The sequence below is a fragment of the Herpailurus yagouaroundi genome, unplaced genomic scaffold, assembly GCF_014898765.1.
Source record: "Herpailurus yagouaroundi ecotype Mexico unplaced genomic scaffold, PumYag 140, whole genome shotgun sequence".
Classification (NCBI taxonomy): domain Eukaryota; kingdom Metazoa; phylum Chordata; class Mammalia; order Carnivora; family Felidae; genus Herpailurus; species Herpailurus yagouaroundi.
The window spans coordinates 29,037,383-29,109,471 of NW_024412395.1; the positions used below are offsets into that span (position 1 = coordinate 29,037,383).

The following is a 72,089-nucleotide window of genomic DNA, read 5'->3' on the forward strand; positions in this document are numbered from 1 at the left end:
AGTTAGAATACATGCTTAGGATGCATTATATTGTTAAAGAGCTGAGAAAACATGTGTATTGACCCCTGGGATACAAAGGTTTGTGTTTACCACCAACCCAGTGCCATCACAGTTCCTCTGGGTTACAGGTTCTTGACCCTCCCCAGACTCCTCCAACACACCCACACTCTTGATGAAGTCAGACATCCTGTCATTCTTATTTTTATTTTTCATATGATTTTTACTTCTTAAGGCACTTAAGCAACTGTTCAGTGAAGATACAGTAAGTACCTGGCTTTTATCTCCATTCAATCTCACTTTGAGTAGAATCGCTAAACCCTTGGTATGTCTTTCCTACCTCTGATCGACAGGTAACTTTTTCAAAAACTTCCCACTTACCTTCATTCTACTCAGCCACACTAGCCTACTTCTAAAAATATGCTGTGTCTCCCCAGCTCAGGCCTAGGGTGCTTGGTTTGCCCTATGCCTCAAAGCTCTGTTCCAATATATTGTTCAGGTGTCTCTTTAAACATCTCTAAATGGCCTTCTGAGATCACCTTATCTAAAATAGCACCTCGGGGCGCCTGGGTGGTGCAGTCGGTTGAGCGTCAGACTTCGGCCAGGTCATGATCTCCCGGTCCATGAGTTCGAGCCCCGCGTCAGGCTCTGGGCGGATGGCTCAGAGCCTGGAGCCTGTTTCCGATTCTGTGTCTCCCTCTCTCTCTGCCCCTCCCCCGTTCATGCTCTGTCTCTCTCTGTCCCAAAAATAAATAAACGAAAAAAAAAAAAATAGCACCTCAGCCAGTGACTATTGACTCAGTCTGCTCTGGTTTTCTTTTTGATTCCTATCAATCTCTCCATGGGGAGCATGTGAGCCCCACAAAAGTAGAGATATTAAGTTTTCTTCATGTCTGTGTCTCTAGTATCTACAACAGGGATTGGAATATGGGAGTTCAGGAAATATGCTGACTGAATGAATACATGTATGATTGAATGAATGAATAGATATCTCCTATTGAACTCTAAAAGTTTCAAGAGCAACAAACAGGATATAAAAATAAACTCTCTGGTACATAGCAGGTGCTTAATATAATTTATAAAAGAAAGAATGTGTGAATCAATAAAACAGCTATTTGATTAGCTAGAAAGCATTATTCTCTATCCACAATTTAGTGTATTAGAGAGATTTTCTAAGTGTTAATAACACGGGGGAAAACGAGAGAGTATCATTGCTGGGGTTTCTAGATTACAATTAATTAAGATTTCTACATTACAGTTTCTTTAGAGCAAGGGTCAATGGATATTCACATAGCCTGAAAAAGGACTAATACTGTTCCAAGTAAAGGAGAATGGCATCTGTGCTTTGTGGACCCTAAATCTCTACTAAGTCATCTGGTATGATTGGGTTTCACCAATCCTTTGGGAGTAGAGTTAATTGAATCCTGATTTAATCTTACTTTGGAAAATTTCATGCTATTTTTCACAGTAGGATAAGCCATACATTATTATTCCATAATAATAGGATATTTGTATATTCTATTATGTTGTGAATATTTTAGAATTATGGAGCCCTTAAGCACGGGGCATTTACTATGCTTCTTCATAGCCTCAATCCCATTCTTTAACCTAGGGAATGATTACATATATATTACTAATAGGAATTTATCCTTGCTGAAAAATAATATATGTTTAGACTTTTCCTTTGAAATTTGTACTGAAGCAATCTTTAAGGATAGTTTGCTCATTATTCTACAAAATAATTAATACTTAAAGACAAAAAAAATACAAAAAACAAAAAACAAATGAGGGGCACATTTCACATAACAAAAGCCTTCCGATGTTTGATTCTGAAATCAGTAGTTGTCCAGGAAAAAAATAAGAAAACAGAAATCCAGTCTTAAATGCTGAGATTCAGTTCTAAGCTCATAGCTGACTGCTTCAAATTGGCTTTAAACTCACTATTATTATTGTGAGTGATTTTATGAGCCCATTATTTTGTAGTAACTCATATGGTGTTTATACTACCAGTATGTACCATACTTGATCTTTGGCTCAACTGGAAAATACCTCCAATAGATTATCCATAAATTACATATTCATAGTTATCACTGTACCATTTGGGCTTGATGGATTTCTCTTTCTATCCATTTACAATTGTAAGGCAGTGTTTACAGACCTGGAAGTTCTGAACGAAGAAAAGCATTCCATTAGCTGTAATCAAAATGATACTTTTTGTCAGGTGTTACTATTTGTCACTGACCTCATCTTTATAGGCCAGTTCATTGCATGATCTGAATTTCAACTCAAGTGTCATGCTTGCTATTTGCAAATACTGTGCCGAACTTTTCCCCCTTTGAATTCAGAACATCAGCTAGAATGAAATAAGAAAACTGACAAAGATTTCAAGGAACCAGCATAGTGTGTGTGTGTGTGTGTGTGTGTGTGTGTGTGTGTGTGTGTGTGTGTTTTAAGGTCTAAAGGTAACCACAACACTCCAGACTTGTAAATCAAGGAGCAAATTATTTGCATAATAAATTAACACTTAGGTTTTAGAGAAGAAACATGCTAGTATTTTCATTTGTCCCTTTCAAATCTGACCTCTTCAGGGCTAGAGTACAGTTTGCTCAAATAAGTATGTTTTATGATTTGTTGTGTTTGCAATTTCTGTTAAAATATTTATTTTGTGTTCATGTAGACTGTACTTTTTCCTGTGAATTCGGGTTCCCTGATAAGACTTTTCCTTTTTCATGGGGCAGAATTGGCTGATAGATTTGTAATTCACCTTTTAAAATCACTTTCTCTCATCTTCTATTCCCACCTCTTAATTTTTAATATTATCAGAAACAATAATTATGTAAATTCTCAGGTCACATAAATATAAAGTTTAGATATGTATAGATATTATTCTTTATAAAATGTTATTTTTAATTCCTGAGATCAATTCCTGAAGGGTTAAAGGACTTGTCTAGTGTCACACAAAGTTGTTGGTAAATACAGAACTAAGGGCCTGAGGTTAAACATAAGCTATAACATACATTATTGAATACTTCATTTGATATGTAATATTTGATTTAACCAAAACAATAATATGATACTGATTTTTGTAGCATTTTTATATGTATTCCTACAACATATGCCTAGCAAACACTAAGGTCCAATCCTCAGACCACCTATACATTATTTTTAACTGCAGTTAGCAATCCAAGTGTTACTCTGAGACAATAATGAGACCAACAGTAGACATAATAAAGAATTCCAATAGAATTAGCCTTCGCTATTCTGTCTTATGTAATAACTTGAGATAGCAATTATTTTTGCCTCACATCAAGTCGCTACAACTCAAATATTATTGAATTACAATATATGTTTAAATAAAAAATGGTAAATTTTCAAGCTTATTACAAGAATGATATATTATTGAATGGAGCTACATGCTAATACATAACAGCTTTCACTTTATTTGCCATACTACTTATATTTACATCTCAGGGGTGAATCCCACAATCATTTTATATTAATCAAGCCTTAAAAAGTGTCTTAAATCCCCCCTATGTTGTTCCCCTTCCTGAAAATGGATAGGCGATATTGAAAAGAGTGTAGGGCTTCCTTGAAGCATAAAAGCAGGACAATTTTTTTTTTAAAAAAGAGAGTAGCTGAGAAATGAAAACAAACCATTAAAAGCACAAGGCAAGAGGAAAAGAAGACCAGTTGTTGTTGGGAATAATTGGCACCTGACAAATGCAAGTTATCCTAAAAAGTTTTGCAAGAACAATTGTGCAATATCGGAATTAAAAAAAAATCAAAACACTCTTGAATAAGTACATCATCCATCTTGTCTTCTTTATTTTTGTCTGAAGAAATATAGTGACTGGAATTAGCTTTCCTAAATAAACTAATCCTATTGCGGGGAAATGTCATTTTCCATGTGAAAACACCTGTGTAACACTTCCAAGTCTTCTGCGGAAAGTTTTCTCATTGTGTGCTGTGTTTACTTGTTCCTCAGCGGGGTCTGCTGATGCTAATGGACTCACAGCAGTGCCTCCTACTTCAGTTATTACAGGTCTAATTCAGTCATTAACATTTCATTAATGGACGGGCCTCCTAGCTGCCTGCGAGGCTGTGCAGATATTGATGAGCTCCCTGCTAGAAGAAACAAGGCTTTAAGGTGGACTGCTTTAGAAATGAAGTGTCTTAGTGAGGGTGGTGCAGAGAAAAGCAGGGATTGTTTTCTGAGGGTTTGGCTGGGGCTTTAGGATTAGACAGAATGTAGAATGAAAAAGTTCTGTCTCTCACCCTCAGGGATTCCAACAGCATTCTATAAATTGAGCACACATTTCATTCCAGGATGGATGGTTAACTAATAATCCCCCTATCCCCCAAATAAAACAAAGTGGTGTACATATGCCCCTTGTAACAAATCTCAAACCCGTTTCCCATGGCAATTTAATCTTCGTTTTTTGTTACTGGGAGTATTAACTTGAAGAAGTACTTCATGAAGACATCGTTTAAAACCTCTCCTTTCCAAAAGCTTCTGTCACCATAGAAAAACCTCCTCAGCTTAATGCCTCTGGTCACTTTGTCCACTTTCTCCCCTCTATTTGCTCCAATCAGGCTTTGGTCCTAACCACCCCATCGAGGCTCAACTATCAGGAAACCAGCGATTTCCATGTTGCTAAACCCAATGGTCTCCCAAATTTGCAATGTTTCAGCAGCATTGAATGCAGACCCAGCCCTTATTTATCTTCTTCCGTGTAATGATCCCATATTCCCTTGAGTTTCTCATCATTGTACCAGCTATTCCCCTGCAGCCTTCTTGACTAAGTTCCTCGTCTACTGCTTAACAGCTACAGGTTGGAATGCTCCCCACCTTCCATCCTTGGGGGACTGAACCCAACCCAAAAGCATTGAGTATCCTTTTTCTGTGTAGAAGATTTCCAAATCTAAATTTTTGGCTCCAACCTCCTGTCGTGATCTTGAGAGAGTGAAGAAGAGGCTTTTGTTCTAGCTCCGTCACTAGTGTTCTATGGTACGTGATTTAAGTCAGATCACATCCCCTAACTTCTACTTTCTTTTCTCTAAAATGAGATTGTTGAACTATTTGATCTCTAAGGGCTCTTCATGCTCTAAAATTCCATGACTGGGAGTCCAAGCTTTGTATAAAGCAGGACAATCAGATCTAAGAGTATGAACTGTATCCCCAGTCCTCCTATTAAACAAATTGTTATCTTCCTGTGCAACTGAGAATTGAAATATATTGTATCATACACATTTCTAATGCAAGTACTTTGTGAAAATTACTAATTTGATACCACAATTATGCATGTAATGTAAAATTATTAAGTACAGCCATATTGCTTATAACTGTACATGGAACTTATATTGTTGCAATAAAGTGTGTTTAAATTCCATTACATAACCTTATTGTATTCTTTAATAGCATTCACAATTTAGATAGGAGAAAAAAGAGGCAAGCAGTCAAAAGAGAATGATTATGGGTTCTGTAAATTCTATTGTGATGCCTTAAAAGGATAACTAGTGAGTTTTCTACAAGCAACTTTAAATTTTCTTTATGGTCGACATTACAGAACAGTGTTTATGGTAAGCATGGTAACCAGCAGAAGCAGGATTAAGGTTGAGTCCCTTCAAAACACATTGAATAAGATAACCACAGAAACATATTCTCTGAGGTATGATTTCTGCTTCATAAGTGGGACTTTCATATTTCTGTTTAGTATAGTTTTCTAGAAATATGCTCTTTGGTTTTAGAAACAAATAGAAAGTGTACTTATATTTATGGGATGAAGCTAAATATGAGGAAGGAAAAGACCTTTAACAATGACATAAATAGGTAATCCAGAATAAATGGGTGTGTTTCCTACAGAAAACTGTAACCGAAGGTGAGTTAAGGATGTATGTAGATGGTGCTCATTTAATATAGGAGAAAATATGTAGAAATTATAGGCCAATTGACTAAAGCTTTATTTAAACACATAGATCTAGGGGGCTTTGTTCATTTGAGTGTAACAAACCATATCTTTAAAGAAAGAAATAAACCACAGCTTATAAAGATGGACTGAATTTAAAAATAAAAAACACATGACTCTGCTGAAATATCATAATTTTCTTCTTCAGAGATGACCATGTGACCTCATTATGATTTTCTCATCATTTAAAAATTGTTATTTCTTTAAAATAGCAAAAGCCCATAGTCATCACTGATACAAATGTGACACAATTAAAAAATGGGAGTAGGGACTCCGGTGGCTCAGTTGGTTGAGGAACTAACTTCAGCTCAGGTCATGATCTTTCGGTACATGGGTTTGAGCCCTGCACCGGGCTCTGTGCTGACAGCTCAGAGCCTGGAGCCTGCTTCAGATTCTGTGTCTCCCTCTCTCTCTGCCCTTCCCCACTCACGCTCGGTCTCTTTCTCTCTCTCTCTCAAAAATAAATATTAAAATAATTAAAAAAAAAGAATGGGAATACCTCAGTTTCACCTAATTTTAGTTTTATGCTCTATATGGAGAAAAACATGTAAAAGATAATTTATTTTGAAATTATGTTAAGTGTTTATAACAACTAAAGTCAAGGTTACTGCAGGAAAGAGAAAAACTGCTGCCTGTATAATCAATAAAAATGATAATAAATATTTTTATGACTCAAACCATATCTGTAATACAAACCCCAATACTTGATATTTTTTGGAGACTTATAATTTTAATTAATGTTGATCTAGTCACTTGAACTATTTAATACCTTCACATATTTTCCTTTATTCTGTTGGTACCTTGTAATGAGCCCCTAAACAACCACAAATGTTCTGCCATGAACGTGTTTTGGCAAGTGTCTACATCTAAGATCTGGCAAAAAGGCTTATGTATTGGCAGTGTGAATAGGGTATAAAAACGAATCACAAAGAACTTGCCATCGTCCACGTCAGTTCACTTTGATTCAATATGGTCAACTCCCCTCCCAGTATGATGTATTTCCAACTTTCTTTATTTGCAACAATAGTGCGAAGAACTGTAATCCATCTGCCCAGGAGCTGGTAGCCATGTCTCCATCACATATCTAGCTTTCCTGTACAGTTGCCCTGAAATTGTAGAGTTGCTCCAGATTTTCCCATTATCAATGCTGTTCCAAAATTCAGGAGAAGGGAACATTACCGACCTATCACTTTGCAAGCCACTTCTTAGTACTTGTAGAAAATGTGAGAACTGTTGTTGGGTAGATTTTCTCTTTTACTAACACAGTACTTTTGTATTACAGATCCTCCAGTTTAGAAATGCGACTTTATAATGTTCTGTGGAAAGCAATTGGTCTCACATTTTACCTCAGACTACTTTTTCAGATAAATATTATCAGATCCCTCTCACTCATTATGTGATTCAGCTGCATTTTCTTATTGGTCATTTCTAGAATGTGGCATATACTCTCCCCTTGCCAGGGTATGGAATTGCACTTAACTGCATCTCTGTTTGGAATACCCGTGTCTGCTTGACAAGCCTTTACTTGAACTTTAAGCCCAAATGTTAGGTTCCCAACTATGCTCTTTCTCTTCTGTGATCCTGAAGCATTGGGTATACTCTCTGTGTTATTTATTTATTATTTTTTTTAGAATTTTTAATGTGTATTTATTTTTGAGAGAGAGAGAGAGAGAGATGGAGTGCGTGCAGGGGAGAGGCAAGGAGGGAGGGAGACACAGAATCTGAAGCAGGCACCAGGCTCTGAGCTATCAACACAGAACCCACTGTGGGGCTTGAACTCATGAATGGAGAGATAATGGCCTGAGTGAAGTCGGTCATTTAACTGACTGAGCCACCCAGGCACCCCTCTCTTTATGTTATTTAAAATGTTGCATTAGGATCATTTATTTGTATAGAGGCTACCCGGACTGAACTGAGATCACAGTTTAAGATGAAGGATCTTCTTCTTCACTTTTGTGCCTCCAGTGCTTGGAATATTGCTCGATAAGTAGTAGGAGTTTGATATATGCAAGTTGTTATGAACGCTTGTAAAATTATTGACTAAATTGGGCATTTAGGAAATATTTTGTGCTATGAACTGAACTATGTCCACCAAATTTCATATGTTGAAGCCCTAACCCTCAGTATGATGGTATTTGGAGATGGGGTCTTTAGGAGGTAATTAGGTTGAGATGAGGTCATGAGGGAGGGGCCCTCATTATGGGGTAGGATTAGTACCCTCCTAAGAAGAGGTATCAGACAGTTTGCTCTCCTTTCTCTTCTGTATATGAGGACACAATTACATGAGGACACATTCTATGAGGACACAATGGCAGTCTGCAAACCAGGTAAAGAGCTCTCACCAGAGCCTGAATGTTCCAGCACCCTGATCTCAAATTCCGAGGCTCCAGATGTGTGAGAAAATAAACTTCTGTTGTTTAAACCACCCAGTCTATGATATTTTGTCATGGCAGCATGATCATACTAATACATTTAGTATCCTCAAATTTTTCTCTTAGAAAACAGTCTCCTTATAGTTTAGTTACCAGAGTTGCCTGTCAGGAAATATACCAAATCTTTAGTGGCAGTAAATTTTGAAACTCTACTGTTACTATCGTTTTGGGTGTGTTTGTTTGTTTTGATTGTGTTATTAAAACCATTTGCAGGGGCGCCTGGGTGGCTCAGTTGGTTAAGCGTCCGACTTCAGCTCAGGTCACGATCTCGCGGTCCGCGAGTTCGAGCCCCGCATTGGGCTCTGGGCTGATGGCTCAGAGCCTGGAGCCTGCTTCCGATTCTGTGTCTCCCTCTCTCTCTGCCCCTCCCCCCTTCATGCTCTGTTTCTCTCTGTCTCAAAAATAAACATTAAAAAAAATTAAAAAAAAAACAACATTTGCATACCTTTAACTTCTCTAATTACTTTTCCCCACTTTCATAGATTTTGTTGCTATAAACCATTACTTAGGGAGAAAATAAAATACAGAAAATAGTTATCCCAAAATTTTGCCAATATGGATTCAACCGTTAATGTTTTTTGGCATTGGTGTTTGAGTTGGGGTCAGTTTTGCATAATTGAAGGAAAGGTTATTCCAAATTTCTCTCTTGCTACTCATAAGGAAGTCACTGGGGTTTACTGGGTGGTCCAATGTTATTTGCAATTGGAAATGAAATTCCTCCTATCTGCTATGGGCTATGAATTTATTCCTGAAAGATGGGAGTTGATTTACCTTTATCATATTCACTTTGTAGCACTGAAAATGTTATTAGTGGCCATAAAATGATCTAATTCTATCTGTGTAGATTATTTAATTAAATCACCCCCTGAGCCAGAAATTCTGCAGGTTAACTATATGCTGTGTGAGAAAATATTTCTTTTTATTTGGTCTATATTTATTGCTCTTTAAATACAATGAAGGTCCCTTTGCTCTCATATTCCACACTGCAGTGAGGAGGAGGGAATGATCAACTGTCATTTGACTCTGAAGGTCTGACTCAGCTCCACATATGTTACTGGTCACTTCTCAAAGTATAGACTCATTCATTTTGTATTTTAAAATACAGGTTGTGTCTTCTCTCCACCTCCAATTATTTTTAGTATTTTCTTTACTTTCCATTTTATTTTTGATAATTTCTTACTCTTTCCTGGTGATGACACAGGTTTAAATAAATATATTCCCTAAAACATTGGGAAATAATCATCTAGGAAGGGAGAAATCCCTGGGGCTATGAAATAGACCCCACACAGGAAGTGGACATGATACCCTGTTAATCACCTCAGCTGTGCCTGGAATGAGTCAGGGTGAACAGGTGGAATAAGTCAGGTGTTAGGATTTCCTGTTTGATTCCCAAATGGGTGTTTCTCTAGACTCACTGTTGTATGGGCAATGGGTTCTGTCAACAGAAGAATTCTTTCCTAGTGGATGATAGGACACTTTCTTAAACTTTGTTCTCAAAAGCTATTAAACAGAAGTTAATAGCAGGGGGAAACAATACTGATTAGATTAGGTAATTATTCTTAAAAATCACTGAACCTTTATATTTTTGATATATTAGTAAATATTCATACTTACAGGATTCCAGAGAAGGAAGATAGACTATATTCATTTGAAACTCTGGCAAATTTTTCCAAATGATATTATCCATTTGTTGGCCAATTTATAGATCCTATCAATCCTAACAATGCATGGATTATCTCAATGGCTTATATAAAAATATTAAAATGAATAGAAAAATCATCATATTGAAGAAAATTCTGACAAATAAAAAAAGCAATTGTCTTAGCTCATGCCTGAAAAAATCTAATACTCTACCAAAATGGAGGTAGTCTTATTTAATATGGCTTAGTAGCTAAATTCCCATGCACTGGGGTCAAACTACCTGGGTTAAAAGCCAGGCCTACCTAATATGTGATATTAGGCAAAGTTCTTAACCTTTCTGTTTCACAGTTTTCTAACTTTAAAAAATGTTGATTTTAATATTACATTATAAGATGTGGGAATGAAAAATATGTTAATGTCCTTAAAGTTCTATAAGTCAAACCAATTCCTCATTCAAGTACCATAAGATACTGCTCTCAAAGATGCAGAGTGTAAATCTCTGAAATATTGTAAAAGTTAGCTATTGCTGCCTAACAAACATCTCAAAACTTTAGTGGCTTAATACAACAACCATTTGTTGTTTCTTACCTGTCTCTAGGTAGGCTGGGGATTTGTTTATCTAGGCAGGGATCTGCTGGGCTCTGCTGAGTTCCTCATGGTGTCTGTGGTCAGCTGTTTAGTAGTCTAGGGGCTGATAGATCTAGAAGGATGTTGGAATAGATAATTAAACTCTGCCTGGTCTCTCATCCTCCACATCTCCTGTAGTAGACTTTCAGGGGAGTAAGTAGAAATTTACAAGGAGTTTTTTAGGACTTTGCTTATATAAAGCCTGCTAACATCCTTTTCACCAAAGTATGGGGGCCAAGGACAGGCCACCCCAAGATGGGTCACTTTGGCATGAACATTATTTTGAGTCAAAAGCAATCAAAACCTAGCACATTCTGGAAAAACTCTTTACTTCTCCTTCAACTGCCTTCTGTTATTAAGAAGAGAGCTATTAATAGATTTTCCTCCTTACCTGAGAAATTTATCTACACAACAGGGCAACCTTTGTTTTCCTAGCATCTCCTTTCACCATCTTGCTAGTGGTCTTCCTTCCCTTTGTATCTCCAGGCCCCTACTCCTCTCCTCAGCTCATAAAAGCTTCATGTTGCCTGTCTTTAGAATTTCCCTATCTGTGTGGATTCCTTGTACTTACACTATCACATTTGATTTTCTCCTGTTCATCTGTCTCATGTCAATTTGATTCTTAGTCTAGCTAGAAGGAACTTGAAGGGTAGAATAAATTCTTCCTACCCAACAAAAGCAATTCACATGTCTATGCCCAGATTCAAGGAGTAGGCAAATAGACCCTAATTCCTTTCAGAGGAAATGCAAAGGCTGTGGCTATAAGGATGGGTAAAGTATTCAGATCATCAGGACTGTCAGTCTACCACAGTTCTGTACCCAATCCTCGGGTGATGTTAAGAAGTGAAATTCATTGCAATGATTCAATACCACCCTTCAGTAAACCCTCAAATGTAATTGTACTTCCTAGCTATGAACATTCACTCATTAAATCTCTTAAGTTTGGAACTCTGAGAAGCAAGAAAGAAAAGTAAAAAACAAAGGAAAAATGTATGAGGGATTGGTAAGAGTTGTAAGACAAGGTAGCATTTTTCTTTTTGTTCAGAAGTAAAAGGGTAAAATTGCCTCAGAGAAAACAATTCCTCTCATATCACTTTTACACACCACCATAATAATATATATACCAGAAGCACTAAACCCAATAAAAACATAGCAGTCACTTAATCATTTACCAAGACTGGCTCTTTGCATTATCCCATCTCATTAAATTTTTCAATATCGCTTTTAATAGTACCTTTGTGATTTAGAAAAGAGTCTGACTTCTGGTGTCTCAGATGGTCAGAGGGCCACAATATTGTATTTGGTTTACCAATTACACTAACAAGTGGATAAATGGAAGCGTGGATGGATGGTTTTGCAGGATTCTGGAATTGTTATTTAAGTCATTTATATTTGGGTTTATTCTGGTATAATATTTCTGATTTAAAATTCCAGGAGGCTGCGGTTTTGCTGGGTATTATTAGGATGGCTTACATTTAGTTTCAATCTTTCCCCAGAATCTTTACTCAGTTTCTTGCTTTATTCTACTTTTATTTTTTTAAGTTTTATATTTCTTTAGCTATTCTGATTCCACTCTCAAATCATACCTTTCTCAGTTGTACTCAAGCTAACAGTGCACTGTCCTCTCTCTGTGAAATGTGTCAGATGTCCCCATAGAGACTGTGAAGCATCACCTACTCACACGAAAACAAGGAGGAATCCCTTGGATTCTCTTTGAGCTGCACCTACAAACATATTGAGCAGGATCATTTAGCAGCAGGTTTCAGCCTTTAACTCTCATTCTAAAGCAATAACACCACATTTGGAAGATAAAGGGTTTAATTTCCAAAGACTTGCATGACTCCCAGTCTTCTTGGTTTAGGATTTGCATGAAACCCTCCTTGTGACTTTGAATATAAATTTAAGCAAAACTGAAGTGTGCTCCAATAAAACATTTAAAGGTCACAATAGACAAAGACGTGTATGTGTGTGTGTGTGTGCGCGCGTGTTGTGTGTGTGTGTGTACAAATGAATTCATATCTATAGCTTCACCATAAGAAAGGCAATGTTAAGGTAAAATTGAATTTTATAAAAATCTTCATTTTTGATTGACCCAAAACTCCTTGTTTGAAATTACATGTATGTTTGTTACCTGGTGTCATGGAAAACCAATCTGAAAAAAAACTCAGCAACTGAATTTGATTTCTGCCTCCTTGTGTTCCCAATATTTAAAGTTAGGGAAGCAAGAGTTTAGTTTCAAAACTAGTGTTCCAAATGAAATCTTTTCTGTCCTCATAAGAGTGTGCATTTTTACCAAACTGCTGTTTTTATTGTAATGTGTTAAAATTTTGTACTCTATAACATAGTATTTTGCCCACTGAAAATAAGAGAAAATATTCTCATTCTAGGCTCAGCTAGAATGTGTTTAGAGAGTATATTCAAACCTGGCACACACTTAGCACTAACAGTTTCCTTTTTTCATCTAAATTCTCCTGGGAGAACCGTAAATGGCAATGGATACAGCAGCAGTTGGAGCTAATGTACTGATGGCTGCGGAAACTGTTACAACAGTGAGCCCCTCAGCTAGAACATTCGATTCAAAGACCATTTCTGGAGAAAAATGGTCATTTCATGGAAGATAATTATTAGATAGGAGCTAGATTATATTCATTGCAAAACAAAGCAGAAAATATGCTAGTTAAATGGTGGTATGTCCTTCCTTTAGAAAACTTGACACAACTATAATGTTTGTGTGTGTGTATGTGTGTGTGTGTGTGTGGTGTTTATACTCACAAAGAGTACACACACACAAATTTATGTCAAGAATTTTATATATACATATATATATATATAATTGAGGTGTGATTCATAATTTTGTAAATAATTCAATCATTTCATCTCTTAAGTATTAATGTAACTTAAAAATTTTAAATAGAATTTGGTAAAGCAAAACATACTAAAAAATAGTTCCACATCTAGAAAAACATATAAATAAAAGAAGATTCCGCTCCCCAACCCCACCGCCATGTATGCATACTAATACCTAATTCATTGGGCTATGAGTATTTGTTTTGTTTTGTGATCAATCATTGCATTTTAGAGATACCAAAAAATGCATCTTTTGACTCATTTCAAGTATGTTTTCATATCTGAAATTGTGTGGATACCATCATTTTCCTAAGTCCATTAAAAAATTAATTATAAAATTAGCTATTTCACAATTGTTTCAGTTACCCCATTTTAAAAGTAGTGTTTCAATTGTAATTCAGTAAAGGATACCAAAAGTCCTACCGGATGTCTGTGGACTGCAAGCAACATCAACAGTAAGAGTACAGAGCTCAGCAATTACTGGAAATGATGAAAGGAAAGCTAACAGGGCCACTACTCCAAAAGAAATCAGCCAGGAAAGGATTGTGATTTGGCCCCCTGTAGCCTCATAATACACAGTCAGATGGTAGAAACTGGGCTAGAAGAATTCTTTGATACACCTGCAAAACACCAATGTTTCTTCAGAGGAAACATCTTCTAGTGATATGTACAACAGGCAGTGCCACAAAAACACTAATTCTCAAATTGTACAGTAACAAGAACCACTGTATTATCTACATGAAAATCTTTCCTTTGGGATTTATGCCTGTACTTAACGGCTTGCATTTGGTGTTCTACATTTACAAAGTATCTTCACTTTACCTAGTCTTTCTCCCAGAAGTTGACAGAAGCTTAAATTTTTATAGCACAAACAAGCCTGGTATTAGCATACTCAAACTATTAAGTAGATTTTTGTTGAAACTGCTGCCATAATTCACATATATTCTTCCCTCTTATCCTTGCTCCCATCAGTCTGTCTCAGTTATTCTGTTCCTCTCCCCCACCTCAATACATAGTAAGAAACTTACATAATACAAAATACAAAGGAAGAAAGTTTCTCTGTGAAACAGCCTCATCTCTTACATATGAGTAGAAGATGGAAAAGAATATGATTTTATTTCTTACTATATTTACTTAGACTACCCCAAATTCTAAGACAATCACTTATACTCATGGTTGAGAATTTGCACAGGCAGAATAGGATGGCTTGCCTCTCTGTTCCATGTTATCTGGTTCCTTAGCAGGAAAATTAGAAAACTGGGTGCTGGGAGAATCATCTGAAGGTTTACTCATTCATTCACATAACTGATTGGAGTTCAATGCTGGCCGGTGTGGTTGGGGGACTCATTTCCCTTCCATACAGGCACCTCTTAGGGGCCAAATCACAATCCTTTCCTGGCTGATTTCTTTTGGAGTAGTGGTCTTGTTAGCTTTCCTTTCATCATTTCCAGTAATTGCTGAGCTCTGTACTCTTTTACTGTGTGAAAGCCACACGGCATCTTTGAGCTGCATTCTATTTGTTAGGACAATCACAAAGTCCTGCTTAATTTCAAGAGGATGGGAAACAGATACTGTTTTCTCACAGAGAGTGGCAAGGTTTTAGAAAGAACATGTGGGGTTGGAAATAGTGTCGTGGCCATTTTTCAGAAATATAATCTGCCATTGAGAGTTTAGGATTTTTAGGCGAGATTTGACAATGAACAATTCTTCATATGTAATATCAGATTCTCACTGTTCGTGAAGCTAGGTCCCAAGCAAGCCCAGCTTTCCTGATATGGTACATACTTCTTCAACAAACATTAACTAATTATCAAGAAGAACACATTGTGCTACATAATTTAGGAAATACAAAGAACTCACTGCTTAATAAAGGGAAAAGCATGTACATGAACTGGTGTAATACTAAGTGTTGAATTTAGGTGAGAATGGGTAAGAGGAAGATTAACTGTATCTGGGAATCTGGAAGAAGTTTTATCTTGACTTAACTCCTGAAGCTTAGGTAGGACTGTTTTGGCAGAGAGAAAAAAGAATATTAGTGCTAAAGAAAAGAGCTTAAAGAAAAGTAGCAAAGTGAGAAACAAATGTATCTTCAGACTCAGTGGTCTGAAATTCTAAGTAGAGAGGAAATACCAAAAAGATAACTAGAAGGTTTGAATTGGATTATGGAGGTTTTAACATGGAGGTCTTAACCTTCTAAAGAAAAAGAAATCATTAAAATTGGTTTTGAGAAGGAAAATGACAATCAAAATTATGCTTTAGGAAGCATCCTCTTACAGAAGCATGTAGAGAGGGGAGAGACAGGAAATGACTGTCAGGCAATGGTAAATATTGTTAAACATAAGTCAAGTAGAGATGAAAGTCTGGAGTAGAATAGATCCAGAGGTCACTGAAAGAGGATACAAGAATAAGAAGTTTTTCCAAGGTAGAAATGATGGGACAGTATGCATAAGTGAGTTTATGGACAAATGATTATATGTTGATTATAATGAAGAGACAACCCCCTACTTTAAAACCAACAACACCCGGATTCTGGTAAGAATAATGATAGTTAACAGAATAGGAAGTATGAGGAGGTTTGGAGAAATAAGGTCATTTTTAGGTAGGTGGATTCCATCAGTTTCAAGTATCAATGCATAGTTTCCAGAAGATAAGTGGAAATCTGGAACTTAGAAAAGTCTGAACTAGAGGAAAAGCGGTATTAGTCAATAGCAGCCATGGTCATCAATAAAATTAGCTAGTAGAAAAAAGGGGGATCAGAGAAAGTATTGAATCTTACTGACTCACTCTGCAACATAAAGGGAGATGAAGAGGAGTCACAGGAAGTCAGCAATGTCAACCTGTCAGAGACCCTTCCATGCGAGGATGGAAATGTGCTCTCCTCAAATGGGTTACATGCCCCATTTTTCTTACCCTAGAGCAGTGGCCCTGTGCTAGGAATGATTTGCCTCTCCCTCCCAAGACATACGGCAATCTCTGGAGATATATTCAGTAATTACAACTGGGAGGGTGCTACTGGCACCTAGTGAGTAGAGTCAAGGGAAGTTTCTAAGCATCCACGAAATACAGGATAAGCCCCCAATAACACATGATGTGCCCCAAGATGTTAACACAGTAGCCCCTGCTTCTTCGCAGTTTTGCTTTCCGTGGCTTCAGTTTCCCGTGGCCAAACCTCAGAAGCAAAGGATCCTTTTTCTGATATATTGTTAGAATGTCAACAGTATCCTAACGCTACGTCACAGGGCTACATCATTCACCTTACTTCACCTCATCACCTAGGCATTTTATCATCTCACATCATCACAAAAAGAAGAGTAAGTACAGTACCATATGATATTTTGAGAGAAGCAACCACATTCACATAACTTTTATTACGGCATATTGTGATAGTTGTTCTATTTTATTATTAGTTATTGTTATTAACCCCTTACCGTGCCTAATTTTAAGTTAAAAATTAAACTTTATCACAAGTATGAATGTATAAATAAGGTTTAATGCTATCCATAGTTTAAAGCATCCACTAGGGGTAATAGAATATATGCCCCACGAATACGAAGAGACTACAATAGGGTCAATGTTGAGAAACACTGCTCTGAAACCTGTTGAGCGCAATTTACCATAAAAGTGAGATTTCTATCCCTTTTCAGATTCTGCAGCCCTTTCCAAATCAGGGAGAGTCCTCAGAATGCCAAAAGTTTTATGGTACCTCTTAATTTAAAAAAAAAGTGGGCCCAACAACTCATTTTTTCTCTTTGTAGACTAAGTAGTAGCAACAGATCCTATATGTTTCCAACATTAAATGTCAGGTCTATTTAAGAATCATGAACTGGGTTATATTTACCTTGTCTAATCCAATATGGATTTTTCAATGCACAGCTGGAAAACCAGTCTGCCGTAGGTTTGTATGTTACAGGTTAATGTTCATTTTAAATGCATTAAAAAGTTACTTAAATACATCTTAAAACTTATTTGCTAAGGTCTGTGAATGAAATATACAAAACTTAGCAAAATGTAATTTTTTTTAAAAATCTTCTCTCTAAGGCAGTTATATTTTTAGGGTAATCAAAAAAAATGTTTGTGGGAAAAATCCATTGTCAGAGAACCTGACATTCTGATAACAGTGATTTTTCCCCCAAATGCATATCTTAAAAATAATTTCTGACACATGTGGTTCTTCTCTCAACAGTGACCAATTTTTAAGGGCGTAATATCACTTGTTTCATCTTCACATGAAGCAAACTTCTTAAATTTACTACCTACACGGTCAAATATCTTTCAGAGGATGTTGATTTATTTATGTAAAAAGCAAGATAATACAAAGTGGCACTGGGGAATTATTTCCCTTCTGCCCTGGGCCTTTGAATCATAGGCTACATCATGCTGCTCAGCTGTTGACTCTGGACAGAGTCCAGAACAGCACAGTACTGTGAAAGATGCCAAAAAGATACACCGCCCTATCGCAAATGAAGTAAGAGTTATCTTCTCTGCAAACTCAAGAGGATAACAGATGATTTGTATTGCAGTTGATATGCAGAACATCCATCTTTAATTTTCAGTGTAGGTCAGGGGCACTTTTAGTTCAGAGGATGGCATATTGCTCTCCTAGGAAGGGAAAGGAAGGAAGACACTTGGAAAACACTTATGCCCATCTTGGCTGACTGAATCCTAGCATGTTTAAGCACACAATACGGATTTCTTCATTTTCTTCATGACTTAGTCATCCTTGCTGAAAGACTCAAGGCTTATCACAAAGGAAAATAAAACAGATTCCTTCTACATGGGCAAGTGACACACTTGTAATAAACCACTGTCTAATTGTCCTTTTGGTAGCATCCTGCTCGTTGAGACTACACAGGTAATAAAATCGGTGTGCTCTTCATGTTCTGTGGTGAGAGCAGCAGTACGCTGGCATTTCCAGAACTTGTTCATGGTTTCGACAGCCAGGATAGTTGTTGTTTGCTTTATTAGCTTCCCAGGGCTAGGGAAGTTGCCAGGCCTTGCAGCTGTGCACAAGTATGGAGTCTCATTTTACAGGAGAGACTTTCCATGGAATTTCATGGAAATTTCATAATGGAGAAATATTTGGCACTTTGAGAAGAAAGTATTTGTTTTTAATTTTCTTGGCAGAGCTCCTCCATGACAATAAAGTGCTCGGAAAGCCGTGCCGATGTGGGGCTCAAGTCCTTCTACCTCTCAATACTTTGAAAGGTCATCAGAGCCATTTTATTAAGATGTAGGCTTCTCCCAAGTTTAGATGATCTGACCAGGAATAGTGAATAAACAGTTAATTTTACTTTATTTTAAATCAAATGAAGAGCAATAAATCCAATTACTGGATTACCAAGTAAATCCATGAAACCCACCAACTATGGGTGAGCCATACTGGATTCATTTCTGAAGGATAAATTCTAGCATTTATTTTGGACCTGAAAAATAAATAATTTAATATAAAGTCAAACAAAAAATAAGGAGAGATTTTTTGAGGTATTTATGAAGAATTAGTTGTATAAATATTCAGTTCAGAATAGAATAATGTACTAGGAAGCTGCTATGATTGCTAGTGAGTATCAAGCCCTAGGAAGTTTAGAATGAAGTGCTTTGTGATTTAAGACATAACAATTTAGAAGAAATTATAGGGGCCAAGGGCAGACCTCCCTAAGATGGGCCACTTTGGCTGGAACATTATTTTCAGTTAAAAGTGATCTAAACCCATCAGATTCAGAAAACAATCTCTTTACCTCTTCCTCAGCTCCACCCCCAAGAGAAGAGAACTATTCACAGAGATTCCTCTTTACCTAAGAAACTAATCTGCAGAATATGGCAACCTTTGTTTTCCAAACATTTCCTTTCATCTTCTTGCTAATGATCTTTCTTCCCATTGTGTCCACAGACCAATGCTACCCTTCTTCTCAGCTCAGAGAAGTATCATGTGGCCTGGCTGTCTTTGGAATTTCCTTGGCTGTGTGGATTCCTCATACATACACTATTAAATTTGATTTTCTCCTGTTAATCTGTCTCATGTCAATTTGATTCTAAGTCCAGCTAGAAGGACCTTGAAGGGCAGAGGGAGTTCTTCTTCCCCAACAAAATCTCTCCTGGATTTTTTGCATATGGTTAACTTCTTGGGACTCAACACCCTTTTTGACCTTTATAAGCTACGACATTAGACAAAAAATATGCTTCTATATCTGAAACATCTTCACATTTTCACTGAGATTTCATGGACATAGCATATAAGGGAATAAGTTTATGCAGGCATTTGGCACATAAAATGAATTCACTACATGGTAGCAATATTTTTTTTCTTTATGGAACACTGAGAATAACAACACGAACAAGCTAATGTTGAATAAAACTTTTACCATCCATACTCATTAATAAATTAAATCCTATTATGACTCCCAAATGCACACTCCTCCTTCGTCCACCATCCAAGTCCAAAAAAAAAAAAAAAGAATAGATTTACTGATTTACTTTTTGGGCATAAAATTGATTACTCATAAATTCACTCATAAATTGTGATGAGGGAGCGTGGGGCAAGCTGGGGCCAAAGTACAGGCTAACAGCACCCTCCTCCACCAGGTGATATATGTGTGATATATCAGACACTCCTGGCTACCCAAGAACAAAGGAAAGGGGTTTAAGTGCTTGCCATGGTGATGTGGGAAACAAAGGCAAATGAAAAATTAAAATTCCCTTACTGCCTACAGCCCATTGACAAGTCTTTGAAACCAGCAGAGTGACCTCCTTCTAGGAGCTCAGCTGCCTCAATGACGACATTTTACTAGAGGCAAAAAGGAACCTTGGCTTAACATTATCCTGACCCTCCAGGATCCTGTAAGTCTACTTTCTCATATAAAAATTCCTTTGGAAACTTCCTATATCTCAACTCCCCCGAGATGTATTCTGGCAATCATACTCCAAACTTATGGCCCCCTGATATACATCTGAAGGACCTCATGACTGAGGTTTTACTAAATGGTAATAAATGGCTTGTTTTCCCTACAATACCTAGGCCCTAAAAGTGGAAACCTTGCTTCCAAAATACGTTAGAGACTCACTCCATCCCTAACCCCCTCCCAACTGGAGGGTATTTAATCAGTATGCATCACAACCCTAGTGCAGCTATTCCTGCCCATGGGTCCTGTCCCTTTGCTTTAATAAAATGACCTTTTTTGTGCCAAAGACATCTTCAAGAATTTTTCTTGGCTCTCTGCTCTGAACCCACCACCATCACCCCAAAACTTCATCAAATTGTACATCTGATGAGGGAGCACAAGGCAAGCCGAGGGCAATGCACAAGCTAACAACACATCCCCATCCTCGGTGGGATATATGTGACATTCCTCAGGCGCTTCTAGGCTACCTAAGAACTGTAGAAAGAAAACAGTTAACTGATAGAGATCACAGTCATGCTAGATATGAGTCTCCATCAGTTTATAAATATCTTAGTAAATTACAAGACAAAGGCAACCTATAGAAACCTATAGACTCAGGTTCCTGGAGCCCCAACATCACCCTCCTCTCCATAGTGATGTGGGGAACAAAGGCAAGAGGGAAATGGCAGTTAAAATTAAATGTCCTTATAACCTGCAGCCCATGGACAGATACCTGAGGCAAATACAGAGTATAAACCCCTATAGTCTTAATGCCTTACCAGAGGGAAAACAACCTTAGCTTTACAATAGCAAGGACTCTGGTACCTTATGAGTCTTCGTCAGCGTATGAAAATCCCTTTAGAAACTTCCTCTTGAGTTTATCTCCCTCCAGCTCCATAGTATATAACCAGTCACTCTTCACAACCCCAGTGCAGCTCTCTCTGCCCATGAGTTCTTCCCAGTGCTTTAATAAAGTTACTTTTTTTTAACACCAAAGACATTTCAAGAATTCTTTCTTGGCCATCGACTCCAGACCCCCACCACTCCAAAATTCCATCACATCCATCTGACAACATACCTTGGCATAGTCTTATTTTCCTCATCTTTAAGGCACCTGTAAGCTAATAGATACTTATTGTGATATCATGATTTATAATAAGATGTGTATATATGGATTTGTGTATCGTGATGGTACAAAACTCCTCGAGCCCTTGGAATTCCCTAAGTGATAACAGCAAAAGGTGTCTTTTGTTATGTTAATGAGGTGATTTTTGCACCTAAGGATGGACTTTGGTTGCAGCATAACCAATCATGTGATTAGAATGTTGAACTTTCATTCCCATCCCACTGACCTCCAAGGAGAGGACAGGCCCTGGAAGTTGAATCAGCTGCCAATGGCCAATGATTTGATCAATCATATCTCTGTAATGAGGCCTCCATAAAAAGGATGAGATCTGGATGAGAGCTTCCAGGTGGTGGAAATGGAAATTCCATGTGTCACTGTGCTACCCCTGAACTCCATGAGGACAAAAGCTCCTTTGTTTGGGGCCTTGTTCTATATGTCTTCATACGGCTGTTGATTTGTATCTTTTAATATCCTTTGTAATACACCAATAATCTAGTGAGTCGTTTCCTGAGTCCTATGAGCCATTCTAGCAAACTAATCAAATTCAAGGTGGGAGATGATGGGAACCTCTGATCTATAGCCAGTTGGTCAGAGGCACAGGTATTAACCTGGGTTTGCAATTGGCATCTGAAGTACAGGGCGATCTTTTGAGCTAAGTACTTAATCTATGGAATCTGATGCTGTCTTTGGGTATGTAGTATCAGAATCCAGGTGAATTTTAGGGCACTAAGTTGGTGTCAAAGAATTGCTTTGTGGTGTAGGAATACCACATTACACACACGCACACACACACAGAGGAAATTTTACCAGAGTATCATACTTGCAATACTTACTAACATTATTTAAGGCAAGTAAAGGAGTTCATTTCCAATATACTATTTTGCTGAAATTCTTTAGATTGGAGTTTAAAAAACTCAAGGGTACCCACGAGAAAGGCAGGAATGAAAAAGCTGAAGAAAAACAAAAAGAAAAAATTTGTAGCAAACCACTGAGAGTAAACAATCTTTACCTCTTTCATATGCCCTTAATCAGAAGTTCTATTAACTACAGCTAATTTCAAGATTCTTATTAAAGAGATCTGAACTAGAGGATATCTGGGAAAAATATAGTTGTGACTGGCAGATTCTTGAAGACCCACATTAAAGTCAATAATTATCTGCCCTACCAGAAAACAGCAATCCCTAACAGCCAAAGAGATAAAATCCAAAATTCCATTTTAAAGTGGTTATTTAGAACTTAAAAATCATGTTCTCCTTGAATAAAATTGTTATTCAGTACTGGGATCCACTATCTTCTATGAATTATGCTCAACATTGAAGATATAAAGATACATTAGATAGAATTCTTACTCTCAAGGAATTCGTGGTCTTTTAGGGAGTCAAGAATTTCCACAGATGGAGAAAATTTTATTTACCAGAATCCTTGTGGTGAGGAGAAAGGCAGGCCAGCCTGGCAAGGATGCTTCCTACCAAAGAGGTTAGAGCAGTGGAATAAACTACCCTTTTCCTCTGGTATCTGTCCGTCCACAACTGGGCAGGGAATGTAGAAGGTCAGCTGTGGAGGAAGGTGAAGCAGAATACTACAATATGATGTTGAAAAAGGCAAAAATAGAGTCACACAATCTGTTCCTCTCTGGAGCCCCTTATTTCTCAGAGAAGTTATTAAGCTTGTGAAAAGCCAAATATACTTGGATTTCTACTGCAAGTCATGGATTTGTGGGGCTAAAGTTGGAACCAAGGTATGACACAGGACAGAATGATGCAGCCTATAGAGGCCTGTAGAACAGAGCAGGATCTCCTATAGGGTAACAGGACTCAACTGGCATGCAGTGGGGTCACAGCACTGAAAGGAGAAACTAGGAAATGTTAGTGGAGCTCAATAAAGACAAGGTAGGTGAGAAGGGGAAAGAAATCAAAGAAGGCTTCAAGGAGGAGGAAATGCCTGAGAGGAGTCTGAAAGAGAAACAGGAGTTTTTAAAGTAGATCAGGCATTCTAAGCAGAGAAGTAGGAAGGCACAAAGAAACAGCTTATGGTAATTATAGAAGGTACAATGTGTTCCCAGTAGGGACATTGGTGGAGATAGGATCCAGATCACAAGAGACCTTGTATCTATTGTTAGGAAGCTTGAGTTTTATCTCTCAGGCTGTAGGAAACACTGAAAGCTTTTAAACAAGGAATTGATGTGTTTTATAGTGGGGCTGGGCTTGCAGTTCAGTCTACAAAACTTGTATAAGCCATAGTATGCCTGAAGCCCAGGATGGGTGACAGTGCATCAATCAAGGGCAGCAAACAGACATCATGATTTCAACAAATCTCATCATCCCCCAAAGGCCTTAATAAGTTCCTGTCATCAGAGCCATTCCAGCAGCTGTGTTGTGTAAACAATGTGTCTATGGCAAAATGTTTGGAGTTCGATAGCAATTTTTCCTACTCCGCAGTAGGATGGGGTATTTAAATGCACTGTTGTCCTTTCCTTCAACATGTTTTTGGTGGTGGAAATGGGACCAGTTCCAGGAGCTTAAGATATGGTTACAGTCAGTCAAGGGCTGATTTGGGAAGTTCCAAATAAGGGTCTTGCAAGTGAGTTGTGAGAAGCAGACTTTTCTGCCAGTGGCTCTCCCGCACTTTCCAAAAAATGTTGAGTGTGATAGTCAAAAGGTGAACTGTGTTCTCTCATATCTACCAGGGTTCCCTGAAGCATCTTAACTGGGCTTTTTCCCATGAGTTACCTGTGTCTACATGCATATTTATATCTGTAGGTTCTCTAGAAAAATTGGGGAATGGACAGGGAGTTAAAAGCTCATGTTTCTTTTTCTCTTCATTTTCTATTTTCTCTCTTTTTACTTATAATTGATTTTCTGCAGTGTTATATTTCAGAAGCAAACTAATATGGGGGGGCGGGGATGGGGGAGAATGGAGTTTTCATTTTCCAGTGGACAGCAGGGCAGGGCCCCAAGAGACATGGGGCTTGAGAGAAGGTGAGAGCTAGCAAAGATGACTGGCTGGAGACGGGTGATGTGGAAATAGCAAGACCAGCAAGGAGCAGTGGATGTATTGATGTGCCTCTCGTTCAAACTTCCTTTTCAAGACCCTTGTCAGGATACTTTTTCCAAATGTTGAAGGATTAGATCTGTTTTGTTTTTGTATTCCCAGTTCCAGTATACACTTATGGCTTAGTTGCACTCAATAAATAAAAAAAAACGAATGAATAGGCTTCCCTTGCACTATGATCTGAATGTTTGTGGCATCTCAAAGTTTATAATTTAAAATCCTAACCTCAAAAGATGATGGTATTAAGAGTCATGCCCGTGTGAGTTGCTTACGTCATGAGGCATGAGGATAGAGCCCTCACCAATGAGATTACTGTTCTTAAAAAGAGACCCCAGAGATCCCCTTCCCCCTGGCACAAAGGAAAGGTGCCAACTATGAACCAGGAAGAGGCTCTCACCAAACACAACCACGCTGGTGCCTTGATTTTACACTTCCCATCCTGTGGGACTGTGAGAAATACATTTCTATTGCTTATAAGCTACCCAGTTGGCGGTATATTGTTACAGCAGCCCAAACAGACTAAAACATCTTGCTTGGAAATGAAAAGCAAATGGAAGGATGAGAGGGCCAGATGGAGGAGGTTCACAGGTAATAGTTGATTTAGAATCAGTGAGAGAGCAGATGACCTGGTGATTCCCCATTTCCCCCCAGAGATCCCTTCTCTGCCTCCCTCTGACCCACTCTGTGACCTGGGAAACTAGTTTCTACAGAATGCACTGCCAGCTTTATTGTTGTTGTTGTTGTTGTTTTTTGTTGTTGTTGTTACTTGTTTATTATTGTCTTGCTGGGCTTTCAATTGAGGGTGAATGGCAGAGGTACAGGCAAACTATGAGGGATTGGAAGAGGCATGGTATTTATTTCCCCACTGGATGTCTGGGATGTGTGGTTGTCCATGGTTCCATCTCTCACTGGACTTAGATAATAATGTCCCCTCCCTTCTTTCCTTCAGGTCTAGGATTAGCAATAGCTTCCTTTTGTTCAAATGTGGCCAGCACCTCAGACATCTCTAGTTGGTTCCCTTCATCCTGATCTTTCTATTAAATGGTTTTCAGTTGAACTATTTTGAATGTACCATGTTTCTTGGTGAGATCTTGGTTGGTAGAATAGGGAATTCTAAACCATGATGAAAAAGAGAAGGGTTATGTGACAGATCTTTAGAAAAGGACCTCAAATATGCATAGAAAACACTTCAAAAGGCCCATAACAAAAAATAACCATAATTGAATATAATGAATATTATAGATATGAAGCACATATCTTCAATCTGAATATTTTCTCGGCTGTCTGACATTTTGCCCTATTTTTAATTCTATGACCCAGGTCTGGGTTGAGGGTGGGTAGAGTCAGTACTTTTTAGAAGCTTAGCATAACAGCCACCTCCCACACTAATTCTAAAAGCTTGGTTATGGAGCCCAGGACCTGAGGAAACACAATCAATGCAAACAAATCCCAGATGAAAGTGAGTGCTTCCTGATGATTAGCAAACTTAAAAAGATAAAAGGAAAAAAAGAAAACAAAAACTTTAATAGCTCAAAATTGGCTTAATGCAAAATATTAACAGACCACAAAACACATACTTCGATAGAACTGAGGCACTCTTTTTGAGCTTTCTGTGTTTGGCCGCCAGTCAATGCCCAGTTCTCCCTGAGATATTTTGTGATCATTAACATTGGAAGGAAACTCAAGACTTGATGTTCCCTTTACCACTGAGGCATAGGTCTAAGCTCAACACTTGGAAATCAGAAAGGTTTTCCATTCACTCTGGTTATAAACAAAGCAGATTAACTTGGTGAAAGATGTATATTCTTAATTTAATAATCATTCCTTGCATACTTAGACTCTAGGAAACATTGTTGTTCTTATCTAGAATTAGCCATACAGAGATTACCATCACTAATATCTATAAAAAAACAAACATACATTTAAGACACTTACCTGTAACTTTGTCATTGCTCACATAAATAAAATGGGGTATTATTTTATGTAAATTTGGATTGTGATAATTTGAAATAGTGTGGTATAAAATATTCATGGATCCTCAATTTTGATGCCAAATTTGAAACAATGCAATTTTTATTTTATGTTTATTCCTATGAGAAAAATAATTTTGAATTATATGAGTTTCAAATTATGTGAAGTCTTTAAGAAAGCATTCCGTTCATAAAATATTATTGCACCTGTCTTCCTTTGCAGGACAATTTATATTATCTTTTGTTAATAATAATGATAGGCAAGATGAATAAATTCAAAAAGCATTTATCAGCAGATTCCAAGAAATATAAAAACTACCCATATTCAAATCACAGATTACAAGTGTTCAAATTCACTTAGTAAATTTATCTAAGCCACACTGAATGGCTGGAATAAATTCAATTGAAATTTTTAAGTAAATATCTTCAAAAACCTAAAGAGTTTGTTTTGATGTGTAAAGATTTTGTTTAGGTCATATAAGACTCATTTTCTCAGTTGTTTGAAGTGCAGGGCTACATAGACAAGACTGTTAAATGTGTGTTGCACTTGGGTAGGACTGTCAGCTTCCTCAAGGTCAACAATTTGTACTCAGATCACAACCTGTACCATGGCTCCAGCCAGACATCTTCAAAGTATGTGCTTCTGCCTGAAGGTCATTGAGGGTTTGTGTAGCAAGTCAATCACCAATTTGAGCAAGCTCTTAACTTACAATAAGTTTATTCCAGAATAGTAGTTGACAATTTTTGTGTTTAGAGATTAGATCTCATTTTACCAAACAAGTATTGCTACAAATTTTGAGAAACCTTCACAGTGTTCCACAGAAGTCTATTTAACCCATAACAGACCCAATACTAATTGCACTGTGATTCACATTCCTAAGGGCTCTCTCCCACGTAGATGAATAATAATAAAGTTCCACTGAGGAAAGTACCTTAATATCCTCCAGTTTACACCATCACCTATGTGGTACATGTAAGAAGATGTGAAATTTGGAGTTTCTGCTAAGGAACCAAGACTCCATAAGATGCTATATCACAAATGAGATTTTAGACCACCAACAGAATTTCAAGGTAGAGAACCTATAGCTGACTCAGGAACTGTCACATCTACTGAGGGGTGAAAGGGGGTCAAGAGATAGGGAAAATGTGTAGAGCGTGTCTTTAGAGAACAGTAAGTGTGATTTGAGCTCTATTCCATATCTTCCCTCTGGGTATGTTGGTGGGGGAAATTCCTGCCTCTCTGGGTGCCCAGTAAGAGGGGCTGCAGGAATACCACCAAAAGAGTAAGGACTATGACCCTATTGTGAGACCCCCAGAAGATCAGTTCCTGATTTATTCTTAAGAAAGTAAAGTCTCTTGTGGCATGGAGTGGAATCGATAAAGGAATCGTATTCCCATTCAAAAAGCAGGCAAAGTACATGAACCTCCAGAGAATTCATGGGAATCCCCATTAGGAATGCTGACTTGAGGTCATTTTTAAAAAATCATACTATCCAATGGAGTATGATACCAAGGGAAGTAGACCTAGACAAAAAGATGTTGTGAATTATATTACTGGCATACAGAAACTTGCCAGAGCTCAAGAGCAGTCAGTTTAAGGAGACACATTGCTCAAATCAAGAAAGCTGAATTTAGAGGCACACAGAAGGGAGCCTCTCACAAATGAAGAAAGTGCACACAAGGGACAAGCTCTGAGTGTCTTCAGGCTGATAGAGTCCAAGCCATCTTTAAATGACTCTTGTTAATAAGAACATATGTCTAAGCTTGACCTCTCTTCTCCACAGTAGAAAATTTTGCAATGAGGCTCCAAGTTCCTATGATCCCTAAATTGCAAATACTCATGGTCCTGGTTTTTTCCTTCATTACTAAGTCAAAGACACACTGTGTTGATCCCATGTTTCTCAGATCCTTGTTCATCTTCTGCCCGCAGCTGTTTACTTCTCAGGGCACAGGCATCGATGCATCACATAAACATATATGATTCATATATATAAGAACTGCACAAGTAGGGAAAATAATAGACCTGCAGTTGGAAGGGCCTAAAGAGGGGATGACTAAAGAACACGATTGAACATAGTAGTTGACCAGAAACCATGAAATTGAACGTGGCCATTAGATTTTCAGTACCTCATAATAAAATGGAGCCCCTATTATGGGTCAAACCTTCTGCTCGCATACTGTCACTAATTTAAATGCTATCTCTGCCATATAGGTTTTATTTTCCCCACTTCAGATAAGAAAATCGAATTTAGAAAATACAAAGTAACTTACAAAAGACTTGCAGTAAATAGCAACAAATATCCACTTGCATGGTTTTTAATCACCCACTCCTCTGAATCTGAGAAGTAAGGTGTTTGGTGTGTGTTTATCTGCATGTGTATTAGTACAACTGTGCATTACTGTGTCTGTGATTGTGTCTGTCATACATTGCTATCTGCAGATCTAGTTATTCATCTATCTATATTTATACTAGCATAGTCTGGATTTACGAGGTGAGAGAAACACCAAGAGTAAAAATGAAAAATTGAAAGCACATTGAATCAAGCCAAACTAGAGTTTTTGTAAAAAAAAAAAAAAAAAAAAAAAGAAAAGAATTAGTGGAAAATTGAATAGGGATGTAGTATTATTCTGAGGAGTATTATTTCTGACAGAGAGGCCAGAATGTGATGTCTTTAAAACAAATGTAGGTTTCCAGGATGGGCATACTCAGTAACTTTTTTTTCTATTTATTTATTAATTAATTTATTTATTTATTTAGTGCACTTATTTATTTTGAGAGAGAGAAAGAGCATGAGTGGGGGAGAAGCAGAGATAGAGGTAGAGAGAGAATCCCAAGCAGGCTTTGCACTGTCAGCTCAGAGCCCTACATGGGGCTTACACTCACCAACTATGAGATCATGACCTGAGTGGAAACCAAGAGTCAGATGCTTAGCTTACTGGGCCACGCAAGTGCCCCTGTCTTATTTTTAAAATAAACTTTTAATATTAGAATAGATTTATATTTACAGAAAAGTTTAAAGAATAGCACAGCATTCCCATAAACCCCACAGCCAGCTCCCCCTTTTATTAACATCTTTGTTTAGCATGATACCTTTGTCATAATTAATGAACCAATATAGATACATGATTGTGGAAGAAAATCCATACTTGATTCAAATTTCTTAATTTTTGCCTAAAGTTTTTCTTCTGTACCAGAACCTCAGCCAGGATACCACGTTCTATGTAACAATCACGCTTTCTTGGGCTCCTCTTTGCTGTGACACTTTTTCAGACTTCTATTGTTTTTTTGTTGGTTTGTTTGTTTACTGTTCTTAAATTTTTCTTCAAGTTTTATTGAGGAATAATTGACAGACATCACTGTATAAATTTAAGGTGTATGGCATGATGATTTGATTGACATATGTTGTGAAATGGTTGCTACAATAGGTTTAGTCAAAATCCATTATCTCAATACAATAAAAAGAAAAGACCTGCTTCTTGTGATGAGGACCTTTAGGATTTCCTCTCTTAACAACTTCCCTACGTATCCTACAGCAGTGTTAGTTACAGTCACCATGCTGTACATTGCACCTCTAGTACTTATTTATCTTATAAGTGGAAGTTTGTACCTTTGAGGAGTACAGGTTAGGTGTTTTGTAGAATGACCTTCATTTCATATTTTTTCCATATTTTTTCTCATGAGTAGAATGGGGTTATAGGTTTGGGAACTAAAAAGTGACTTTTTAAAGTAAATATATATTGGTGATGAAAGGAAGAGGGAAATTTTTGGTTTGAAGCGGGAAAGCCTGAATGCTTCTTCCTTCCCTACCACCGTTACTGGTACTACCTTGGGAAAATTATTTAGTCACTGACAGTATTAGGTCCCTAAATAGAATTCCATCTCCTGTGATTCTTTTCTTTTTCCTTTCTGTTCCTTTCCTTTCCTTTCTTTCCTTTCCTTTCCTTTTTTTTTTTAAAATAAGATATGGCTTAATTTCTATTATAAACCTCTAAACCGCCGAAGCTTAAGAAGAGTCATTTGTCTTTGAAGACACATGCTGAAAAACACACTGTCCCATTGCTTATTTCCATCAGTCCACTAGGCTACTGCTGATCATTCCCTATTCCTGCCCACTGGATTCTTCAATCCTACATTTTCTTCTGTTACTTCAGAACCACACTTGGGGCATGGGAAGATATCTGCTACTTGTGCCCATTATCAGGATATTCACTTCTGTCAGGCTCTGTACTAGGCACCATAGCCACCATTGTGTCTCTGGGAGTCTGCTGCCTTCCAAAGGCTCCACCTGGAAGGAAATGCACAGGTCCTCTTCTAGCCTCTGTGTAGTCTCGTCACCTCACTGAGGGCTCTGCCCAGAAAATAGAACACAAGACACTTTTCTTTTGGTTTTACAAAACTATCACCAATGGCTCATTACTCCCTATTGTATTACACTTTCCTCCAAAGTTAGGAGGATGCACTTTTCTCCTCCTGAGGAAATCTCCCCCTCTCTTTTCTTGCAGTTTCTATCTCAAAAACAAGCTGTTATGGTTATATCTGCCTATGAATCATAAAGGTTACATCTTTAATTGGATTTATGTCTTTGAAGCCAGGAAGGTTTAGAATACTTTTATTATTATTGATATCATCATCATCATCATCAACATCATCATCATTATCATCTGCAATAAATGTCACTTCTCTAAGGCAAAAATCCAAGGCCAATTATCTGCATACATTTATTTAAAGGTAGGGATAGGAATAACTGGAGGGAAAGAATCCTAGGGGGAAAAATCTAAAAAATAATTTGAGTATCTACTTCACATATATGCTATAAAGACAAAAAAAATAACTTGTATAAATCACTTCATACATTAAGTATTCTCATAAAGTAAACTGTGAATTACACATGGTATAACTTGCAAAAATCAGTGGTTTTAATGATTCGTGCCGTCACAACTGCTGCAGACTGGCTAGAAGCATTATAATGTCAAAGTCCGATACAGGTGAAAAAGTAAAAGCAAAGCAAAATGTCATCTTTAATACCTTCTTAGTAAGTTAGTATCGTAAGGCAGGTCCAAGGCAATTTAATTGATTTCTGTTTTTAAACAAGTACCAATCCTCAAATTCAACTCTTTCTCACACGTGGGCTGAGGGGGGTATTTTGACTAGATAATATTAGGTTATACCAGCTGACAACTTATGCTCAAATAGATGGATCTGTGAGACAAGACCATGCACATCTATAAAGCAAACACACTTGGGATGGTACAAATGACTTCCTAAACTATGAAACCATGTCCATGAGGGAAATGTTATGATACACAGAAGCAAAGGAAGTGAAAACAGAGCCATGAGAAATAATGATATGGTTTGAGACCTAGGAAGAGTACAGATATTGTAAAACATACCCAGGCACAGGATGAATGTGAAACACTTGGCTGACAGCCCTATCAATCACCTATGTCTGTTATTTTCATTTGGTCAATGTGTCTAGTGTTTAGCCACAAGCAAGCAGGACCCTTGGCCTGGACTGGACTTCCCCAATCAGAAAATGGTTTTAGGAGTGGAGAAAGGGCTATCAAACAGGAAGAAAATGAAAACTCCAAATATTCCACAGGTGATGACATTCTAAGGGACCAAGATATTCTGAGAAGCGTCAACTTTCATATGAGAGCAAAACTGAAGCAAGGAGCACTTTATGGACCAGGCGATAAAGTAACGACTCTGAGTCTTAAGTTAGGGTTCCCAGAAATAAACTCTGGGATCATTGGACAAAGTCTATTGGAGAATATACTCAGGAACAAGAGCTATAAAGAGTGAAGAAACAGAAATTGTGCAAGGGAGAGATTGAATAGCAGTGTTAATAAATAAGAGGTCTTGGCTGATGCCATAGGAAATCCTGCAGTTGGAGAGGCCCTTCACATTTTCTCCTACATGGACACAAAGGTAGAGGCCTTTTGTATCCCTCAAGGAATAGACATTGGATGGGGCTGGTGTCAGAGAGTGGGCATAGCTTTGGGCAAAACACTTCTTTCTCTGAGAAGGGTAAAAGGTGTGAGTCTTTAACAGCAAATACTCTGGTCTTCTGAAGAAATGAGTGTTCCTGAACAGAGAATCTGGGTGTTTCACCACAAAGTCTGTTTACTATGCATCCAATCACTTCACATGGACAGCTATCCTCTGAGAACAACTCCTTGATTTTATTTGGTCTTGTTTCTGGAAAAATCTATAAGAGGAAGATTTTTTTTTTAAAGAATTACAGCACTTTATATCTCTATCATTACTACAGCTGTTCTTGGGTTGCAACTGATGATTTTCGTCTTTCTCCTGTACTACTAATTCTAGGTTGTCTCCACCCTTGGCTGACATCTGTGCTGTTCTAAGTAGCTTGTATGCTTAGGTGACTGAACATAATCTCTGAAAGTCCTGAGTCCATTTCACTGTGTCTTCCCAGACGCTGGATGCTGCACTTGTCCATGTACTGTCAAAAGTTGCCTAGGAAAAAAACTTGCCTAGGAATAGGCACTTTTTGTGTAGAAAGTGTAAAGAGATGCTTTAGTGGATCATCTAGGTAATAAACCTATTTTTCCTTACCCAATCATATGTCAGAAGCTTTTCCTCCTGCAGATGATTAGAAACAATGGATCTGGTTAGAGTCAGGAGATCTCTCTTGTGGACTTTTCTCCTTTCAGCATGAGGAGCTGAAAATGACTGAGCATCAGTCATAGATTAAATTTAAATGTTCATTGGGACTCTTGCTTTGTTTTCTGGCCAAACCATTTCTCTCCAGGAATTAAGTCCTTAGGCTTGAACTGTCCAGTATTATAGCCAGCAACAAACATGTGGCTATATGAATTTACATTCATATTAATTAAAATTAAATTAAATAGAAAAGAAAGTTCCTCAGTCACACTAGCCACATTTGACATGCTCAATAGCCACATGCATTCTAGACAGCTTGGATAGTGATCATAACGATCATTGCAAAAATTGCTATTGGATGTCACTGCTCAAGATTCTCAGAACCTAAATTTGCAGGGACAAAGTGCAAAGATCCCCTAAGTGGGACCCTGGAGATGATGGCAAGTTGACCACTCTCCTACTTCCATCCTCTGTTTCCTGAACCCATGTGTTTTAGCTACTGGGGACAATTTAGGCCATATAACATTAGAAGTGTCTCATCCTCAGAGAGCAACATATTCAAGTTGCCCCCCAAGTATATATCTTCCAAAGGCTGACTTTTTACTTTATTAGGTTAGCAGATTCTAACTGGTGTGGAATGTGTTATAGCCATAGTCATACGCCCCCTGCTGCATCTCCTTGATGTAAAGTGGACTCCTTAGTACACAGCAATTTTTTCAGTATCTGGTATCAGTGGGATTAAACACTGTCTGAACCTTTGGCTAGTAGTGTTGGCTAAAATAGAAAAGGAAAATCTATACCCCAAATATGTGCAATCCCTATCGAGTCTAATTATTAGCCCTACTGCAGCATAAAAAGTGTTCAATATAATCCATTTGCAGCCAGTAGTATGTTGGTCCTCTCAGTGAATGGTGTTGTAAAGGGGGCTCAGAATTCCTCTCTTTTGTTGGAATTTGGACATTGTACAGAAACATGGTTTGTTGAGTTGGAGACTAAGGTATTTTTTTGTTTTTGTTTGTTTGTTTGTTTTGTTCTGTTTTTTGAGACCAAGTTTTGAGGCCATGCATAGTCTATTCCTACCACCATAGCTACTCTGTTTATGAGCCCATTATTCTTGTCAGTGATAGAGGCTGGCTAAAATATTGTGTTTATGTGGTTAATTTTTAGTTTTCTTCTCTTGAATGTCTTCCAGTGAACATTAATGTACAATACAAAGATCTTTACATCTGTATTCACTTTAATGCATCCATCCACATGCCTCTTTTTCATATCTTGTCCCTAATCTTCCAATTCTTTTCCTTCCAGACCCTTGACTAACCAGCCAAAACATTAATCACTGCTAATGACTCTATATGTACTCTTATCTTAAGCTACTTCTCTATCCACACAAAATAGATGATTAGGTAGATCACGCAAAGCTCTGTCTACTGGACAGATGACCCTTTACCACGTTGTTGCAGAGCAACTCCTGTGTGGAGATATACCACCACAGCAACTCATTTCCAGTTTATATTAACACATTAAGCCAACACATCCTGGGATTCTTCCATCCTCTGTCAGCCAGTCAAAAAGATTGTCTGCGAAATGCTCATAGGTGTGAGCTGAATGAAAAGCACTGGAACAACAGAGGAGCTTGATATGGGTTCTGGGCCACATGTGCATACAGCTCATTCTGATTTCTGGCCCTTCTTATGCCAGATCTTAGCTATCTTCTGAGGAATTGCTGTTGGACCCACCAAGCCTTATCAATTTTTGGTCTGAGAATCCAGCTCATAATGTATTGCCCTGACTACATGTTCAGGTGATGTCTTATGATCAGACACTCCATTGCTGCCAAGACTCAGTATAGGCTAGATGCTGTTTTTCAAATGGTGCATAGTTCTCCATTACAGATGGTACATTCCTTCTCAAAAACCCTGGGTCTTCAAATTGTGGTTCTATATTGGGACATGCTATAAACACTATATATCATTTTCTTATCACAGGTACATCCAGGGTCTACCAGAATATATGGCCCAAGCTGTGGGCTTGCACTATAGTGTTTACTTTGTAGCAGAGTTATTTCACATTCTCCACGCAATTCAGATGTGACTGACCTCCATATCATCAGGTAAAAAGTACAAAGAGTACTTCCAGCTGTGAATTATGTTCTTGCCAGAACCTAAAAAAAGCCTAGCAAGCAACGTATGTCCTTCTTAGTGCTGAAAGGCACAAGATACAGTCGCTAGTCCTTTCCTTTAGAAGATATGAGCAGACATACCCCAGTGAACTAAATTTCTAAGGCTTAAATATTTGTAAAGCTTATCTCCCACTCTCTAGAGTGTCATTCCAAAGCCTCCAATGTGTTTTCTACTTCTTGTTGTCTATTTTGAGGAACCTGATACTATTGATATAATAGACTAAGTATAGAGTTAGCTTGGTCTTAAAGCAAAGTTGAAAATGTACACTGCTTCGTGTCCCACATAAGTGTAAACTTTTGATCTCCATTTCTCATAGTAATGGAGATGAATGCATGTGCCAGATCAGTGCTCACACATTTTGTATACTAGTCGTGTCAATTGATTCTGGAAAAGATATCATATTCAGTGCAGCAGCTTCAAACGAGGCACTACTTGGTTGTGCCAACTAGTACTTCTGCTAATTTTACTTTTTTTTCAATGAAAGAATGGACTCAGGTTAAATAGTGATATGATATAGACTGCCACTCCTGTATTCTTTAAGTCATTTAAGGTGATATGAACCTCTAATTGTTCCTAAGATGAAACAATGTTTTGTTTTAATATGCTTGTTGAAGGTGTGTAGCAGTTTCAGAGACTTCCACTGTACCTTCCCCACTATGATGGCTCTTTCCCCACAGGTCAAGTAGATGTAACAATTTTAATTACACATTGGGTGATCAGGGAAATGATTACTGAGTCAATCATAGACAAAGTAGGCCCATTGCAAACCGGAAGTAGGTGCATTACCTATTGAAAACTGGACGTGGGTTTATCACGTGGACTTTTAGGTTTCTACTCTAACATGGAAAATACAGTGACACTTTAGGTCCTTGAGTATTAATGTCAACTGAGCTTCTGTGTCTAATAGTGATTCTAATGCTTGAGTATTCCCTTTTTCCAAAAACACATTTATCTAAGCAAACGGTCATAGATACCTTTGAGAAGTTAGGAAAAATCATGGCTGTATAGATTTGCCATAGTATAGCAAGGTCTTCCCCATTTGGGATCTGACCTCTCCTTTAGTCGTGAGGTTTGGGTTTCGTATGATATATCCATGTTAGCATCCCCACTTCTCTGAGTCTTTCAGCTTCTTACTCACTGTTTTCCATGGCACCCAGCATTTGTAGTTCACATTGTGTGGACTATTGCATTATTCAACCTTCCAAGAGACATTCTACTAACATAATAGTGTCATCTCTCTGAGTCCGTGCCAGGAAGCTAACTGCTGTATCATGGAAGAATGTTCTTACATTGATACACTCTTTGTTATCCAACTTTTTACTCCATCTTCCTTAAGCCATCATTTTTAATACCCTGTCCCATATATGTCTCTTCAGTGTCTTCATGTTGGCTAGAACCTGCAGCTCCCAGCATTTTCCTAGATGGTATATAATTATTGGTATGTTGGTTAGAAGGAGAGGTGATAGATCCTGAAAAAGTTTATGTTGGAATAGAAAACAGAGTTCTCTGCATTTTCTTCACCAAGAGAGGAAGGCCAGATTTTAAAAGGGATAGTGAGCTGCAGATCCAGAATGTTCAGGAAGATCTGGCATTTTAAAATTCTTGACTGCACCAACCCATATATAATTATTTCAAATCTCAATGCCCCACTCCTTCCAAACCAATGCTCTAATATTGGTGTAGCCGATGTGGAGATGAGAGTTTTACCTTCTCTAGAGAGCCATTTTAGTAAGTGCTGGGCCTGATGCTTGCTTTCTTCTATCTTCTGCCTAACAGGAATGCTTATATCTTTACATGCTACCAAGGTACTTCTCTGGCATTTATACTTTGTTTCACATTGTCCAAAATCATCTTTAGCCTATTGTTTTATTTATCTAATACACTTGACAAAACTCTTCCAACTTCAAAATCTTTGCAGTGAATATTCTGTTTCTCTCAAACAGCATAGGTATTGCACTGGCCACTGCCTTCCTTTCTGTTGTTGTTTAATACTTGATCACAACCGAATGAAACTGTAATAATTGACCCTATTGCACATCAGGAGCTATTGATAATCCACTTATCACTAGTAATGAAATTCTCAATGTCAATAAGCCAAAGGATGACCTAGTTTCCAAATTCCATTCCAGGATATTATTATCTTAGGTAGATTTCTCTAGAAGCATACTCTGAGATTGAGATTTATAAGCAGGGATTTTATTGTGGATGCTCCCAGGAACACCTGTAAGGAACTGAAGGTGCCAGTATTAAGCAAAGGGAAAAGCTGAACTGTAATAAGTTACAATAGAGGCATTAGCCAATGCCAATCCCACGTGGAGTCCTAAAACTGGAAAGAGTTTTCAAAACTGACCCAAATTAATGCAAAATGGCTGGGCTTTGGTAGCCTCTCATATGTTGTTCAGTCTATGCAGGCTGAATCTGCAAAGGCAATTCCCACAGAGAAATGCAGCTCTGAATTGTCAGTAGCCAACACTCTCGGAAGCCGGTAGAATGAGTGCCTCCATTTGAAAGGGGGGTATGAGTGGCATATCACACCATCTACTCTAGAGATATCACTTAAAGCATTAAATTCTGATGGGAAACTTTATAGATTGGCTATGGCTAGGAGATTGATTAATGATAGATAAATCAGTAGACGTTTCCAATCTGAGGACCATGAGGGACAATGTAAGAGTCAGGACACGACCAGGACAATGTAAGAAGATTTGTGAGTGAATGAATGAATGAATGAATACTTAGGGAAAATAGTACCATCTTCCAAATAGAAGCTGTACGACAAATGTCATGACCGGTGACAAATTCTGAATGGTTCTGCAGTCTACTCCTGTACATATATATATAAGAATTTTTTCCTTCCAAGAACAAGCCTGGCCTTCAAATTTACATTTCACTAGAGTGAAATATAAAGCCACTAGTGACTTTTTATTTCAATGGTGGAAATTCTTGTCACACTTCTACAGTTCCATTTCTGTAGAACGTTTTGATTTTTTATTTCTAATACCTTAAGATATCAGCACTTCTGGAAAGCATAAACTCATTTCATTGAGTTTTCTTTAGAATAAAAAGAAACAATGAAAAAATAATATAATTTATTTTAAAATACTTGTGTTTAATTTGCATTGTGTTTAATTTGCAACCTCTTTCTCAACCTCAGTGCTATTGACATTTTGGGTCAATGATTCTTCATTGTGAAAGCTGTCCAGTGCATTGTGGGTTGTTTAGCAGTATCCCTTATCTCTACTCACTAGATTCCAGTGACAGTCACCTTCCCCCAAGCTGTGACAACCAAAAAAAATGTCCCCAGACATTACCATGTCTCTGGTTGAAAACCACTAATTTAAAATCATGTTCAGGTGTCAGTTGGGTTTAAAATGCTTGTACAGAGAATAATTTATTTCTAAATCAAGCCAATCTTGTATACATGACATTTAGGAATGTAATTTATTTAAGTGTAAAGTAAATACTGAAAGAATGAGGAACTAAGATCACATGGAAAAGGAGAGGCTGATTTTTTTTTTAAATAAGAGGAATTAAACACAATATTTAGTTTTTCTTAATGTAGGTAACATGACAGCATATTTTTTCTTGTTTTAGGTTTTGTCCATGAAGGAAAAAAAATAATAAATTTTAATGCTAATAAAGAAGATCAAAACTGCTGAGAGGAAAACCTAAAGTCCTTTGAATAGAAAATTTTGGTTCTTTAAAAAGACTTGGAATACCTTTGTGAGGTTAACTACATGAATGGATTTTTTTTTTATTATTGGATAATATCCAGTAACATATGTTCTGAAATTAAATACATATGGCAGGTACTGTGTTAGGCAAATACAAGGATGAATAAGCCATGGCTCCTACCCTTAAGAATCTTACAGTTGAGAGCAGTAATTCTCAACTTGGCCATATGTAAGAATAACTGGGAGACTTTTGCACACTACTGGTGCTCAGATATGACCCGAGACCAATTAAATCAGAATCTTGGGTTAGAGGGAGTCAAAGCATAAAAATTTTTAAAGCTTCCCAATTGGTTCCAATTTGCAGCTAAGGTTGAAAGAGAAGCTTAAGAACAAATGAAAGTCAACACAATCATTATATAATAGGAGCATATGCCCAATGATATTGAGGCACAGAGAAATAAACATCCAAATTTAAATATATGGAAACTTCATGAATTTGAGTATTATCCCTATTGCAAAAGAGACAGAAATTCAAATACATAATTTATATTAGCATAAACAAAATGCAGATGAATAAACTTTAAGACCATTTTAAAGCCTGGCGTTTGTCAAATGAGGAAATTATGAATAAATACAAGATACAGTTTTTGATGCCAAACTTCCATAGAGTCCATAGAGTCACATATACTATCCCAGAAATTTTTATTTTCCCCCCAGAAGATTTTTATCTTTATAGTGAAAATCTCAGATGAATGGTTAAATAACAGAAAAGGTAAGCAGAATGACATTTGATTATAATTACCATATACTGTAGTCATTCAAATTATTGGCCTGGGATGATATATTAATTAAATCTTTATGGAACCACACAAATGTTAGGTATTCCAATGTGTAGTCGTAATTAATTTAATGGTCAAAATGGATAGTCATACTTGCTGTCAATTTTTCCTAACCAGATTAATTAGACTGTGCTCTATGATGTGGAAATCTAGCTTGGCAAGTGAGAATTTATTCAGTGAATCCAGGAGATCCAGTACTACAAATTGGGGATTATTTGAGCCAGTTTTGAATGGATTCTCAATCTATTCCTGTACATATATAAAACTTTTTTCTCTCTCTTTTGAATAAACTATAATTCAGGTTCTTGAGTTTTCATGACACAGAGTAAATACTGTGCTATGACACACAGTTTACACAAAGAACGGGAATTGTTCATTGTCAATGTTGCTAATGCACAACTTTTGTCTCCACACGTTTACTACTGCTCAGTCTTGGGCTCCAGCAACCTTCCTGTTGAAAGTCTAGCTTCGAGAATCTATAATTGGACAAGGATGGCTGAGACACTTAGTAACTAATAATTTCCCTTCTAATTTCCAAGCTTTATGAAAAATCAATTTAGAACCAGAAATCCATACACCTGGACATCTTTAACCTACTTCCCTAGAATAAAATATCCAAATGAAATGACCATGTGAAATACGTCCTTGCATCTTTTGCAAAAGCACTTTGGAGGGAATTTCCCATCATGTTGTTCAATATGACTCACATAGGACATTAGCAAATTCCTTTTAGAATTCAGTTTTGAGAAAAACAACGTTTTTATTATCACAAGGTAGTGTATATTTTAATATAAAGGACAATATTATAAATGTCAAGTTACTCATCCACTTTCGTTATAATACCATAACCATATACTATTCTATGTTTGTGACATTTGGGGCTTGCTTTTCTATTTTTTTTTAATATTTTTATTTCTACAAAACTTTAAGCTAACTGCCATGTTCGATTACAGTAAAACTATTTAAGTTCATGGAGTATTTAATTTTTCTAAAATCTCATCATTTTACATTTTTTATTTTTTACAGTTGCATTTTATGTGCATTTTATTTTAAATTGCATCAAATAATGAGAGAAGTATTTATAACAGGTACTAATGAGAAGTTAAATAACTATATGCATTATGTGGATTCATTCAGGTTCTATTTCTTTTTTGTTTTTTTAAATATAATATTTAAAAATAATTCCACTTTCATTAAAGAATGCATTGTTAAGTGGCAAAGTATGGTGATGGTTTTGTTTATATATATACATGAAAAGTATTCCTGTTTGGAACATAAAGTTAAAAGTTAAGATCACAAAAATTAAATAAATATATAAATAAAATAAAGTAAAATAAAATAAAATTTAGAATCACAGAAGCTGTCTATTCTGTCTAAAGACAAAAGACCCAGAAGTAAGTGCCCAGACTTCTTTACTTGTTTGGGGTTTAGATTTTCTTACTTGAACATCCAAAATGATTACAGATATAGACTATAAAATGATGGTAAAATAACTGCTATTCTATTTTGTCAATATTAATACATATTATTGGTAACATTTGGAAGTTACCTTTCCAAAGTAGACTCACTTAATGACACCTGCTTTAAGAGGCTAATGAGATAAAGTGCATATATTTCTAAAACTTAAATATCATCAAGTTTGATTTCAATAATATGTTCTAAGATATCTAGTAAACATTTTTCCCACCTGTGAAAATATTGATTCTAGCAATACCAGTATTGTAGCTTATGCTTTTTTTTTAACATCAATTTTATGTCATATTCTTTCCCCACACATTTTTGTTTTCACCATTTATGTGTCATGAAATTGCAGGTTGGCACCTGTTCAGTAATAGAATGGATGCCAACGGAGTGTTTTAGTCACTACTTTATCTGCATTTTTAAAATAGCTGTCTCCCTTAGATAAACAATTCAAACTGATGACATAATATAAATATATGAGCACATGTAATGATGTAGGTTTACATCATGTCACACTTTGCATGCCCAAATAATGAAGAGTTATAATGCAAGCAGCCTAATTTTCATGGATCTAAATTTCATCACTGATTCTTTCCAAGTAAATTCAAATTTATGAAAATGGCATCTTGAAAAGAGTTTTATTACTCTTGCACCATGTTCAGTAAGTGAGAAAACCTACCAGTTAATGTATTTTCAGATGTAATATAGGGATAGATTGGAAAGGTCTATTAATTTATGGCCCAATTCAGAACATAAGAGGGATTTCTCTAGAATTGCACTGCCCAATATGGTAGTCACTGGCACCATATAGTTAAAATTAAATTAAATTAAATTAAATTAAATTAAATTAAATTAAAAACTTGGTTCCTCAGTTGCCCTAGACTCATGTCAAGTGTTAAATAGTCTTGTGTGGCTACTGACCACTGTACTGGACCATAAACACTTCTATCATTGCATAAATTTCTGCATGGTACATGGATAACCTAGAACCTCATCTCACCAACTGCATTCTAAGTGGAGAGCCCCACTCTTCATAACTAATGGAAAAATTGCACAAATGGGAAATTTTTCCACCCTCACATTGATATGAATTTGTTCTGATATCACAAAAATTTTCATTTTATACAATCTAAGGAATAGATTAGGAAATTAGGGAATAAGACACACCTTACATAAATTAAACTTGGATTTAAAATTGTTCAACTACAGTAGGATAAAATTGAGAAATCTCCTGAAGATACCTTAAGAAATTGATATGTTTCTCTCTAGGAAGCTATGGCCATGTTCCTCTTCTTAAATTTTGTAATTATTGATAATTATGTATAGTTTTTATAAAAAGTTTTTATAGATTTTTTACAGTTTTATGTTTTTATATACAAACGTGCCTATAAAATTATATTTCCTAAATTAATCTATAATCTTTGATTTTTCTTTTTACACAGTAATGTTTGATACATTAATATACTTGAAGAAAGTAATATGTGATAGATTAATATTTCTAGATAACACGTTAAAATGTTTTTATTTCAATCATTGTTGAAAAATTTCTTAAAATAACTAGCCTATTTTTTGCCTTAATACAACTAATATCCTGAAAATAATATATCATTTTTGATAATTTCTGTGTCCAAAATATGAAACATATTTTGATATGTAGCACTGTTGCTATTCACAGATGTAAGGCATAGGGGTGGATATTGAGCCATTTGATATAATTCCTTTTGTAATAACTTCCTGAATCATTATCCACCCAACGCTTGAAATTGTCAAGTAATGCAGAACCCTATGACTAATTTATATGGGCTTCATTCAATCAACCCACTCACTTACAGATTCTTAAGGAATGAATGTAAACTCATCATATCCCTTGTCCTCAAGAAACTAATAGTTTAGTGGAGGGTTTCTGATAAGTAAGCAGGCAATTATAATAAGGTATGAGAAGTACAACCATACGTTTAAGTATAGATGTTAAATGAGAAGTAAAAAAAGTAATTAAAATAATTATTGAGGTTTATCATGTAATAGACACGTTGACATGCTTGGTCACTTTCCATAAGGAGCTTAACCTGCCTCGTTTGCTGCCCAGATGAGACCACCAGAATGCTCGAAAGTCTCCAGTGAATACTGAATTGCTGAGGAATTTGGCAAAAAGGCAAGCTAAAGTTTCCATTCCATAGATTCCAGAGGGGCACAATCCCAGTTTGTGGATGTAGATAGGTACAGAGAGCTAGGCAACTGTGTGAAGATGAATTAAATGCTTCTAATACTGCAGCTGAAACATTTTGGAAAGACGCTATTAAATCACCTTTTTTTTTTTTTTATATAATAAGGATATCAATGAAAAAGTGGTGCTCTGGAAAGGAGACGTGGCATTACTGATCAACATACAACCCTTGTGAATACCAGCAACGAATGTCTCACAAAGAAAAATCCTGTGTCAGAAAGTATCTTCATGCTTGTGGGGCCTGATCTGAAGGAGGAATTCCAGAAACTTAAAGGTTGATTAACAGGTAAAGAAAAATTGACAAAAGGATTTAAGATCGCCACCATTTAATCATTCACACATCAGAACCTAAATATAAGAGCCACTATCCAACAGCACCTGAGGGTTCCCTATAAGGCTGCTAAAGACACATAGTTCAGAAAAAGAGTAGTCAGTGTCTTCGTTTGCATTCTGTGTCATCTGTTTCTGCAAAACAAATTTATCCTTAGAGAATGAAACATACACAGCACTTTGCATTGTAAGGAAATTCCTAGAGATACATGAAGAGACCACAAAAAAGTAAGATTTGCTGTCTCTAAACTAAAAGTGGCTACTTATCAAGAGCTGCCACTTCCAGAGTTCTCAAGGTCATTAAAGGAGGAGAGTCGATCACAGCCATACCTACCTGAGGATGTTGAGAATGTAGAAAGATGGACTGCGGGACCTAAAGGGAAGATTAGAATAAGTGAAAAACTTGGTGACTCAGAGAACAGGTGGCTGGAAGAAGACTTGAATAAGGTGAGCCATGCAAAAATTGGTAGAACAAAATAGCAAGAAGGGGGAATTGTAGCTCGAAGGCCCTAAGGCAGGAAAAAAACACACCTGAACTGTTAGAGGAATATGAGGACCAGAGAAGTCAAAATGGTAATAGAACCCACATCACTAAAGTTCTGGTAGAGCATTGTTAAGTACATCCACTTTACCCTGAGAAGGAAACAAAAACATTTAAGAGATTTGAGCAGGGGATGATATGATTAGAAATTCATGTCTAGACATTTCAAACAGACCAGTTCAGGGAGACTAGATGGCAGGGGAACAAGAATGAACTGAAAAATTTGTGAAGAAAGATGGCAGGAATTCTGGCCAGAAGTGGTGGTGGCTACATCTGGGGTGGTGGTGGGAGGGAAGTGGAAAAGGGGAGAAATGGCTAGAAACTGGATTTATTTTAGGCTTCAAGCTAATAGGATTTCCTGAGAGATTGGATATTAAGTGTGAGGACAGTACCTTTTTTGACCTGTGAGTAAGGAGAGCGGACTTGTAATTAAGTGAACAATGAAGGGTGATCATGGAGCAGGCTTTAGGGGAGATCGGTTTAGTATGGGACATATGAAGTTTGGAACATTTACTGACCATTCAAGCAAAGAAAGATATAGGCATCTGGACTTTGGAAAGATGTCTGGACTAGAGATATAATATGACGGTCTTTAGCACTGAGATCATATTTAAAGCCATGAAATAGCCAAGGGGTTCGGTGCAGATAGAGAAGAGAAGAAAGCTGAGAACCTAGTTGTGGGGAATGTCAACATTAAGAGATTAGGAGAAGAAAAGAAAACTACAAAAGAGATGGAATGCCCAGTGAGTGGGAGGAGAAAATAAGAGAGTGTAATGTCCTAAAAGGCAAACAAAAGAGGATATTGATCAAATACATGTGCTCAATTATCTCAAATGCTGCTGACAAGTCCAGTAAGATGGGAAATAAGAAAGCTTAGATATTGGTAGAGAGGATGTGTAAGAGAGAAGAATCAAAGGAATGCTTGGACAACATGCCTGGACAACTGGATATGCATGATGTTTCAAGTCAATGGGATAAAGAATTTAGGAGAAGCAGGACTGTGAGAAAGATAATGTGCTAAGTATTTGGCTTGGACCTCAGTGCACATACACACACCTAGTCTAGTGTCTCCAGTGCCTGAAGGGAGTGGCCAGATGTGGACTAAGGTCTGAGTTGGCAGAAGCAAGGACAGAAGGGAACAGTAGCTATAGCAGCAGAGGCGGTAGCAGGTGTCATTGCTGCTGAAGACAGGAGGGCTTCATATGGGACAGCACCAAGCCCGTGAGTCTGTGCCTGCAGCATCTCACAGATAGCAAAGACCTGGCCTGAAACCCCTTGTGGGCCATGTCAGTTATCAAACACTAAACGTTGTCTATGCATTGTCAGAAAAGAAAAGTGTGCACAAGGACACTGCAGTAAAGGACAAAAGAGAGATATTAGAATTTTTCAGAGTTTACAATCTCTGGCTTTAAAAACTGCTGCCATATTTCGAAGCACATAACCACAGTTTTATTAGAAATTAACTTTAAAATGACCACATGACAGAAAAGAAATATTTTCAGGCCAAACTTTGGATGAATCAGTTACTAATGAAGAGGCAATTTTGAAATTATTTGTTTTCTTGTAATTGAAGTCATAGCTATAAAACACATGGACTGGACTCTGGAAAACAGTGTGGAGGTTCCTCAAAAAATTAAAAATAGACCTACCCTATGGCCCAGCAATAGTACTGCTAGGAATTGACCCAAGGGATACAGGAGTACTGATGCATAGGGGCACTTGTACCCCAATGTTTATAGCAGCACTCTCAACAATAGCCAAATTATGGAAAGAGTTAAATGTCCATCAACTGATGAATGGATAAAAAAATTGCGGTTTATATACACAATGGAGTACTACACGGCAATGAGAAAGAATGAAATATGGCCCTTTGTAGCAACGTGGATGGAACTGGAGAGTGTGATGCTAAGTGAAATAAGGCATACAGAGAAAGACAGATACCATATGGTTTCACTCTTATGTGGACCCTGAGAAACTTAACAGAAGCCCATGGGGGAGGGGAAGGAAAAAAACAAAAGAGGTTAGAGTGGAAGAGAGCCAAAGCATAAGAGACTCTTAAAAAGTGAGAACAAACTGAGGGTTGATAGGGGGTGGGAGGGAGGGGAGGGTGGGTGATGGGTATTGAGGAGGGCATCTTTTGGGATGAGCACTGGGTGTTGGATGGAAACCAATTTGACAATAAACTTCATATATTGAAAAAAATAAAATAAAATAAAATAAAAAAATAAAAAATAACAAAATAAAACACATGGACTGGTATTTTAAAATTTTGAATTATTTACAAGTCATGAAGCCATTCTTGTGCCTTGTATAATAACCAGTAGTTACAGGAAATGACAGCAAAAACATCAAAATGCTATTGTATAAGTTTACATTCAAAATATATATTTATATATGAATTATATTAGACTTATATTATTAGTTATAAAAGACATATGAAACTGATTTACATAAAGTGTAAACTGTCTCTAAAAAATTGTTTCTCAAAAATTATCAGCCTGGATACACTAAAATTTATATTTCAAAATAATGTATCTGAAATTTATACCAATATTTTCAAATCCTATAAAATACTAAAAACAGTTCTAGTAACAGTTGTATTAGCAGAAAGATCCTTCTCAAAATAAAAAATTATCAAAAATTATTTGCAAACTTGTGTTTGCCAAGATTAACTAAAGTCATCTTTAATTATGTTAATTGAAAATGAGTTGATGGCCAAATATACAAATTTTCTGAAAAGTAAGCCAAAAAAATCGTATCATCAAAATTTAAAAATTTTTATTTTAGAGAAAGTGAGAGAGAGAGAGAGAACGTGAGAGGGGGGAGAGGGTCAGAAGGAGCAGGAGAGAATTTCAAGCAGGCTCCACATTTAGTGCAGAGCCCGATGCAGGGCTCAATCCCATGACCTCCGGATCATGACCTGAGCCGAAATCAAGAGTCGGACACTCAACCAACTGAGCCACCCTGGTGCTCCCACATGTATCAATTGTTGGTAAATGTATAATAATTTTTTTTAAGGAAAAGCCTTATATTTTAATACTTTTTACTGTACTTTTTCCCTGCTTCTTAAGCAAGGGGCTACATTTTTGGGGCCCATTTTTGGCTCCCATTTTGACACAGGTCCCCACATATTATGTAGCCAGCTCTGTTAAGAAGTTGACTTTCTGGGGTATGCTATTTCAGAGAATAGAAAGTTTTTGCAAAAGAGAAACAGGAAAAATTGTTAAAGGAGAGAAAGTATGGAGTGGTTTGAGAATGAGAACAAGGAAGAGGTTAGATGAAGTGGGAGGGAGTGTTCATACTAAGCAGTGCCCAGAGATATTCAGTGTTAGAATAGATTGGACAAATTGGAAAAAAAATGCTGATAGTACTAGTCCCAGCAACCCCTAGTCAGAGACGGAAGAGAGAAGGGTAAGGGGCTAGGGAATCAGAACTGTTTCACCTGTATTATCTAAATGCTGGTTAGTTGCAATTTTCCTCTGTTTCTCAACTGGCTGCCATTCTCTCAAGAACTCCTCAGGGGAATTACTCACTTCATTTTGTGCATTCATAAGAAGTTATTCCTTCTGAAGTACTAGTATGCAGTTGTCCATGAGAGGCAGCTCTACAGCAAATTAGTGCCTTCATTCCTTGCGACTGTTGCTTTGAGACTCATGTTTGAAATCCATCTTTCAATTATCTATCCTGGCTATCTATCCAAGGCAAACCTATCCTTTCTCTTCACCTTTGGGTCTCTGAAAGGCTAATGGCCTATGCTTTCATGGTGCTTCCAAAGAGCCCTCATAGGTATTTGTAAGAACATCGTATTCTGAATGTTAGCATATACCATTCCAATTGGGTGAGGAACAAAATCCTGATTTTCCAGATTGGTGAAAAACTATTCAACTGTTTTTTTTTCTGATATAGACTGTATTACTTTGCTAGAGATGGCATAACAAGTTTTCTGAAAGTGGATAGCTTAAACAACAGAAGCTTATTTTCTCATAGTTCTGGAAGCTTGAAGTCCAAGATCAAGGTGTTGGCAGGTTGGTTCATTTTGAGCTTCTCTCATTGGTTTGCAGATGATTGCCTATTTGCTTCCTTTTCACATAGTTGTCTCTCTGTGCATATCTGCCTGTGGTATCTGTATGTCCAAATTTTCTCTTCCCATAAACACACCAGTCAGATTGGATTATAGCCCATTCTAATAGCTTCATTTTAATGCAATCACCTTTGTAAGGGCCCTATATCTCTAAATATAGTCACATTATAAGGTTTGGGGGCTCAGAGATTCAATGTATGAATCACAGGTGAGAATACAATTGATGGACAAGTAATGTTATTTTTATAGAGCAGAAGTAACATACCAATATAGAAATTAGAAAGAAAACACTCATGGATAAAACAGTTATGTAGAGGAAAACAGCAACACACAAGAGGGTAGCTTTTACAGAAGAAAAGCAATTTCACTGACAGAATATCGGATACTTTGATTGTGTTCAAGAGAAACCAAAAATCTGGATAATTAAGTTAGTTTAGTATGTATGTCTGGAACACACACACACACAAATAAAAGCTCTGGTGGGCATGAACTAGCCCAAAGGAAACCTATGTGCAATCTCTGATATGGACAGTAAGCACAGGGTCCTGTACATATGTGTTTCTGAAAAGTAGCAAGAAACTCAGCAATGGGTAATTAGATAAGTTTTTTTTCATAAACAATCCAAGAAGTTAAATTATTTTCAGGTGGAGACCATGCCAATGCTACAATTTCTAAGAAAAGTTAGAGAAAGAAAAGACATATGGAGACCAGTTAAATCAGGTAAAACAAACAAAAATTAAAGAACTATTTGGTAGAACTAATATGACTCTCAAATTTAAATCTATAGTCCCTTTCCCTCTCTGTAAAGATGTCCTTAATATGGAAATGAATGTCAAAGGGTGGGAAGAGAGGCAGCAATCATATTCAATATGAGATAAGAGGACTCTATCTTTTCTGCATATAAAGCTTTAGTTCTGCATTTTATTTCAAGTTTGGTGAACAGCAATCAGTTCCCATTTGTGATTAGTCTCTGTCTTTGCTCTGAAGAGAGGGTTGAGACAGAGCTTTAAAGGTTATTCTACAGCAGACAAAAGGAATACATGAAAAATAAAAGGCTTTTCAAATGATCTAAAGTGCACTTGAATCTGCCACTTTGATATCATTAGCAAATTGTGATTGATTAAGTATCATAGTTAAATCTCTTCCAAGCATTTTTGGAATAAAAGGGGGTATAGCAAGTGTGGATATTCCCAGTATGTGGCATTATTTTCTAAATGTACAAGTGATATTTTTTCAGGTTGCATAATCCTATCTTTTACTCCTAAAATTTATAATGTTAGAATCCTGAGAGTAGTTGCTTCTGATTCATTGTTCAAGCAGAAGATTTTCTCACCATCTCAGCCTGGGGATTAATAGGAGAAGTTGTGGGATGATGCTAACCTTCCACTCCATTGATAATGCAGAAGATGAGTCATGCATAATTTATTTGATTGTTTTTATAAATCATTCTTTTAGTTAGAAATCTTTTACTTGTCATAAGGTTGGTCCATCTTAACTAAACAGTTTGAGAAAATCTGTTTCCAGGGGGGCATAAAGATGCTGTTTTCTTTAATACTGATCTAAAAATATGTACTCACTAAAGGTCACTGAAGTTTTCGTAAATATAATAATAATGCTATACCTATGAAACCAAAGTGGTTTGATATACTAGGTATCCTTTAATCCATGCCTTTATTCTAACAACTTTTTGGTGAGGGGAGTATTGAGGGATACAAAACAAAATTATAGACTGACACAAGAATATGAAATTCACTGATCCTTTTTTGAAAGTCTATGAAAGTGGAGGCAGTAGATTATACTACTAAAAATATGAAAGGATTTTGAAACTAAAATCCAGCTATACCTCTGCCAATAACTATTTGTTTTACATTGGCATTTTATTCCACTTCTCAAAGATTATATTCCCTTCTCTGTTCTACATTCTTAGTATGATTTTCTTGATTAGAGGGCCCAGAGTAAGATTTTTCACTACCCTACTTCTGTAATCCACTCAAAGCTATCATTAGAATGGTTCAAAAATAATCTATTTGTTTCTCCATGCAGGCATTTGGTAAGATCTCACTTTCCCATGTCTTTTGAAGTTGGGTAGATTTCATGATTTTCTCTGGCCAAAGAAATAGGAGTTGGCAATGACAACACTCATTTCAAAAGACAGCTTTGAGAGCCAAAAAATGATTTCTCTCTGTTGTTTTAATCATGGATTATAATGCTTAATTAAGCATTAAGCAATAAATAAACCTTCAATAGGAAAGCCACTAAACTGTTTGCATTTTTGTTATTGCAATATATCATCACCTATACTGACTGATACAACATGTTTATGCCAAAAGTAATTTGTTACATGAAATAATACATCCATGTACATAGCTTATAATTATAGCATAACCAAAACTTTAAAAACATTTTAAAATAAATTTTAATCAAAATTATTCATAACAATTTATATTCAATGTTAATACAGTAACTCTTTGGCTTATTTTTTTACTAATATACAACTAAATTTTGAGCTTATGAGTGTCATTTATCTCCTTTGCAGTGACTACAGATCTGTCAACTCTTTTCACTTGGTTTCAGTGTGATTGTAACTCACCTACCTGATAGTTATGCAATAATCTCCATGAACTCTCAGTCTCCACAGACTACCCTTTATATTTGGAAACCTTCCTTTAATCCTTCCTTTCTGAAATTGTATTTAGCTTATTTTCAAAACATAACATCTCTATGCAGTTCAGCAAAGGAGAAGGATTTTATTTTACTTAGAGTACCTGGGAAGGTCATTTTTATTCAACCAATCAGAGACATCCCCTCTCCCAACTTTCCTGTGATTTTTTTTCCCCACACTATCATTCCTCTCTACACATTACACCTCTATCTTGCTTAAAGCCCACTATGTCTATTTGTGTACTAAAGAGTGGGAGAAGTTCGGGCTGCACAGCAAATTTGATACTTACCATGTTATTTATTTATTTCAGACATTTTCACCAAGTGTCTAGTAAATATGTAGTACTGTCTCAGATATGAAAGATACAAGTGAGATTTGAGCCTAGATCTTGAGGGGGTTGTTTTCTGGTCAGGGACCCCGCCAGTAGACAGGCAATTGCAAGACAGTTCTTTTAAGTTTATTTATTTATGTTGAGAGAGAGAGAATGAATGGGGAGGAGCAGAAAGGAAGAGAGAATGAGAATGCCAAGCAGGGTCTGTGCTGACAGTGCAAAGCTGGATGTGGGACTCAAACCCACATACTACGAGGTCATGACCTGAGCTGAAATCGAGTCAGACACTTAACCGACTGAGCCACCTAGGCACTCAACAAGACAGTTGGATGGGAGGTTAAGTTACTGTGAGAGCACATAACAGATTATCCACACCCAGCTTTGCCTAGAGAAGCATCTGGTTGTGTTGTCTAATATAAGAATGCATCAAAGTTTGTGAAGGGATGTAGGAGAGGATGAAGGGCAGTAGGAGGGGCTCCAGACAGAGGAAACATGTAACAAAGCTCCAAGGTGAAGGTTCATTGCTTTTTTCTAGGAATCCCTATAGGTTAGTGGGCCTGATGAAAAATTCTTGCTGAGGGGCAAAAGGCGGACTAGCAAGATTATAAGAATCAGCTTGAAAAGTAGATGACATAGGTCTAATAATAAAAATAATTATGCCATGTTCAATAATATGTATTCATCTTAAGGGCGTTTCTTGGACAATGGAGGAATTTTAACATAGCAGTAACAAGATGTATGTTTTTGCCAGTTGATCATCGATGTTGAAATGTCAGTCAATAGTTTATTGTATAAAAATAGACGAGAGAATGAGGGCAGTCTAATTTAGGTAGTGATAGGAGAGTGGAAGGAAGTGGATGATTTAAAAAATATTGGGAGTTATAGAAAAAGATTTTGTAGTTGCTATGCAGACAGGAAGAGAGTGAGGGGAGCCTTAAGGATGACAGAGAGATTAGAAGAAGGTAGGCCATCTGGGAAGAAAGCAGTTCGCTGGGATATGTATAAGAATCAGAAGGCAGGGGAACCAAGTTGTGTGAAAAGAGGTCTGCTTTAGACGAAATGGGTTTAGCAGGACTGTGAAATTATCCTCAAAGTGAAAATGCTCTATGCTCAATTGTATAAACTGGATTGGAATCTCTCAAAAGACTGGTCGATTGTACCTTCTCCATTTTACCTCCTAAGTTCTCTTTCCAGAATACCTGACATTCTTCTTATTCTTTTAAGTATTCCCAAGCACAACATGATAATGTTTCAATAATATGAAATGCTAATCTCAAATTGCATTTGTTTTAAAAGTTGCAACACTTTTAAACTTAAAACACTTTCAGGGGAGGAGCCAAGATGGCGGAAAAACATGGAAGTTTTGTGTGTCTCTTATCCATGAAATACAGCCAGACCAACACTAAACCATCCTACACACCTAGAAAACTTATTGGAGGATTAACACAACAATCTGCACAACCTGAACCACAGAATTCAGCAGATACGTGGCACAGAGAGGTGAACTTTGGAAGAGAGAAGCTGGCCGTGGGCAGGGAGCCTCTTTTGCAAGCAGAGACAGGACAGAGACTTGGGGTGGGGGGTGGGGGAGAACACGGAAAAACACCCCTCCCAGAAGCAGCTGGAGAGAAAGTGGGAAATTGGAAACAGCCTCAGGGACTAAACTAAAAAAGGAAAAAGGAGAAAGGAGAGGGTTAAATTCCATTAAGACTGTAAACAAGGGGAGCGGAAAGGCTGCAACTCCATAGCTCCATACCAGGCGGTGCTCTGGTGGGAAGGGCGAATCCCCAGGAATAGACTGGTGTCTGGGAGATTCTTGGGCCACACGGGGAAAAGCAGTTCCACTGCTGGAAGGACACTTGGTAGAGACTGTTGAAGCCACCTGGTCCCAGCAGACCCCACAGAATGGCCATATTCGCTGGTGCTGGAACAAGGTCATTAAGGGTGAAGCCTGGTGCCAGATGTGTATTGTGATTTTCCATAATCCCTGAAACGCTGCTGCTACACCATCTCGCAAACTTTTTCTGGGGCGTGCTGGCACCTGGCCGCAGTCTTGGGGCACTGGCAACAGCAGGGTCCCGCAAGCATTCTTGGGTGCAGCCAGCATTTGGCCATTGTTCGGTGAGACCCTCCCACAGAGGGATGGAACGGGTCAAACCCTCAGTCCTTCAGAATTAAGGGGCTGGGAAAAACAGCCGAATCTGAGACAAAACTCGGGAGAGAGGTACTGTCTGGGGCCTGGTCATGGAGAGTGAAAAAGCAGGGAGTGGAGGAGAGTTTAAGGCGAGGGCAGGTGCGTGATCAATTGCTGATCCGGGAGAACAGACTGGGTAGCTGGGTGGCGCCATTTTCACTGCACCCGCACATGCGCATACGCACCTAAAAGTGCCACAACAATCCATCCCAGTAGGCTAGCAGCGCCATCTACTGGAGAAAGGAGACTTTACACTGAGCCCGCCCAACTGGGCCAAACTCGTTCCTTAAGAACACAAGTCTCATCGCCTACATACTTTTTGGACTATGAAGCACTACATAGTCTTTTAGGGGAAAATGAAGTAATATCAGTCCTATTTCAATCTGTTAGAAGGTCCATCTATTCAATTTTCTTTTTTTTTCTCTTTATACTATTTTTCTTTTTCTTGAATATAGAAAGAGAAAAAATTCATTTTAATTTTCAACTTTTATTAAAAATATTTTTCTGTTATTTTTTTTACTATATTTTTTTACTTTTGTGTAAATTTTTAAAAGTTCTATCTTATTTCTATCATTTTATATTAGTCTACTTCAGTGTATTTACCTTTTCAAATTTTCAAATAAATTCCTTTTTTTTCTTTTTCCTTTTTCTTTTTTTCATTTTTGTTTCTTTTCTTTTTCTTGAATGCAGAAAGAAAAACTTCATTTTTACTTTTAATTTCTATTAAATATTTTTCTTTCATTTTTTACTATATTTTTTGCTTTTATATAAATTTTTCAAATTATATTTTACTTCTATCATTTTATTTTTGTCTACTACAGTTTATTGACTTTAAAATTTACAAAAGATTTCTTTTTTTTCTCTTTTTTGTTTCTTTTCTTTTTCTTGAATACAGAAAGAGAAATTTTTCATTTTTATTTTTAATTTTTATTAAAAATATTTTTCTTTAAATGTTTTTCTACTATATTATTTACTTTTGTGTGATTTTTTTCAAATCTATTTTACTCCCATCATCTCATTTTAGTTTACTTCAGTGTATTCATTTTTTCAAATTCCCAAGTGATTTCCTTTTTCTCCCCCCCTTTTTTTTCCCTAATATGTCAAACCACTTTCAACACCCAGACCAAAACACATCTAGGATCTAGTACCATTTACTAGATGTGTGTGTGTGCAATTTTTTAATTTTAAAATTTTTTGAATTTTAATTTTTTTAATTTAAAATTTTCAACCTCATTAATTCCTTTTCTCCCTTCAAAATGACAAAACGAAGGAATTCACCCCAAAAGAAAGAGCATAAAGAAACGACAGCCAGGGATTTAACCAACACAGATACAAGCAAGATGTCTGAACCAGAATTTAGAATCACGATAATAACAATACTAGCTGGAGTCAAAAATAGATTGGAATCCTTTTCTGCAGAGATAAATGAAGTAAAAAATATCCAGGATGAAATTAAAAATGCTGAGTTGCAATCACGGATGGATGCAGTGGCGGCAAGGATGGATGAGGCAGAACAGAGAATCAGCTATATAGAGGAAAAACTTATAGAGAATAATGAAGCAGAAAAAAAGAGGGAGATTAAGGCAAAAGAGCACGATTTAAGAATTAGAGAAATCAGTGACTCATTAAAAAGGAACAACATCAGAATTATAGGGGTCCCAGAAGAGGAAGAGAAAGAAATAGGGGTAGAAGTGTTATGTGAGCAAATCATAGCGAAAAACTTTCCTAACCTGGGGAAAAACACAGACATCAAAATCCGGGAAGCACAGAGGACCCCCATTAGATTCCACAAAAACCGACCATCCACAAGGCATATCATAGACAAATTCACAAAATACTCAGGCAAGAAGAGAATCATGAAAGCAGCAAGGGAAAAAAAGGCTCTCACCTACAAGAGAAGACAGATCAGGTTTGCAGCAGACCCATGCACAGAAACTTGGCAGGCCAGAAAGGAGTGGCAGGATATATTCAATGTGCTGAATCAGAAACATAGGCAGCCAAGAATGCTTTATCCAGAAAGGCTGTCATTCAAAATAGAAGGAGACATCAAAAGTTTCCCAAGCAAAAACTGAAGGAGTTTGTGACCACTAAATCAGCCCTGCAAGAAATTTTAAGGGGGACTCTCTGAGGGGAGAAAAGATGAAAATATATACATATCAAAAGCCACAAAGATTAGAAAGGACCAGAGAACACCACCAGAAACTCCAACTCTACAAGCATCATAATGGCAATAAATTCCTATCTTTCAGTACTCACTCAAAATGTCAATGGACTCAATGTTCCAATCAAAAGACATAGGGTAACAGAATGGTTAAGAAAACCAGAAAGGGTAAGGAAACAAGATCCATCTCTATGCTGCTTACAAGAGACCCACTTTAGACCTAAAGACACCTTCAGATTGAAAATAAGGGGATGGAGAACCATCTATTATGCTAATGGTCAACAAAAGAAAGCTGGAGTAGCCATACTTATATCAGACAATCTAGATTTTAAAATAAAGATTGTATCAAGAGATGAAGAAGGACGTTATATCATAATCAAGGGGTCTATCCACCAAGAAGACCTAACAATTGTAAACATTTATGTGCCAAATGTGAAAGCACCCAAATATATAGACCAATTGATCACAAACACAGAAACTCACTGATAGTAATACCACGATAGTAGGAGACTTCAACACCCCACTCACAGCAATGGACAGATCATCTAAGCAAAAAATCAACAAGGAAACAATGGCTTTAAATGACACAATGGACCAGATGGGCTTAACAGATATATTCAGAAAATTTCATCCTAAAGCAGCAAAATATACATTCTTCTCCAGTGCACATGGAACATTCTCCAGAATAGACCATATACTGGGACACAAATCAGCCCTCAGCAAGTAAAAAAAGTTTGAGATCATACCGTGCATATTTTCAGGCCACAATGCTATGAAACTTGAAATCAACCACAAGAAAAAAATTTGGAAAGATAACAAATACTTGGAGACTGAGGAACATCCTACTAAAGAATGAATGGTCTAACCAAGCAGTTAAAGAGGAAATTAAAAAGTATATGGAAGTCAATGAAAACGATAACACCACAACCCAAAACCTCTGGGATACAGCAAAGGTGGTCATAAGAGGAAAGTATATAGCAATCCAGGCCTTCCTAAAGAAGGAAGAAAGATCTCAGATACACAATCTAAACTTACACCTTAAGGAGATGGAAAAAGAAAAGCAAATAAAACCCAAAACCAGCAGAAGACAGGAAATAATAAATATTAGAGCAAAAATTAATGCTATCAAAACCAAAAAAAAAAAAAAAACCCAGTAGAACAGAACAATGAAACCAGAATCTGGTTCTTTGAAAGAATTAACAAAATTGGTAAACCACTAGCCAGTTTGATCAAAAAGAAAAGGAAAGGACCCAAATAAATAAAATCAAGAATGAAAGAGGAGAGATCACAACCAACACAACGGAAATAACAACAATAATAAGAGAATATTATGAGCAATTATATGCCAATAAAATGGGCAATCTGGAAGAAATGGACAAATTCCGAGAAAACAAATACAGTACCAAAACTGAAACAGGAAGAAATAGAAAATTTGAACAGACCCATAACCAGTAAGGAAATCGAATTAGTAATCAAAAAATCTGCCAAAAAAACAAGAGTCCAGGGCAGATTGCTTTCCAGGAGAATCCTACCAAAAAGTTAAGGAAGAGTTAACACCTATTCTCTTGAAGGTGTTCCAAAAAACAGAAATGGAAGGAAAACTTCCAAACTCTTTCTATGAAGCCAGCATTACCTTGATTCTAAAACCACACAGAAACCATACTAAAAAGGAGAACTATAGACCACTTTCCCTGATGAAAATGGATGCAAAAATCCTCAACAAGATGTTAGTCAACCAGATCCAACAATACATTAAAAAAATTATATGCCACGACCAAGTGGGATTTATACCTGGGATGCAAGGTTGGTTCAATGTCCACAAAACAATTAACGTGCTTCATCACATCAATAAAAGAAAGGACAAGAACCATATGATCCCCTCAATAGATTCAGAGAAAGCATTTGACAGAATACAGCATCCTTTCTTGATAAAAACCATCAGGAAAGTAGGGATAGAAGGAGCATACCTCGAGATGATAAAAGCGATATACAACTGACCCAACACTGATATCATCCTCAATGGGGAAAAACTGAGAGATTTCCCCCTAAGGTCAGGAACAAAACAGGGATGTCCACTCTTGCCACTGTTATTCAACATAGTATTGGAAGTCTTAGCCTCTGCAATCAGACAACACAAAGAAATAAAAGGCATCCAAATTGGCCAGGAGGATATCAAACTTTCACTCTTGCAGATGACATGATACTCTATATGGAAAATCCAAAAGATTCCACCAAAAAACTGCTAGAATTGATTCATGAATTCAGCAAAGTTGCAAGATATAAAATCAATGCACAGAAATCTGTTGCATTCCTATACACCACTAATGAAGAGACAGAAAGAGAAATCAAGGAATCGATCCCATTTACAATTGCACCAAAAAACATAAAATACCTAGGAATAAATCTAACTAAAGAGGTGAAAAATCTATACACTGAACACTATACAACAGTTATGAAAGAAATTGGAGAAGACACAAAAAAAAGGGAAAAAGATTCCACGCTCCTGGATAGGAAGAACAAATGTTGTTAAAATGTCGATACTACCCAAAGCAATCTACATATTCAAGGCAATCCCTATCAAAATAACACCAGCATTCTTCACAGAGCTAGAGCAAATAATCCTAAAACTTGTATGGAACCAGAAAAGACCCTGAATAGCCAAAGTGATCTTGAAAAAGAAAACCAAAGCAGGAGGCATCACAATCCCAGACTTCAAGCTGTACTACAAAGCTGTAATCATCAAGACAGTGTGGTACTGGCACAAGAACAGACACTCAGATCAATGGAACAGAATAGAGAACCCCGAAATGGACCCACAGACATATGGCCAACTAATCTTTGACGAAGCAGGAAAGAATATCCAATGGAATAAAGACAGTCTTTTCAGCAAGTGGTGCTGGGAAACTGGACAGCGACATGTAGAAGAATGAACCTGGACCACTTTCTTATAGCATACACAAAAATAAACTCAAAATGGATGAAAGACCTCAATGTAAGACAGAAAACCATCAAAATCCCCGAGGAGAAAGCAGGCAAAAACCTCTTTGATCTTGGCCACAGCAACTTCTTACTCAACACGTCTCCAGAGGTAAGGGAAACAAAAGCAAAAATGAACTACTGGGACCTCATCAAAATAAAAACTTCTGCACAGTGAAGGAAACAATCAGCAAAACTAAAAGGCAACCGACAGAATGGGAGAAGATATTGCATTGACCTATCAGATAAAAGGTTAGTATCCAAAATCTATGAAGAACTTATCAAACTCAACACCCAAAAAACAAATAATCCAGGGAGGAAATGGGTAAAAGACATGAATAGACACTTCTCCAAAGGAGACATCCAGATGGCCAGCCGACACATGAAAAAATGCTCAACATCACTCATCATCAGGGAAATACAAATGAAAACCCCAATGAGATACCACCTTACACCTGTCGGAATGGCTAACATTAACAACTCAGGCAACAACAGATATTGGTGAGGATGCGAAGAAAGAGGATCTCTTTTGCATTGTTGGTGGGAATGCAAGCTGGTGCAGCCACTCTGGAAAACAGTATGGAGGTTCCTCGAAAAATTAAAAATAGAACTACCCTACGACCCAGCAAACGCAGTCCCGTGCATTTATCCATGGGATACAGGTGTGCTGTTTCAAAGGGACACATGCACCCCCATGTTTATAGCAGTGCTATCAACAATAGCCAAAGTATGGAAAGAGCCCAAATGTCCATCGATGGATGAATGGATAAAGAAGATGTGGTATATATATACAATGGATTATTACTTGGTACTTGGCAATCAAAGAGAATGAAATCTTGCCATTTGCAACTACGTGGATGGAGCTGGAGGGTATTATGCTAAGTGAAATTAGTCAGAGAGAGACAAAAATCATGTAACTTCACACATATGAAGACTTTAAGAGACAAAACAGATGAACATAAGGGAGGGAAACAAAATAATATAAAAACAGGGAGGGGGACAAAACAGAAGAGAGTCATAAATATGGAGAACAAACTGAGGGTTACGGGAGGGGTTGTGGGAGGGGGGATGGACTAAATGGGTAAGAGGCACTAAGGAATCTACTCCTGAAATCATTGTTGCACTATCTGCTAACTAATTTGGATGTAAAATTAAAAAGCTAAAAAATAAAACAAGTTAAAAAAAAAAACACCTTAAAACCCTTTAAGTCGCTTTCAAATACTACCGTCTACATTTTGATTGAGGAAGGTGTTTTAATTTACATTTTGTCCAAAATAAATTTAATTTACATTAATGTCAAAAATACAATAAGAAAATCACACATTATACCAAGGACCAGGAGAATCACAACCTAAATGAGAAAAGACAATCAACTGATGCCAAATCCAGAGTGAAACAAATGTTTGAATTATCTGACAAGGATTTAAAGCAGCCATCATAAAAATGTGTCAGTAAGCAATATCAAACTCTCTTAAAGCAAAGGAAAAATAGAAAATTTCAGGGAAAAATAGTTACAAAAAAGAACAAAATAGAAATTAAATAACTTAAAAATACATTAGCCAAAATAAAAATCTTTCTTAATGTTCTTAATAGTAGAATGTAAGCAACAGAAAATAGAATCAGTGATAAATCAGTAGAATTTGCAATCTGATCAACAGAAAGAAAATAGAGCCCCTCCCCCACAAAAAAATTAACTCAGTATCAGAAACTTGTGACACAATAACATAAGATCCAAAATTGTATTATTGGAATCTCAGAAGGATAGGGGAAAGAGTGTGGGACTGATGGAGTATTTGAAGAAATAATGCTGAAAATGACCGAGATATGGTGGGAGACATAAACATACAGATTCAAAAGACTAAGAAATTTCCAGATAAGATAAATTTATAGAAATCTACAGCAAGACACATTGTAATTAAACTTCTGAAAGTTAGAGAAAGAAAAAAAAATGAAAGCAGCTTGAGAAAACTACCACAATACCTATTGGGTAATGCCAATTCAAGATTACAACAAATTTCTCACCCGGAAATGTGAGGGCCAAGATGAAGCAGCACACTGTGGAAAGACTGAAGGAAAGGAAATGTCAACTGTAAATTCTCTACCCAGAAAAACTATCCTTTAGAAAGGGGAAATAAAAACATTCTGAGATAAAACAAACTAAAAGATTTGTAACTAGCAGATTTACCCTTAAACATGGCTGAAAGATATTCTTCAAACAGAAAAGAAAAATGGTAAAAGAAATATCTTGCAGCATGAGGAAGGACAAACAACAGAAAGAGCCAAAATATGGGTACATACAATAAACTATTCTTCTCATGAGTTTTATGAATCATATTTGATGATGAAATGAAAATTTTAACACCGTATAATACTCGAGATGATCATATTTAAAAGTGGGGAAGGTAAAGAGATACAAATGAAACTCAGATTCAGACAATTCACTCAAAACAGTAAAATATTAATACCACTAAAGTGTGATAAGTTACATGTGTATACTGTAATATCTACAGCACCAAGAAAACTAAACAGAGATATACTCAATAAATAAATCAAGATGGAAACCTTAAAATTATTCAAAATCCCACAGGGATTCTAACAGAAAACAGAAAACAAATAATTAAATGACAGAATTAAGCTCTTACATATCAATAATTATTTAAATATGAGTACTGGAAGCACACAAATTAAAAGACAGAGATCAGCAGAGTCAATGAGAAAATAAGACTGAATTATATGCTATTTAAAAGAAACTCATTTCAAATGTTACAACATGTGTAGGTTAAAAATAAAAGGATGAAAAATACCCATGCAAATATTCACTTAAAAAAAAAGACAGGAGTGGTTTTACTTCATCACATAAATAGACTTCAGAGCAAAGAAAATTACTAGGGACAAAGAAGGGCATTACAAAATGATAAAATGATCTATCAAGAAGTTTTAATGATTTAAATGTATATGTAAGAGAGTCTCAATATACTGAACCCAAATCTGATAAACCTAAAGGGAGAAATATACCATTTCTTAATTATAGTTGAAGACTTAAAAATTCTCCTCTCAACAACTGATAGAATTGCTACACAGAAAATCAGCAATGAAATCGAAGATCTGAACAAAATAATCAGCCAACAGGATCTAATTTATATCTGTCTATCTATCTATCCATCATCTATATCACTCTAGCCAACAACAGTAGAATATACATTTTTCAAGTATCCATGTTCTAGATTATAAATCAGCTTCAACATATTTAAAATAATACAAAATATTTAAATTTAAAGTATTAAATAAGTCATTAAATATATTAATATATTATTAAGCTAATAATAAATAAATTAAATTGATACATTATTAAACAAAATAAATTAAATTAAATATTATTAAATATTTAATTTAAATTAGTTAAAATAATAGAATATGCTTCTGAATATAATAGAATAACACAAGAATTCAATAGGAGAAAGGAAAAACTATTGATACTTGGAATAATAGCCAAAATTTGGAGAAGGGCAAATGTCCTTCAACAGATGAATGGCTAAACAGTGGCACATCCATATCATGGAATAAATACCACTCAGCAATGAAAAGAAACAGACTTTTGATACACATAACAATTTGGATGGCTCTCCCGTGACTTTTGCAGAGTGAAAGGCTATATATGATACGATTCCATTGATATAATATCTTTGAAATGACAAAATTTTTTAAATAGAGAACAGATTAGTGATTGTCAAGGGTCAGGATGGGATGAAAGAGAGAGAGAGAAGTAGGTATTATCATCAAAGAACAACAAGAGAGATGAAGGTGGTTATGGAATTCTTCGGTGCCTTAACCATGGTAGTGGAACTTATAAATATAACAAAATTGTATGGAACTACACACACAAACACGCACACACACACACACACACACACACACACATACACAAACACACACACAAATGAGTACAAGTAAAACAGGATACCTGAAAATGATCAGTGGATTGTTTTAATGTCAATATCCTAATTGTGATATGGTATTATACAAGTTGTTACCACTGTGGAAAACTAGGTAAATGGCACATAGGATCACTCCACGTTACTTCTCAAAAGTGCATGTGAGTCTACAGTTATCTCAGAATAAAAAAGTTTAAGTAATACACACTGCACTTTAATGTGTTACTAATCCCTTGATATAAACATCCGGAATATTATCTACTTTTGGACATAGCTCAATTTAAACATAAAAATTTTTAAAGTATACTTTTAACTGGATTAAACATAAAAACTTTTGTAATGTTTGTTTAATGTTGCCCATGTTTATGTTTTCGAATTTTTTTTAATTTGTTTATTTATTTTTGAGAAAGAGAGTGAACACAAGTGGGGGAGGGACAGAGAGAGAGGGAGACAGAATCCAAAGCAGGCTCCCGGCTCTGAGCTGTCAACACAGAGCCCAATGTGGGGCTGGAAACCACAAACTGTGAGAGCACGACCTGAGCCAAAGTTGGACGCTTAACTGAGCCACACAGGCACCCCCGTGTTTGAATTTTAAGGCACTGATTTGAAGATGTCTACTCCGTTTCAAAATTAAACTACTATCTGCTTATGACTTAGTCATAAGCACCTCATAACAAATTTTAACTGTATATAACTTTGGTATACTACAACGAACACATATATGTACATATGTTTGGTTAAGTATATTTAAAGTTAGCTATCTCTTCTTTTTCAAATTTATAAATAGGCAGAACGAGTTTGTCAGATTTGGGGTAATAACAAGGCAGTGGGGTATTGTTGCAAAATTGAAATTTTGTTTTAAAATTCTTTGCTAGTGGAATGGAGGTGTAAGAATTGGCAGCTTCAGCTCTTGTAGTATGTTATCACCACACTGTCAGAAAGAGTGCACGCGTGCCAGCTCTGACGAAACCGGGTGTGTTGTAAATCAAGCATGAGCCATGGGTTTCTCCTGCCAACAACGCATTTCAACTCTTACCTTATTACCGCATTTCTTGGACGCTACAGGATAATATCTTTTAAGCTTTTTACTGCTTGTGTGTGAAATCTCAACCTAGCCAAATGTAGTGAAAATTCAGGCTGCATTGGTTTACTGAATACTGATCTTTGAAAGTTTGAATGTACAAATCCTTATCTATCAATAAGGTCAATGAGATCTCACCCGTCACCTTGACAGAGCATTTTTTCATTGTGTAGATTGTTTTTTTAAGAGGTTCAGTAAAACATGCCACGTCACATAAAAATCACTTTCTCTCAAATACCTTCTGTAAATCCTGAGTTCGCTGTGAGCTATTTTGCATGGTATGCATAAGTATTATATAGAAACAAGACATGTCTCAATTTTGTAAATTATGTTTTCTTCAAAGAAATTAAACAGAAAGCGGACTTAAGGATATCAGAAAAAAATGCTAAGGTATATTTACAAGACAAGTTTGTTATAAGAGCCTCGCGTAAATGAAAAAAAAACACATTAAAAATTTCTGTAGGGAGGAGCAAGGTCAACCATCTTATAATAAGGAGATAGTGCATGACAAGAGGAACATATGTCAAAAACTTACTTTATTTACCTTTCATTAGAATGTTGTCCTATGGGAAGTTTAAATACTCCAGGAGAGGGATATGATCTTTTTCATGTTAACTAATCCAGACAAAAGTGAATAGAGATTTGCTTTCTTCAGCATTTATTGATATTAATTGCTTTATTGAACTAGCTGTGGGAACAGGGATTTCCCAATGCCAGCATAAAGGATCATTATTTATAAGCTAACTGATCCCACAAATTCTACACTTAGCTCAACATTTCCGTTGGAAATACTGAAAGAATCTTTTAAAAAATGTTGTTATATTTCAGCCTTCATACTGTATGCTAAATTACATAAGCTAAATGATAAAACATTTTCCAGGAAAGGGGAATTTTAAAGTCTCACATACTAGGCTTCAAATCAAGTTCTGAAGCTATTATTATTACGTTTTTCTTCCATTTATTTTTAATTCTTCCCCTTTGGCTTTGTCTTACAGGTGTCCCTAGTTACAGCCATCAGTAAAAACAAAACACATGTGTAGGCTATAAATCTGTATTTGTGCTAATTCATAGGAGAAAAATATCTTCAGTTCTTCCTTCCAATTTCCTTTCCTTTTACCACTTAGAAGCTCTCTAAAGGGCTCTGAGCTTATGATTACAGAAACCAAATTCTGTCCCACGTGATAGGTTAACACGAAAGTTTCTGCGTGTCATTTCTCACTGCAACTATAGATGTCAAGGTGGAAATCCCCAGGTTAATTTAGAACATAAAAGGATTTTGAAACGGAATCGATATTTGGTAAAAGGGAGGAGATGCCAGTTTAGCCTTCTTGTAGAAACCACACAAAGTTCAATCAGACCAATATCAAATACTAGCACTAACTTTTCACATTGGGAAGTCCTAGCCTTGAATGTCAAATAGTTAATAAGTTTCCCAGGCACCACAAGGGAGGCTGTTATAATTTTGTGCAGATATTCATATTATAAATGTGCCAGAGGCAATGCTAAAGCCAAGGTAGAATTGGTTATTTGCTTGTAAAGTCTAATTTGAGTGTTTAATAGATCAGCTGTTTTAAATCGCATCATGTTGAAATGTGATACGCAAATTGTCAGCTTGGAGTGTTTTTCTTCCTTCTTCACTTTTATTTTGATAAAATAATAATTGAGTCTCTAACATGGTTCTTTAGTCTTGAAATAACAATACCAACAGCTAGCAACAAGCATCAGGGCTGTTGTATGTTATAATTTGATAAATCACTGTTTTGTGTTTATATTTTATTTTCAAATCATTTCTTTCTCCAGTGACAGAGGGATACAGTCTTTTGTGAGGGAAAAGTATTTTTACTAATACAAGTATGTATCTGAATACTCATCTAAAAATTGGAGACATGAATTTATATAGTGCTTGCAGGGTGTCTTAGATTTGATTATGAAGTTATTCCATGAGTGGGTCTTGCCAAGACTATCACAGAATCAATGGACTGGACTTATTAGGTCATCATCCCTTACTAACAGTATAGAGTTCTCAAAAGCTTTATTAGGTGCAATTGTAAGTGGCTCAGACAAGAGGTTTCAATCATTTCTTTTAGAGATGATTCTACAGCTTCAGAAATTTCATTGGCAAGAAATGATTCCCAATGCTTAGATGGATGTGTCATTTTTCTCTTAGAACACTTGCAATCAATCCTGCCCCTTACCTCCTACCAACCACTAAGTCTTTGCCTGTATTGTTCTTCTTATTCTTTTTTATTTATTTATTTATTTATTATTTGTTTCCACACTCTTTCACCCAGTAAATTTTGCCCACATGATCTAATACCCACGTAAGAAAAAAAAAAAAAGTCAAAATTGGACCAGTTTGCATGAAGAGGGATTAGAATGAGTTGAAGTAAACCGTGGAAAGAGAATATTTAGCTTGGCTTAAATCACTGCTATAATCACTTAAACATGAACAATAACCCATTTGGAAAATATCAGAAACTGTTTTATATCACAGACATATCATTAGGCCCCCATAACATTCCAGAAACCTGCCCTTTTCAACCCCAGCCTACCCCCAGAGAGACTGTCTATTTCAATAATAGCATTCTCGAAAGAGATTTTGAACATTATTTTATTTTTTAACCCACAAAGATAAGACAGTAGGGCAAGGGTATTGTCTTGAGGTCCTTCTCTTTCGAGAATGGAGGCTTTGAGTAACTGTTGCAAGCCAATAGGGAGGCTCTCCGCGGTTCGTAGGGAAAGCTCCTTGTGAGCCAGGAGCCCCACAGTGGGCCTTTTTTCAGCCTATAAACAATACAGCTATGAGTTTCAGTGGGTTAAGCATCAGGCTGGAAATTTGTAATAACATGAGTTCTGATTCCAGAGCTATAATTTACTGGCTTGTTGAGTGACAATGGGCACATAACTTCACTGACATGCCTTTTCTAAAGTTTAGTCTTGAAATTTGTATTAGTTACATATTTGATCATCATAAAATATATCATTCTAAGAAGAAAAGAAAAAAATCTATGAAGAAAACTAATTTAAAACAAAAAGGCTAAGTAGATGTTCTGTAAACATAAAAAGTGTATGCTTTAATTAAATGCAATAAGCCACTCGGCACCTTTAAAAAAAAAAGAGCTGGCAGCCTCTTAAGCTATAAAATATTTAAATATATTGTTTAACTTAAATATTTAAAAGTGTGCCTTGCTGTAAAATTAATAAACAAATCACGATATCAGAATGTAGTTCAGAAAAGAAATCAAAAGAATTTGGAATATGATTAAATTGACATCAAGATTCAATAGTTTCTTGCATTCATTCTTACTAAATGATGCTAAAACATTAGTTAAATATTTCTATCTAATGAATATTTGCCTTTATTCAATGCTAAAATTATTTCCTTTTTGACTAAAATGTTAAATTAAAACCTTAAATAGAACCATTTTAGACGACTATGCAATGTGATTATATAGAATTTTTCTAAATTTCTAAGTAATGGAGAAATTTACAAGTCAGAATCAATAAGTTTTATAACATCAAATGGAATTTTTACATTTCAAAGCAACCTATTAAAATTTGAAAGTAACCAGAAACTAAGGAAATATTTACAGTTCATCTAATAGACATGTAGTGTCTATTCTTAATTTATAAAAAACTTGTTGAATCCAATAAAAAAGACCAATATCCAGTACAATATTGAGCAAAATACATGAACAGGCAATTCACAAAGCAAGAAATAGGGTTAACGAATATATTATTAAAAATTATTCTCATCAGTAATGCAGTAAATTTAAATCAAGTTTATTTTTTTAGCCAAAAAATATATTTTTCTGGGATAGGTGACTTATAAACTACTGGAAGGCATATTAGTTGTTTTTTTTTTTTTTTAATTTTTTTTCAACGTTTTTATTTATTTTTGGGACAGAGAGAGACAGAGCATGAATGGGGGAGGGGCAGAGAGAGAGGGAGACACAGAATCGGAAACAGGCTCCAGGCTCTGAGCCACCAGCCCAGAGCCCGACGCGGGGCTCGAACTCACGGACCGCGAGATCGTGACCTGGCTGAAGTCGGACGCTTAACCGACTGCGCCACCCAGGCGCCCCATTAGTTTTTATAAACTTTATGGGAAAGTGGAAATAGTTGCAAATGTTTACTAAAAATTTAAAATTTGTTGGTGGCGCCTAAGTGGCTCAGTTGGTTAAGTGTCTGACTGAGGTTCAGGTCATGATCTCGCGATTTGTGGGTTCCAGCCCCACGTAGGGCTCTGTGCAGACAGCTCAGAGCCTGGAGCCTGCTTCAGATTCTGTGTCTCCCTCTTTCTTCCCCTCCTCCACTCACACCCTGTCTTTCTTTGTCTCTCAAAAATAAGTGTTAATTTTTTTTTAATTTAAAATTTGTTATGCATAAACTTTTGTATCTTTTTGCATTAATTCCACTTCTAGAAACTTAGCTTAAAAAATTTCAGCCACTCAAAGATTCAAGCATGAACATGTTTATTGCAGGATTATTTATAACAGTGAACCTTTGGAAAAACCAAATGCTCTTTTATAAACAGGATGATCGGTTGAATTCAAGCCCATGGATAGTGCTTCATAATAGAATAGTATGAGCTCAACTGAAAATATGCTAGAATGAAAAACAAATATTATGTAGAACAGTTACATTAGAAAGTAGCCTGATAAGGGGCTCCTGGGTGGATCAGTCCGTTAAGCATCCCACTTAGGCTCAGGTCATGACCTCATGGTTCCATGAGTTTGGGCCCTGTGACTGGCTTTGTGCTGACAGCTCAGAGCCTGGAGCCTGCTTCGGATTCTGTCTCCCTACCTCTCTGCCCCTCCCCTACTCACATTCTCTCTCTCTCTCTCTGTCTCTCAAAATTAAATAAACATTAAAGAAAAAGAAAATAGCCTGATAAAATTTTATTTACTCCATAATGTGCTTTGTACTTAAGCAGTTACATAGGTATATGTATATATATATATTAATTTTAATATATAATATATTATTTATATATATAAATATATAATATATTATTTATATATACATAAATATAATAATATTTAATATATATATTAAAAAAACTTGAAAAAATAAATCACAGTATCAGTAGTGATTTTCCCAAGAGGAGGATTATGGTATATTCTTTTTTTTTTCCCAAAATGTCTATTATTAGAATCTAGTACTTTTATAACTGGAGAAGAAAAACATATTTTTTAGACATGGTTTTTAAGGAGTCCTTAAATTTATGGTCACATGATATCAAAATGAATAGAAATAAAACATACACACACATAGAGTACACACTTAAGTGGATGTAATTAACAAAATATCTTTTCCTCACACAAGTGAAATTTTGGTTTGTTTTGTTTTTTGTCAAAGTCATGTTTTCCAGTTTAAACAAACATATCTCTGTTTAAAAAAAAAAGGAAGAAAAATGTTAAATGGCCATGGTTTGCAATCGCTAATTCATGCTTGGATTCCTACATGGTTCTGGGGAAAAAATGCCTTCTAAAAACTCAGAATAATACAATAGATGGACACCTCCCCAACAGTGGGGTTGTTTAGTTAGGACCCCTTCTGATTATTCTCTGAGTCTGTGATGACCTGGAATGCAACATTCTTTAAGATCACCACCTTTTTCTCTTAGGAGCAAAAGGAAAAAAAAAAAAAAAAAAAAGATGGAGAAGGAAAGAAAACGTAGTTCATTTCAAAGGGGTAAGTGATGAGAATTGAGTCAACATGGACAGATATGGAGGAAGAGAAATTGTTTTGATCAACTTCGATTTATTATGTCTCCACACAAGGAACAGAGTATAAGCTAAACCATGTGTGAAAAGGCAACTGGGCCCCAAAGCAGCAGCAACTTCTTCACTTGAGAGGACTTAACTGGTCTTTGCAAACTGTTCAGTTTGGTTCCTGACCAAGAAAAAAGACTCTTTTTCTCCTCCTCCCACACGACGTGCTGCACAAACACCCAGTTCTATGACTTTATTGTTTCCTGCACAGTGACTTTTCATGCCTGCCTACCTTATTCACAATCTCGTGATTCCACCCCCAGGCCTCCTCCACTTCCTTTGCACATGCCAATTGCTGTGCTGTGGGTTCAGGGACAGATCTTGCCCAACCTGCCTAGAAAGGACACTCCTAGACTAGCCCTGGGCTGTTGGTTGTATGTCCTTACTGTAAGATTAAAGAACAGTGAAATGATACCGTTGTTTCAAGTCAAGAGTTTAAAGTGAGCTCCATAATAATTTAATGAGGTTTTTCAAAAACAACTTCCAAATAGGGCTTTGGAGTCTTACAGAACTGGGCCAAGGCTGTCCTACGAGAAAAGTCAAATTTGACTTTGTGGCCATTTACCTTCATTTTCTGCCAAGTTTGTCCCCTCTCTGTAGTATTATCTGGCACTCTATTATTACAGGGTCTCCTTATCCTCAGGTTAGATAATGCTGAGAACAGATTCACTGATGAAATTTCACAATCACTCTGGGTATTGATATTTAGAGAAAGTATTCTTGACACCAACATGAATTTAAGATGGAAAATAATGACATTAAAATACTGGAATGATAAGCAGTGCTTCAGGACAAGCTCACTGCTAATAATTTTGCTCAACTAGTCATCAAGTGTTTATTTAGGACCTAACGTATTGTTGCTCCTGCCATAGTTTCCAAGAGGACATTGTCACACTTGACTTTCCTGGCTTTTGAAAATTGAGATTCTCAGCCTAGCTCAAAATAGAGAACTCAGTGTAGGGCTGTAACACATCTTAATGCATGATGGATGACAGAATGAACTAAACATATGTATGTGTTTGTATATATGTATCTATATATGTGTGTAAATGAATATGTAAATAAGTGTGTATGTGTGTATATATACATAAAATGAGCAGACACCTCATGGAGATATTTCTTATCCCACAATTATTTTGCTGAAGGGTTATTCCATGATATATATAAACAATGATATTAAAATAAAAACTGATGGTGTGAAAAATATTTCATCAATGATTTCATGTGTGCTTCTGCAAAAGTAAGCTGATCTCAAGTTCTCTTTCTTTTCTATCTCTAACATCTTTTTAAAAAGTAGGAAAAGGCTCAAATCATGAAAAGTGACTGGTACTGAATATGTTTCATGAACTTCATTGAAGTCAAATTCGAGTGACAACATTAAGGGAAATCATGCTTTATAATTTCAGGCGGACACTCTAGTGTGCCTGCTTTGGCCTTGGGCCATTGAATGCCTGTCAGAGGAAAGTGACTTGGGCAGGGCATAACCTCCAGATACACATCATGATCCTCTTTGAATGCATTGGGTGAGGAATACGCTCAGGAAGGGATTCTTTCTGCATCTAATCTCCTACTTTGATAATAGAGAAAAAGTGCAGTTGGGAGCTGTTAATCACCGGATTTCTATCTAGGTCTGCTACTAACAAGCTCTGTGACAAACACCTCAATTCTTTTGGTTTAAATCTTTCTTTTAAATTATTTTTATATACTCCTGAATATGACAGGGTTCCCAAATGAAACATATACCACATTCCAAATTTGATGTGTCCGGAAGGGTTTCTTTATAGATAAACCATTTACAAAGGTTCAGTGTAGGGGAAGCAGGAGAGATTGTCCGGGCTGATGGTGGCACCAGGTTTATGCTGATGTCAATTAAAGAAACCCAAGAGGAAGAGTCCCTAGTGTCAGCAACCAATCCTAATGACTGAATGTTCTGAATACCACGAATTGTCAACTTCAATAGACTATTTTCCTTTAGTAGAATAACTGATTAAATCACCCTGATGTCTCAGATCCATTTTAGAAAGTAACTCTCTACCATTGAATGTGGATGAATATAAAGTGGAAACAGAAGAGGATGTCGTTGCAAATATTCTGGTTAAAGTTAAGGCAACGGGTAACTATTTGCATTTCCTCTCTACCTGGAATGTCTTACATTGGGTCTTACAATATACAATATAATACTGTGTTTGTTCCCACTTATTGTATAAATCTCTTTTGATACTTCAGGCAAAATAACTTTGGATTAAGCTTTGTTTTAAATCGAGTAAGTATGAATTAATAAACTATATAAATTTCATAATTAAAAAAATTGTATTAATACTTGGTAGAAATATGGGGGACCATTCTTATATCATGCTGGATGTTGAAACTAGAATACAATTGTTGAATTCCCTTTGTTCAAGAGATTTAAAAGTGGGAATGGATACAGTACCATAACAGGTTAGTCTCACTTTTTAAAAAAGATGGGCATTTCTAATAGTAATAATTG

The 72,089-nt window shown here is 36.5% G+C and overlaps 1 pseudogene; it reads left to right on the top strand.

Moving 5' to 3' along the window:
* Positions 1 to 24,837: 24,837 nt before the first annotated feature.
* Positions 24,838 to 44,345, top strand: LOC121030320 (ganglioside-induced differentiation-associated protein 2-like; annotated as a pseudogene).
* The last annotated feature ends 27,744 nt before the right edge of the window (positions 44,346 to 72,089 follow it).